The 61,120-nt window shown below is 40.6% G+C and overlaps 1 protein-coding gene across 2 annotated transcripts; it reads left to right on the forward strand.

Annotated features, from left to right (window-relative positions):
- The first annotated feature begins 21,824 nt into the window (after window positions 1–21,824).
- On the forward strand, window positions 21,825–43,530 carry LOC124281763. 2 transcript variants are annotated; one of them, XM_046717737.1, is made up of 5 exons: window positions 21,847–22,506; window positions 29,659–29,727; window positions 37,787–37,861; window positions 41,209–41,354; window positions 41,751–43,530. In XM_046717737.1, the coding sequence occupies exons 1-5, from the start codon at window positions 22,311–22,313 to the stop codon at window positions 41,793–41,795; spliced, it is 531 nt and encodes a 176-aa protein (XP_046573693.1). In that variant the 5' UTR covers window positions 21,847–22,310; the 3' UTR covers window positions 41,796–43,530. The 2 variants fall into 2 exon arrangements, with proteins under 2 accessions (XP_046573694.1, XP_046573693.1); XM_046717738.1 differs by lacking the exon at window positions 29,659–29,727 and having other exon boundaries at window positions 21,825–22,506.
- Window positions 43,531–61,120: the final 17,590 nt, after the last annotated feature.

Here is a 61,120-nt window from a genome sequence, read left to right on the forward strand (position 1 = left end):
AAACTAGCCACTATTAACAATGACGCTAATAACCCTTGCAAATGTTCCTATTCGTCAACTTGCTCAGATGGGCTCAAACATTGATCAATTCTGCACTGTGGACAACACATATTGGAAAGATGCTCGTCTATCATGGAATAGATACAGAAGCCTAACTGATGAGAATGACCTGTCTAAAATACTCTCTGAGCCCTCTGGTTTAATCACCAGTTTGCTGATTCATCCTTTTTTCTTAAAAGTTGGTTTGAGTATGGAATCACTGAAGTTAAAGACCTCTGTAAATTTGCCGGTCTACTTTCTTTTAATGAGTTCAAGAACATATATCCAGTTAGAGGAACATTTCTAGACTACAATAAACTTTTGAAAAATATCCCTGTCTCATGGAGACATACAGTCAATAATTCTATAATTGAGAATCAAAACCTGGTAGAAGGTTCTATGACAAATTGATTAAAACATGTGAGCTACCTGATGTGTGTAACAAGTGGGAAAGTATGACTCAGAGTACATTGCCTTGGAGTATTATTGTTACAAACTATAGAAAGTGTACTCGGGATGTTAAGTTATTGGATTTCCAATTTAGATTCATCCACAAGATTATATATACTAAAAAAGAATTGTTGAAAATGAAATTGATTGACAAAATATTTGTACATTTTGCAAATCAGAACCAGAGGATATTATCCATGTTTTTGTCTCGTGTGAACATGTACAGATGTTCTGGATTGAACTAAGGATTTTTTATCAAAAACACTTTTAGCATTGACATTGTACTATCAGATTTCACAATCCTGTTGGGACTTAACACTGGCTATGATTTTATTAACAACATTATTATCGCTGGGAAACGATTCGTATATGTCTCAAGTATAAACAACAGACGGCTGCAACTGTCAGGATTTCTAACAATAATACAGAATATTATATTTGTCGAAAAATACAAAGCTAAGAAAAACAACAGGATTGACAAATTTCACAACAGATGGCCTAATAGCTTTATTTCGAACTTTGATAATCTGCAAGTTTCCGGGCCATTAAATAATCAGCTCCAACATGCCTATGACCTATGAGTTTGCTGCTGGAGGTTTGCTAATGTATACCCAGCTCCAACGTGCCTTACCCATGGAGTTCGCAAATGGAGTCGTGTACTCCCTGATTTTGTATACCTATAATATAACATTTTGAAAATTTGAACTCTTTGTTGCTGATGTTTAACCAGCTCTTACATGTCTGTAACCCATAGAGTCTGTTGCTGGAGTAGTGCACTCTCTGACTTTGTGTACCAGTGTTTTCACACTTCGAAATTTTAAATCTTTGTTGCTGATGTATAACTTGCTAGAACATGCTTGTAACCCATGGAGTCTGTTGTTGGATTGGTGCATCTCCTGACTTTGTGTACCTATGTTTCCACACTTTGAAATTAGTAAATCTTTGTTGCTGATGTATAACTAGCTCGAGCATGCCTGTAACCCATGAAGTTTGCTGCTGGAGTCGTGCACTCCCTGACTTTGTATACTAGTAACTTTATTTTCTTACTTTGAAAATTTGTAACTCTCGTTGCCAATATGTAACCAGCCCTTACATGGAGTTGTGCACTCCCTGTCTTTGTATACCTATCTGAAATGAATAAAAACCACACACAAAAAAACACACAAAAAAACTGGAAAAAAAACAAAAACAAAAAAACACAAAAAAACCCATAATTCATAAACCTTGCGCATGTTTCAAACATATGCTGTTGTGGTGTTTCTTAAAAATATTTTGTTTGTGTTTCCTCGGCCACAAATTGGACTTCAATACCTTTACCATTCCTTTCTGGAACATATCTCGGAAATTCTATATTTTGAAACCCCGGAAATGCATTTAACTGATGTTGAGCTGGTGCCTTTTGATTGTTAGACACAATTAAAACAGATTGTTTCTCCTTCTTTCATTAGTGAACTTTTCAAGGTTACTTAAGAGATGGTTATCGAAGATGAATTCGAAAACTCTGAACATTGAATGTTGCGACGAGATTTGGGCCGCTTTACTATCTTTGCAGCAGAACTGACCTAGTGTGACAACTCGATAACTCCAGATTATCCGGGTAGAAATAGTCTTCAGCAACCCATGCTTGTCGTAAAGGGCGACTAACAAGATCGTGTGGCCATACTCGCTTACTTGGTTGACACATGTCATATCCCAATTGTGTAAATCGATGCATAAATCACTGGATTGTCTGGTCCAGACTCGATTACTTTCATACCTCCGCCATATAGCTGGAATATTGATGAGTGCTGCATTAAACAACAAACCAACCAGCCAACCAGCGATAACGCCAGACCACACATTGATCGAGCTGTATGTTCGGCATCATCGTAATATCAGAACTATGTTAATTGTGTTACCCTGGCCCGAAAGATGTCCTGACTTGTCATACATTGAAACTTGTCTGGGATGAAATGGTGTTCGTTGATAATGTTCTCTTCCTCTCGTAATTCTCTACTCCTCGGCTTCGACTTTCATTTTCCATTCGTTGTCCATAAAGCCTCCTAACAGTGGAGCTTCTCTGAATCACAAGTGGCTAAAAAGCCGGGGGAAGCTGATACATCACCTACAGCTGCTGCATCGGGCCAGCACTCCAGGAAGTCACTTTTATGCACCCCCTCTCATACTAGCCGGCAACATTGTTGCCAGTGTAAAGCGGGCCAATCGGGAAAGGGTGAATGCATGAATCTGGCACTGAATCTGAAGCCAAAATCAAATAAAGGGAAGAATGACGAAGGTTTGAGGAGGTTGATGACGCACAACACAGGTGAGGTAGTGTTTACACAAACGAAAAGGACCAATGAGTTGGCATCGTTACAAGGACTATCACCGTTCACGTTTTCATGGAAACTGTACATAATGAGGCATTCAGATTCAAGGGCGACGGATTGTGACATCTGACAAACATCACAGGATGTAGCGGGACCTGACGACACAATGGGGCAGAATCAACAGTTAATGCAAGCTACGCACAAAATGTGACCACACCATGACGGGTATTCATTTACCTGGTAGTGTTAGTACTAGTCTAGGTATTCCCTAACCACATTTATATGGATTTTAAGAAGTGTTCATGCGTCATAATGTACAATAGTGTGGAAAATGTGAACGTTACTCCCATGGAGGTTCAACCTGCTCTTGACCTATGAAGCACATTACGGCCACAGATCAAGTACCTGGGCGCTGTAGATCAAACAATGTTAATAACCATTATGCTGCGTTATTGTTATGGTTTTCCAGAATGGACTAACTCAAGGGTGGAAAAGGACGTTGCTATTATGTCCAATCATACTTTGAGAAGTGACCCAGTGAGACAAGACGAAAAAGTAATTTCAATTCTTTGCGACTATTGCACTTCATTGTTTGTGCCCGGAAAGAAAGGGATGCTTTCATATAATCCCAATGGTGATGACACAGTCTTTTACAACACAGTCCTTTCAAGAAACGAATATGAAAGAATATTTATCTACTTTGTTTAGAATTGGTGTTGCTATTGATTGCTTTAACCCACACATTCGCAACATTAACTACACGTGCTAAATCGTTGACTTGATTCCATAACTAATCAGCATTTGGGCATTCTACTATGAACTGCCTAGGCACAGCCGAGCAGTTCCCTGCTGACATAAAGCTGTCTCGCCTTGAGGCGTTCTATGCTTGGTCGTAGGACGCTTCCTTTTGATAGAAGGTCATGTCTTTAGCGGAGCACCAGTCAAACAGGAATGTGAAACATTCCAATGTTATACTGATACAGTTCGGCTCAAAGAACATCATTTCAATGAAGGCCAGTAAGCTCTACCTCCAGATCCACGTATCCGTGTTCGGACCCCTGCCACTGAACTCCATCATCTGGTAAGATATACTGCCAAGCAGGCAATGCCACGAAACTGACTGTTACCACTGAAGGCCAAGTACTGGTCAGGTTCTTGGGTTGCTTTTGGAGAATAGTTCCAGTGTTGTTTTGTTTCCTCTGTGATGGTTGCCGCCATTCCCACCGATCTAGTGTGAGTATTGTGTTGATCCTGTTTCAGCAGTATATAATGCTGAATGTAGTGAGTTTAGTGGCAGCAAGCGACCGAGGCGCTCATAAAATCTTGAGGTTTGATTTGTAGAAGGGCACGTCACTTATTTGGATAACCTACAATGTTCGAATATTTTTAATTTTGTTTTAGGTAGCTGGCTTTGCGAGAAGATGACGATTTGAGTCATTTTAAGACATTGCTTGCTTATTTTATGTATTTGATTTGTGGGGCGGGGGTATTTTACCATTCTGAAAACATTGACTATTTGCGACACTGACAACACCTTTCGGGATTCATGAACGGAACATGTGCCTTTGTGACTATATCCTGGACATTTGTGAGTGGACTGATAGCTACTGTAGAGCCTGAGACTTATATATTGCTGATGCTACATTTGCTACTCGTTGTATACTTAATTCGGCGTGTTGATCTTTACCGTTCTAACATTTTAAGCAATCTCTTTCATGTCAATATACATATGTAGTGTCAATATCATTAAAGAAGCGTCATATACAGTCAAATCCCGATGAGTCGAATGCCGGTGTCTCGAATATTATGCACAACTCGAAGTACCTGTCGGTCCCGACCATTCCCTGTTATAGTTGTCATTATTTGAATACCGGTTACACGAATTCGACTCATAAATACACACGATGACTGGAGAATAGAAAATTTGGTCCCATGAGATTCAAACAACAGCAATCTTGTATACATAAGCCGAAGTCAGTCAATGAGAAGTTTATTGGTGTAGCTAACTGATCCAATTAACAAACCAGAGCGGCTTTCACCTTTCCGCCTTTGACGGGTTAGTTCAAAAGGCAGATTAGTAATTTTACGGAAATCACTGTCTGTGCTAATCAGACTGGAACTGACAAGGTGCCCCTATTAGTGATAGGGAAATCATTAGATAAACAAATGCTTAGGCGGAGGAATTAGGACTGGATCATTCTTTTTCTACCCTCATAGACATACCAATGTCTCGAATACATCGATAAGTCGAATTTATTACTTGGTCCCCAGAGATTCGACTCATCGGGATTTGTACTTCACAACCTGGTATGAAGTTTATCCATTTATATTATCAGTATTAATCCGTGTGCTGCCAGTGGAATGTTTCGACAGTTTCGGTTGATGATCGATATTTTCTGGCAATGACGCTATCAAGATTTGTACAAAGTGCATGTTTTCAGATTTCGTTTGACGAGATTGAACGGAGAGCAGAAATAACCATTGATATTTTGTATCGCCGACCAGTCCCATAAGTATAATTTGTTCGGAACGGGTAGCCATTTAGTAGGGAAATTCACACAAGGAAACGTTGATAACAAAAACGTATCTTCAAATTTACATTTAACTGAGTAAAACATTCAATGAAACGTAAGATTCTGCGCAAACTTCTATGGCTGTACGTCAATCCCACGCATGACGTCTTGAAATTTTGTATCGTCTTCTTGCATATCATAGACAAATACCTTATCATGGAAAATCTATATTGGCGTTCCTCAAGGTTGTCAATGATTCTGTGACAGTTTCTTTGTTTCATTACCAACGTGATCCATTTACTTGAAAAACAACGCGTGTGAGGAATATTAACTTGTATCTGTAAATAGTTCTGCTCGTGACACATTTATATTGGCTTAAGATATAGTTGTGGTGGTGTACGGGAACATGCATGACTTACGATAGATATACTTGCGATAGATGAAGTACAACACCGACAAAAGCCTACAATAGATTTTCCTAACTGCTACACCCATAGGTCCAAGCATTTAACAGATTTTTGCGGCTCAACGACATAGGATAACGATAGATGTAGTGCCACAGACAATGTGCCACCGTCATATACATTAACGGTACATGTAGAGCTACTGCTTGTGCCTTTTTGAATGTGTTTTCAGTATTGAAACTGTTTGACGTTGAATGGGAGTCATTATTGCACCTGTATCTCTTTGAATGGGTTCTAGGGTATTACAACAGTCACATTTGTAAGTATTGCGATTATGTCCGGTTGAATGTGGTGGCAATATTGAGATTGTGCTCGGTTGAATGAGATCTCTGTATTCCAGTTGCTTATTGATGAATCGGTCCCAGTTTATATGGCTGAGTATTGCAATCCTCAGATATGTGAGACTGAATGGGTGACAGTATTGCAGCCATGTCTTCATTACTGTGGTGGCAGTGTCCCCGTAAAATCTAGTTAAATGGAGTCTTAGTATTGTGTTGTCTGTAGTTGTGTCTGTTTAATTGACATCTCAGTATCGCAGGTGACTGGATGAATGATTGAATATTGCAGTAATATCTAGTCGAATGGTGTAGTTTCGCAGTTGTGTTTACTTTTATGAGGTGTCAGTCTTGCGGTTGTATCTGGTTTATGAGGTGTCAGTCTTGCGGTTGTGTCTGGTTTATGAGGTCTCAGTATTGCGGTTGTGTCTGGTTTATGAGGTGTCAGTCTTGCGGTTGCGTTTGTGTCTGGTTTATGAGGTGTCAGTCTTGCGGTTGTGTATGGTTTATGAGGTGTCAGTATTGCGGTTGTGTGTGGTTGTGTCTGGTTTGGTTTTATGAGGTGTCAGTCTTGCGGTTGTGTCTGGTTTATCTATGCAGTTGTAGTCTGGTTACATGAGGTGTCAGTCTTGCGGTTTGTCTGGTTTATGAGGTGTCAGTCTTGTTGTTTATGAGGTGTCAGTCTTGCGGTTGTGTCTGGTTTTATGAGGTCAGTCTTGCGGTTGTGTCTTTTATGACGTGTCAGTCTGGTTTATGAGGTTTCAGTTTTGTGGTTGTGTCTGGGTGGTTTCAGTCTTGTGGTTGTGTCTGGTTTATGAGGTGTCAGTCTTGCGGTTGTGTCTGGTTTATGAGGTGTCAGTCTTGCGGTTGTGTCTGGTTGATGAGGTGTCAGTCTTGAGGTTGTGTCTGGTTTATGAGGTGTCAGTCTTGCTGGTTGTGTCGGTTGACGTGTCTTGGTGTGTCTGGTTTATGAGGTTTCAGTTTTGTGGTTGTGTCTGGTTTATGAGGTGTCAGTCTTGCGGTTGTGTCTGGTTTATGAGGTGTCAGTCTTGCGGTTGTGTCTGGTTTATGAGGTGTCAGTCTTGCGGTTGTGTCTGGTTTATGAGGTGTCAGTTTTGTGGTTGTGTCTGGTTTATGAGGTGTCAGGCTTGCGGTTGTGTCTGGTTTATGAGGTGTCAGTTTTGCGGTTGTGTCTGGTTTATGAGGTGTCAGTCTTGCGGTTGTGTCTGGTTTATGAGGTTTCAGTATTGAGGTTGTGTCTGGTTTATGAGGTGTCAGTCTTGCGGTTGTGTCTGGTTTATGAGGTGTCAGTCTTGCGGTTGTGTCTGGTTTATGAGGTGTCAGTCTTGTGGTTGTGTCTGGTTTATGTGGTTTCAGTCTTGTGGTTGTGTCAGGTTTATGAGGTGTCAGTCGGTTGTGTGTGAGGTGTCAGTCTTGCGGTTGTGTCTGGTTTATGAGGTGTCAGTCTTGCGGTTGTGTCTGGTTTATGAGGTGTCAGTCTTGCGGTTGTGTCTGGTTTATGAGGTGTCAGTCTTGCGGTTGTGTCTGGTCTATGAGGTCTCAGTCTTGCGGTAGTGTCTGGTTACATGAGGTCTCAGTATTGCGGTTGTGTCTGGTTATGTGAGATCTCAGTATTGCGGTTGTGTATGATTTTCTGGGGGTGTCAGTCTTGCGGTTGTGTCTGGTTTATGAGGTGTCAGTCTTGCGGTTGTGTCTGGTTATATGAGGTCTCAGTTTTGCGGTTGTGTCTGCTTGAATGTATCTGAATGTTTTTCTTTTATTGTTCCTGTTGATTGGTCTCAGAATATTATTCAGTTGAATGGGGCCAATCACAAATATTTCCGTTTGAATTAGCTTCCTGAGTATTCCTGTGTTATTGAGCAGTATTCTAACTTTGCAGCTCCATGTATATTTATGTGGGATCTCAGTAGTGTCTTTCAGCCTACAATAATGCGTAGTTTAGTAAAGATCAAACACGCAATACAAGACACAGATCTTTCTTAACATGATCATATCAAATGCAAATCAAAGGAGATTTGGTACGACTTCAACATGTCTCAAGACATAAACGTTGCATAAGCGTGATATGGTACTTCCATTTCAGCTGCTATAATCATCTTAAGAGCGCAAGTATACAACTATGGTAATCATGTACTAAAACTAATGGCATTGGATTCAAGTCTAAATGTCTAAGGTAGCAAAATCACGTTAGACGGAGACAACGCATTTGATATTGTTATTCGTGAAAACACAAACTATCTGTAACACAACATATGTAATGATCGTATATATGGTAATGTCATGACAGTGTTTAAATATGAAACATCATGTTGGTATTATTTTCAGCTCAATCTGTCTAATTCTCATATTGCTTTAGTTATTTCCTTCCATGTAGAAATGTTTCGTTCTACCCCTGTTATAAACAGCTGATACCCCATAAGCAGATGTCGGTTAAGGCAGGGTGTAAAGAGCCGTTTCCCCCCTTAAGTAATCCTGTGTTGGTCTACCCAGGGTGTGACCAGTTGTTTCCCCTGAAGTAGACCTGTGTCACAAAGTCCGTGATCTAGATTACAACGAGCCATATCATCATGTTCTTTAAGGTATGCTGTTTGTGCCAAGGAAGGGCATCCACTGAAAAGGTGATGGACAGTCTCTGTAAATTCATTACACAGTCGGCATTTCATGTTGATTTTTTCTTTAAGAATCACATTTAGGCGATTGCGAGTGGGAAGTGACTGGTCCTGAGCAGCAAAAAGGAAGCCCTCAGTTTCACAGTTAAGACCAGCCGACTTCATCCAGGCGAAGGAGTTGGTGGGATTGCTATTCTGTTCCTCACACTGGATATATACACGATACAGTGGTTCCTCAGAATGCTTCTCCGCATATGACTCTTGGCAGACTTGGTTAAGGACTTGACCTGGTTTACTCCCATCGCTGCACCGTCAAGCAGTACATTGCTATCAACAAAATCAACCTCAAATTTCAGATTTTGTCCACTAACCTTGGCACGCTTAAACTAGCTGTGGAATTCCTTGCTTTCATCATGAGCCTTGACGCATGCATATCATTATTTTTATTATCAGGGTACCTCGTGGATTGGCGAAGGAAAGATAATTTGGAAAATGATCGCCCAGTACACACATAACAACGCACGTCTTGAATAGATTCACTGGTTTTAGTAGATGAATGCTGCTGTTGAGTGAGTGAAATGTGTTTTAATGCCACTTTTAACAGTATTCCAGTTATCTCACAGTGAGTCAACTGAATGTGACAAAATGTCCGAAGTGATGCTATTCTCAGACATTAACCATTTTGGCGGGTACAAACTAAGGGCGAACTGGGAATCGAACCTAAAAACATAGTTGCCTAGTATGCCAATGGACAACTTGGTTATCTGACCCCCTTTCAGCTTGGAACGATGGATTCATGAAAATAGACACTACGATTATATGATGTAAAAATAACTCCAGTCTATGTTTGTAGTCCGAAAGCTTACTAATAGTTACTTCAAATAACAACTCATTCTTGAAATAGATGAAGGGTAATGTGGCTTTTAACAGATTTGCTTCATATCATGTACTACGGTACTGGGCGGCTGTATTCTTATTTTCAGATGTTACCACAATGAGTGTGGATGAGTACTCACTGGTAATGCAGAAGACGCGAGATCTTTTTCAAGATAAGTTGGATTTGTGGTGGAGAAAAAATACTAGCCACATAAAGAAACTGTGCACACAGAAAATTCCTTCAGAATTGGAATACAACACAGAAAAGACGAATTGATGTAGACACTTTATAAGCTGAAGTATCGGACCACAAGAAAATGTGGAAAGAGCAAGAACAATATCCGTAACGATGACGTCAGAAGTTCAAAATCGAGTACAAAGTCAATAACGGGTATGACCACCTTGTGCGTGAAGCACAGCAGTGCATCGACGACGCATAGAGGCTACTGAATGAGCATTGAGGGCCTGGGGAATGGTCTTGGACGTGGTCACTGCCGTCTTGAACCTGTGTCTCACATGAGTCACCCGAATCCATCTGTCCTGTCTTGGCGTCGTTACGTTGGAGACGCCCATACCGTGGGTGGTCGGCGACGTCATTAGTGTTTCCATAACGCCTCACCAATGCAGATATCGTGTTACGATGGCATTGGAAATGTGCTGCCACCTGTTGTTGGCTCATTCCTGCTCGAACCATTCCATTGGCTTCATGACCTTGAGCAGATGTTAATCTTGGCATGATGTGCATGTGACTTCTCATGTGAATTTGTGAACGTTTGAATGACCAAAGATCAAGCTTTCGACAGTGACAGCAATTTCTGAGTTTCACATGTTGTGTGCAGCTGCACGGGCTGCACGTACAGTAACACATTGCAAGTCCATAGGCCATTATCAATGACGTCACGTCGCCTGACACGTGCATGAGCGTTTGATTGTCTCCAATACTTGCTATGTTCACACCTGTATTTATGTATAAAGACGCTGTGTGCCTATATCTACATTTTCTGTGTGCACAGTTTCTTTATGTGGCCAGTATATATCAAACATGAAGTTCATAAAAATATTGGCCTATATCTAAATGCACTTGACGTGAGTGGTCTAACTAGATGAGATATGTAACCTTTTCCATTAGTACATGTAGACGATGACAGTACTGATTGACTGAGGCTATCATGTGGTCTTGTGGAATCGCTATCAAGAATTGGTCCAACTGAAAATTAATGAAATAAGAAACTCTCTACTGTAACATAACATTATTGATGAAATGCCTCCGGGGTGATGTAACATCATATGAACAGGCTGATTCAGACTGGATCTATTTGGCTTAAATTTATCTATTTGATTTATAGAGAAGGAAATGATTTGTTGGAGGCATCCTATATACAGTTTGAAAACAATTTGTTAATATGATCATTTGTAATAATTGTATATCTTCACTCAGTTGGAAAAGGGCATTTATTCTTCACTGTAGAACAGTGCGTTATTTGTATTACATGGTTTCTGTTAAAGTGTTTTTGTAGAGGGCAGTGGTGTGCTGGTTCCTATATTTAGCATGGGAGACAAGATTGGTATAGAAGTTTCTGGGTCTAACCCAGAATATTCAAGTGTAATCTTATCCAAACAGTCAGCGAAAGTTCTTCAAAAGCTTACATTATACATGAAAGGGTCGTGATCGTGCCTACATTTTTGTCACATTGCAGTCCGAATTACAAGAAGACTTGAAGTTAGCTGTTCAACTGGATTCTCAGCTCACGCCAAGTGTGAAAGCTTGCAGCGAGGTATACCATCATTGTCTCTTTGTTATTTGTTGGTTTGACACTGATTTCGTTTCCGGACGGATTTCCACTTCACTTGTGCACCTTATATAATGACATATACGTGGTTGTGGTCTTGTTGATTCCTTGCTAATGACATGCAAAGAGACAGTGGAAGGTTCTGATTAGTTTCTTCAATTTGACAAAAGCAAAGCATATGGATAACATTAATCATCTCACTAACGGTTCGTTTGGTTCATATTCCATATTACGCCTTAACGATATTTTTCTGTAAGTCATACTAATCAGCTCTATTTATGTTTTCCAGTTTAATTTCTGCATAGGATTAATATATATCTTGTACCTTTACGTAAAACAAAGGCAATGAAAAGACCCCAACTAACAGTCAGAGGTGTATGGCATGTTTTGATGCAACGAAGAACGATTATTCGGGATAAATTGCTTTAAAATCTTCCCTAAAATGCCAAATATGCAATTCCTGATACTACAGTCTTCTGAATAGTTCAAACGCACATAATCCACTTTGATAGTTTTGGATTAGATTTCTTCATGACCCATCTTATTAGAACTGGTGTGCAAAATACCATGCCTCTTCGTGGCGATATTATCAATAAAACAAAAACGTCAGTGACAGTCCACATAATGGCACCAAACCTGTATCAACAAGACATATAGCGAGTAACAAATCTGGAAACAGCGCCTTGCCTGCGACAACGCTTTGACAGTGTCCATGCATGGGCATCTAAGTCTTCACTTGTGTAGACATCACTTATAAATCTTATTTTGTCGCTACTGTGTGTGACGGGCCCGTGTATTTGTTTTGGCCAATTCTCTTTTAAAGCCGTAATAACTTCAGCCAACTCACAAAAATACCAATATATTAACATACTAACATATCAGTGGTTTTACAAACGAGACGCCGTTGTTTCTTGTAAACACCATATTTCTTCAAGAGTGTGTGAAAAGGAACGGTTTGATTGACTGTGGACTGGGGAAAAAGCATGGGTTATGTAAGCATCACAGCTTCCGGAAGTAAACAGAAGTGAAGACTTGTTAATAATGACTGACAGTGATGTACTGAGTGATAAACTGATAAAGTACGATATTGACATGCTGAGTGATAAATTGACATACAGAGTAATTGGCAATGCCATTGATGCATTGACATACTGGTGTATTGAAAAATCAACGAACTGACACATTGATAAATGTATAAGATGAGATGATATATTGATGCACTGACAGACACATTGATATATTGAAAAATTGACATTGGTATATGGCAGTGTGATTTAATGTCAAATATTATGATTGTAGTACATCGTTTCTGTTAAGATTTAGTAAAATGTGTTGTGGACAATAATTAGTTGTCAGAAATGTATAATTATCAAATGTAGCCAGTGGTGTGGAAGCTACTCTATTTCAATGAAGTGTGACTCCGAATCCTCAAGAACAGTTATAGACTAACCCATCATGCTTTGAAACTTTCTAGAAGTTATTTAAACAACATGACTAGACCCCAACATGCCTCTCTCATCTGACAATGTCTCAGCAATCAGCGGTTGTTTGAAGATAATGTATTCAGTCTTCTTTTAATTCAGCTCATGCCTATTTTGGAAGGTTTATGTGTAAACCTGGTTAAATTTATACTTTAGTTGTGTTACATTTCAACTTCCAAATTTGAAACTAGCGTTAATCCAGCAAAATCCACAAATGATTAGGCATTCAACGAACAAATACCAAAGGCGTGCTAAACAATGTTCAATTGTATTTCAAATAAACTGTCCTTTTGCAAGTGGAGAGCCCCAGCACTGATGTTAGCAGCATCGACTGTCAAGATGAAGGGTTTTCATATTTGGTGCTTAGAGAACAGGAAGATTCATGAGAATGAGTTAAAATTCCTCATAAGGTGCCTGGCATTTGTAATGCAAAATGTTTCATCATCAAAACTGTCTGGCGTAAAAACGCTGAGATCCGCTTGACACATCTCTGTGTAATCTGCCAGTAGAAATTTATGGGATCAAACGGACTGATTCCGTCACTGCAATCAACGATTCTCAGTTTTGTAACTATCATCATGCTTCGATACAAGAATGCATCGTGCGCTCTAGTCACTATGACTTGGTTCAATAATGACATTGTACAACGTGTACTGAACTTTCGTCTTTAGGGCTTCAAGCTTGATGGGATTCAACCAGTAGTGATATTGTGCACAGTGTCAATTACATCTTCATGATGACACTCTAAATTTTTAATGTCTAGTACATCCTTCATGAGTGAGTAAACACTTGAAAAAATAACTGACAATAGGGCATTTTGCTCAGATGTCAACTTTGAAACTTAATATCTGAGTTAAATGTCAGAAATGCTAAGGTAGGGCAAGCATATACAGCAATGCCATACAACTTTACAAAGAGACACTTCTCATCAGTATTACAATCTCATATAATAACAGGAAAATAATGACAACACTGCCAGTGGAAACCCTGTCATTTCTTTCATGATGCATTCTGATGACAATGACATGACGCAGCTGTCTTTTTATGAAGGTCTGGTGTTTGTGCAATCATTGTTAGTGATTTTCTTATAAATGACATGAACCTTGGTACTTGTTTCAGCCTTGGAATCTGACACATTCTCCCCAACAAATCCATCACCTTTCTGCATGCTATCGAACGACTAGCCAACGACTGTTTTGATGAAACATAGTCCAGCAAACCCATTTCAGAGCTATCAGAGGAGTCAATGCTCCTTCCAGTGCTTAAGCTCCACAGAAAGTAAGTTGTTGTATCAGTACCTTTAAAGTAATATATCGGTGTATAACTTCGTTGGTATATCCATATCTGTGTGTATCAATATGTTGGTCTATCAGATTATTGGCATATCCATATGTCTATGTATCGATATGTTGGTCTTTCAGCATGTTGGCATATCCATATGTCTATGTATCAATATGTTGGTCTATCAGAATGTTGGCATATCCATATGTCTTCGTATCAATATGTTGGTATATCAGTATGTTGGCATATCCATTGGAACATCAATATGTTGGTACATCAGCATGTTGGCATATCAGTATGTCTTTGTATCAATATGTTGGTATATCAGTATGTTGGCATATCCGTTGGTACATCAATATGTTGGTACATGAGCCTGTTGGCGTATCCATATGTCTTTGTATCAATATGTTGGTCTGTCAGCACGTTGGCATATCCATATGTTTGTGTATTAGTATGTTGGAATATCAGCATGTTGGCGTCAGTTTATCAGTATTACAGTACATCAGTATGCTGGGATGTTAGTATGACGATATAGACCGTATGTAAGTGCATCAGTATGTAGGTGAATAAAACACATCAGTATGTTGGACATTGTCGACAATACACACTGTGAGTGATGAACTAGTGAGGCATGAACTATTTTCAGTTATACAATATCTTTCACGTCCCCCATATTTCGGATGTCGACACCCTTTGTACAAGAGTGAGGGTCCTGATAAAATATAACTATTGTAACAAAAGACGTTTTAGGGATCAGTTACAAACATAATTCTGTTGCAATGTGCCTGCTGTGAACGGTGTCTAATTTGATAAATGCGTTTTATCACCTGAGAAGCAACTTGAGGAAATTGCTAACACAATAAGCTAAAAGCTATCATACTCCAAAACACACTTTCAAACAGTGTTGTAACTCCCACTTCACACACTACACTATTTCTGTGTTTCTGTACAGAAACTGTGTGAATGCATCATGTCACACATTATCATTGGTGTTTTGCTTTGAAAACAGGCTAAGCATGTTGAGCTCCTAATGTATTTAGGATTGCGTTTACGTCTACTACCATCAAGCGGTATACGTCTTTTAGATTCATCGTCATATGGGCGAAATATTCTTAAGCACGACGTTAAACCAACTTTCACCTCACCTCGTCTTTTAGATTCAGGCTAAATCTCCTTGACTGGAACATGTAATCAAAGTATATGTTACTCAGTTAGAATGAGAATACTCTGTAATTAACACCAGCGCTTACTTGGATTTCAAAAAGCAATGAAGATGAAAAGATATCTTAAAATGACATTTTTAACACATAAACACTGGATTAACGTGGAAAATGTACAATATGATCATGTGATTGATCCCTTAAAGTCCTGACAAAGCAATCACACAACGGTAAGCAAATTTTAAATAGGATGCATCAGTGACAATTTACTGACAAACAGATGTCCGTTGCAATTCAAATATTTTCACTTGCACTATGTGCTCCTATGTTTGTTGCTGCCGTGACTTGTGTGTGTTTGTGACGAATGTTACCGGTGGGGCACTATGCTTTTATCTCTTAAGGGTGGTAACTATGCACTGCCATTATTAATTATATATCTCAAACTGTAGTGAAAATGCGTAAGTTATAGTTGCGACTTTATACAATTTTTAATTATATATGTAGGATTTAAACATATACTCAGCAGCAAGAAAAACGTCAGTACGAATTCAAAATTAGATAGGCACTGTAATCAAATCATTACAGAAATTGACATAATAAGCGGATCAAAATTTTTTTGTGTGTACACTATCTTGCCACATCAATGAATAACTCGGCAGAATTTCAAGACATTACGTGAACGTTTGCAGTCCATTCAGACTCTTGACTTCAGTATCTAGTGTGACCACCACGAGCGGCAATAACTGCAGCACAGCGTCTATGTATGGAGTGCACCAATCGATTGATGAAGGCCATTGGCACCTGGAACCACACTCTGAGAAAGGCCTGGCGCAATAAATCGGCTGTGTTCGGCCTTGGTATGACATTATTCAGTCTCCTCTGAATTTCATCCCAAAGATGTTCAATTGGGTTTAAATCAGGACTAAGGGCTGACCACTGCATAATGTTGACACCGTTGTGCTGTAGGAAGTCCCGTGTAGCTCTGGTTAGTATGGGCCCGGGCGTTATCATGCTCGAAAATGTTGTTCCGGTGACGTGCGAAATGTGGTATGACGTGGGGTCTGAGAGCTTGGTCGATGTAGCGCACCGCTGTGAAGCCGCCTCCTCTCCCTGGACCAAGGTTCTGGAACACCACAGGACCCACTCTCAGGTTCAGGCCTATTCCACCCCATACCATGATGCTTGCACCTCCCCATGAGTCTCTTTCCATAACACACTGGTCTGAGTAACGTTGGCCACGTCGTCGCCATATTCTTGTTCTGCCATCTGCAATTGATACGCAGTACCGACTCTCATCTGTGAACAGAACAGTTCCCCATTGCCTGTATCGCCAGTTTTGGTGTTGAAGGGCAAACTGTAGACGTTCACGCCGATGACGAGGGGTGAGGATAGGTCCACGGTAAGGACTACGGCAATGGAGGTTCCCGCTGTTAAGACGTCGGCGTACTGTATCAGTACTGATTGGTCTTCCGTGTGTTCCTACTGTCTGACGTGCTGTGTCGGATGCCTGCATGAAGGGATTCTGTACATGCTGTCGCACAACATGGCGGTCTTGTCGTCTTGTGGTCACCCTTGGTCTGCCAGTACACGGGCGATCATTTGTGGTTTTGGTGGCCCGGAAACGTTGCTGCAGCCTGCAGATGGTCCGAACGTAGACCTGGAAGTGATTGGCAACGGCTTGTGCAGTGTGGCCAGCTTCAAGTCTTCCTAGCGCCAGGTTCCTCTTAGCTGTCGTGAGTCGCGGCATACTGCTGACGTTGTTATGTGAATGTTTCAACCAGGTTTGCGGGTGCATTTTATAGGGCTGGTCCTTGTGAACAGCACGTGCAGTATGAGTTGCATGAAAAACATGGAGAACACCGTACCATCTCCGAGATCAGGTTGCGTTTTTGAGACCATTTCCTGGGTTCCATTCTGAGTTGGGGAAGGACTGTCTTTGCTTAGGTTGTGCGAAGAAAAATTCCAAACTGACGTTCTTTTGCTGCTTAGTATATTTGCAAATGTCTCAATCCCCACCTTCTTATCAACACATCTCTAACATGCAGCTCTCTGTCCTTACCATTGTAACCTTTGGCTCTCTGTCATCACATTTCTAAAATGTGTTGCTCTACATCTTTTCTTCTTACAGGACATCCAAACCCTTCCTTCTCCAGGGCAGCTCTCAGGGAGTCCCCAACTGTTTCATATTTAAAGATTTAGAGAGACATAAAAAAAACTCTCCACAAGGTTGTATGACAAAAAAGGATGATTTCAACTTTCCAATATTCAATTTTCCTTTTATTGTGACATTGTGCATTCATGTTTTTACGTTCAATCGAGCATGTTGTTTATACCAAGATTACAAGTGAGAGAGAGAGAGAGAAGGAATGTTATCCAAGAGCATATATTTATATCGTACAACAACAACTGACAACAACATTATTGGTAATAATTGTGACAATTGCATGTAGGGCTTTTGAACATATTCCTGGCAAATGTGGTCACAAAGAGAGAAAAAGGGAACGTCGCACACAGTCTTGTGTTCGTGAGGTTCACCGATTCGGAGGGTGAAGCGTATTTGTTTTGGCAGCTTTTGTGCCCCTGGTCGATCCAAGTTGCCAACGATGTAACGCCGGTGTTAACATTATGAACTGCCCTGCCCAGACTTGAACCAAATCGAACACATTTGGGATGAGCTGGAGGACGAATGCGACAGCAGATGAATAAACCACAGACAGTTCAAGAACGTTGACCAATGGCGACGAGTTCCTGTTGCGAAAGGTTCTCCCGTCCATGAAGAAACGGTGTGTCGTGGTCACGGCCGCCCCGCCTCGTTACTGATTTTTACTGTTCCAACAGTTCTATGATCGTAAAGTCCGTGCATTATTATTTTTAACAGTGTGAACGTCATGCACTAGAAGAAAAAGAAAAGAAAAAGTGATATAATTAACAGTTGTTATCTAATATCAACATATTACAAATCAATACAAATCGCTGGCAGTGCAAAGTAGAATACCAGTAGAGGTAAAATGGCAATATTATGTGGTGATTACAGCAAAAAGAGAGTGATGTAACATTCATATCACTTCATAGTGGTCAAGCTACCAAAATAGGCGTGGGCCGAGAATCCAGGGTGAACAGTGATCTTCACACAACTGCTGGTCTTCTTGTGACATTAGATGTAGTGTGAGATGCCAAAGGCGCGCCCTTTATTTATATGTAGTGTAACTGTTGACAATGAAGGTGTGACCTCATCAAAACTGTTGACAATGAAGGTGCGCCCTCATCAAAACTATTGACAATGAAGGTGTGCCCATTAACACTGTTGACAATGAAGGTGTGCCCTCATCAACACTGTACACAGTGAAGGTGTACCCTCATCAACACTGTTGACAATGAAGGTGCATCCTGATCAACACTGTTCACAGTGAAGGTGAGTTCTCATCAACACTGTACAAAGTAAAGGTGTGCCCTCATCAGCACTGTTGACAATGAAGGTGTGCCCTCATCAAAAATGTACCCGCATCCACAATGTACAAAGAAGGTGTGCCCTCATCAACACTGTTCACAGTGAAGGTGTGCCCTCATCAACACTGTTGACAATGAAGGTGTGCCCTCATCAACACTGTACAAAGTGAAGGTGTGCCCTCATCAACACTGTTGACAATGAAGGTGTGCCCTCATCAACACTGTACAAAGTGAAGGTGTGCCCTCATCAACACTGTTCACACACTGTTGACAGTGAAGGTGTGCCCTCATCAACACACAATGAAGGTGTACATCAACACTGTTGACAAGTGAAGGTGTGCCCTCATCAACACTGTTGACAGTGAAGGTGTGCCCTCATCAACACTGTTGACAGTGAAGGTGTGCCCTCATCAACACTGTTGACAGTGAAGGTGTGCCCTCATCAACACTGTTGACAGTGAAGGTGTGCCCTCATCAACAATGTTGACAGTAAAGGTGTGCCCTCATCAACAATGTTGACAGTAAAGGTGTGCCCTCATCAACACTGTTCACAGTCAAAGGTGTGCCCTCATCAACAATGTTGACAGTCATCAACAAGGTGTGCCCTCATCAACACTGTTCACAGTGAAGGTGTGCCCTCATCAACACTGTTGACAGTGAAGGTGTGCCCTCATCAACAATGTTGACAGTGAAGGTGTGCCCTCATCAACACTGTTGACAGTGAAGGTGTGCCCTCATCAACACTGTTCACAGTAAAGGTGTGCCCTCATCAACACTGTTGATAATGAATGTGTGCCCTCATCAACACTGTTGCCAATGAATGTGTGCCCTCATCAACACTGTTGACAGTGAAGGTGTGCCCTCATCAACACTGTTGACAGTAAAGGTGTGCCCTCATCAACACTGTTGACAGTGAAGGTGTGCCCTCATCAACACTGTTGACAGTGAAGGTGTGCCCTCATCAACACTGTTGACAGTGAAGGTGTGCCCTCATCAACACTGTTCACAGTGAAGGTGTGCCCTCATCAACAATGTTGACAGTGAAGGTGTGCCCTCATCAACACTGTTGACAGTGAAGGTGTGCCCTCATCAACAATGTTGACAGTGAAGGTGTGCCCTCATCAACAATGTTGACAGTGAAGGTGTGCCCTCATCAACAATGTTGACAGTGAAGGTGTGCCCTCATCAACACTGTTGACAGTGAAGGTGTGCCCTCATCAACAATGTTGACAGTGAAGGTGTGCCCTGATCAATACCGTTCACAGTAAAGGTGTGCCCTCATCAACACTGTTGACAAGTGAAGGTGTGCCCTGTGTTCACAGTGAAGGTGTGCCCTCATCAACACTGTTGACAATGAAGGTGTGCCCTCATCAAGGTGTGCACTGTTGACAGTGAAGGTGTGCCCTCATCAACAATCTGGACAGTGAAGGTGTGCCCTCATCGACAATGTTGACAATAAAGATGTGCCCTCATCAACACTGCTGACAGTGAAGTTGTGCCCTCATCAACACTGTTGACAGTGAAGGTGTGCCCTGATCAATACTGTTCACAGTAAAGGTGTGCCCTCATCAACACTGTTCACAGTGAAGGTGTGCCCTCATCAACACTGTTCACTATAAAGCTTACCATCACCAGCATAGTTCACAATACTAGCCCGCCCTCGTCTGCTCTGTTTAAAATAAAAATCTGCCCTAATCAAAACTGTTTACAAAACAAGTCTCCATTCTGCAATAAACATGATGAATAGTTAGAACTGGAATGTACAGTAATACACGTATATATCAGAATACATATACCTCAGTATTGATCGATGTAAATAAATTATATCTAGTAAATGTCCTTTACATTCAGCAAAACAGCAAGACACACATATAGTTCTGACCTGTTTTAAACCGAGAAAAAAAACCGGTCTCAACAATACGTGTGTTTTGCTAGAGCCACGTCCGTTTCAAGATCTGCGTGAGTGTCCTTATCTCCCACATTCATCTGATGTAAATACATACTGATCAAAGCGTTTAGAAAACCAACACCCGCACTCACGAACTTTCAGCTGTTTTCTACAGTTATAAAAAAGATGTATAAAGCTTTATTTCTTGCCCTTTAGTATCGGGTTATATCGTAAAATACCTTATGAAACATGTTTTTATTTGTTTCTTAATGCTACAACATTTCAGCTGTAGGACGAAAGTGCGGAAACAATCGAGTCTGAACCATATATGTATATGTTCTTCCAACGTACAATTGCCTGTCAAAGACTCCAGAAAATCTAGTGATGGAAACCATGGGTGTCGATGTACGTAATTAGGATTGGATGATACGCATCAGCCAAGTCAGCTCCCTATTTCGGCAAGCAGGATTGTTGTAAACGGATCTTAACGGGGGACACTGAGGTACAAGTCAATGTTTTAAGACTTTGGTCCGATTCTCGATATGAATCTGATGAGAGAAGCCAGTTCCCCATTTCCCCGTTGTATATTACAGGAATATGGTGTAAATCGGCGTGAAATATCCCCTGCTCATGCTTTCACTGTGTATATTAGACGCCTGTTGCCAGTGCTCGGTGAAATGTCGCCAAGGTTTCGTGTAGCGGGAGACCATATAGAAACAGTGTTATGTGAAATAGTGTTTGGCTGTATCTTTTACAAACTATCTGCACACACGTTGTTGTCACTGAGACTGACAAAGTACTATTGTAACACTGAAGTACGACAACAGACACTGCAACAATGAAATACAATCAGGGCAACAATTGGGACAATCACAGTAACAATAGGGACAATCGATTACTTTGAAACTGCTGACACAGCCACCGAGCGTCACGGTCAGTCCGGCAGATGATACAGGAATAGATGGCCGTATAGTACAAAGAAACACGCGGATTGATGCACACACAACGTAGCTGAGAAGTAAAAAACATTGGCTAGGTGTTATCAGTAAGCTTGACTCTGAAGTGTGGTATCTGTCAAGTGTTGACGCAGTCTCTAACAGGTTTCTCTCACACGCATTGATTGACTGACAAAACACGTTGTAGTTGTAGTGGGAGTTTGCTCAGCTAGCGATGCAAGTATCACCAGAAAAGGGGGTACCTGATAAAGGGATGCAGTGCTACTGTGAATCTATATATAGAGTGGGCGTCAGTTGTGCATGTGGGTGTTGGCATGGAATCCAAGTGATAATTTTAGGACAAATCTGGGAAGCAGTGTAATGTTAGTAGGTAATATAAATGACAGGAGATATTGATATGAGTGGTCCGTGGAGGGTTGAAGGCGGATGAACTTCACTACCCGCTTACCCCGCTTCAAGTGCATGCACTTTGGGCGTCCAATGAAAAAAGGACAATGTGACGTATGACGGCCGGCCGGGAACGTGGGTGTTGTGGACACTCACTCAGAGGCCTATCCCGGAGCCTTGGGCAAAGTGGGAATAAGTTTGAAAGTTGCAAGCACGTTAGGATTTGCGGTGAAGCGTGTCGTAATAACACCTACAAACTACCAGGATCTGATCATTTGACACGATGATCCTAAAGCAGATCCGGGAGTAGTACCTTTATATACCCTGGTCACAGCTGCAGAGGAATCTCAGACTTGAGATAGCAATGTCTGCGATGCACTTTCTCCACTACTGCCTGATAGTGTTGCTCTGCTCTCTCAGCGTCGCCCTGTGCTGGCCCTTCAAACATAGGACTGGACAGAAGAAACTCAGAATGTATGAAAGAGATCCTGACTTTATAGGCAGTACGACAAACCTTTTAGTGAAACTTCAGCCACATAATCCAAGTCGGAGAAAGCAAGGTATGTGAGACATTAATTTAAATTAAATTTGTCAATTTGTGTTAATGAAGGCTTCTACAAAGTTCTTTACTAAATCATTACACAACATCATGTCCCTAGTGTGAATAATTTGAACAAACACTTGTTCATCTCAAAATGTCGAAGCCGAAGAAAGACAGTCATATACTGACACGATGCATTAACTGCATTTCACTACCAAGCGATACATTGGACAAACACAACACGCAGTTGCCATACTGTATCAGTGGTAAGTCTCCGAGTACGCCTTTTATTATACAGTGCTTAAAACAGCATATCTTTGATAAGAAATTCAGACTGAACACGGGTAAAGTATTAAATTATGATATCTGTTGAACATTCCTTTCAACTGCGTGTGTTGACGTTATTACTCCATGTAGGGGACTTGTCCTCGTCCCACGAAGTGATAATAGCACTAGTAGGGTGTTTCTAAGCCGGTGTTTAAATATGGGAGTTACTGCCATTTAGAAAACGTTTATATTAAACCGAAGTATATTACATATCTCGTTGGCATTTGGGAAGTGTATTTGTTATTTAGAGTGAAGATATAATTTGATATTGTGTTGCTAAATGGTTTGATCCATCTATACATCCATCCATCTGTCCAATCCACCTGTCTACTCGTCCATCCAACTGCCCAACCCTCCCTCCAACAATGTGTCCGTCAGTTAATCCATCCTTAAATACATCAGCATAACGCAATCTCTCCATTCGTCTATCCATCTATCATAGACCCGTGAAGGTTCGGGTTAGAATTGATCTTCAGTAACCCATGCCTGTCGTGAGAGGCGACTAACGGGATCGGGGTGGTCAGGCTCGCTGACTGGGTTGACACATGCCATCGTATCCCAAGTGCGTAGATCGATGTTGATGCTGTTGATCACTGGATTATCTGGTCCAGACTCGATTCTTTACAGACCGTTGCCATATAGCTGGAATATTGCTGAGTGCGGCGTAAAACTAAAGTCACCCACTTCTCTTCGTGCACCTTTTAGTGATCACGCCAATCTCTTATCCATCAATTCTTCAATCCAGCTTCCGTCTATGTATCCGTCCATGTATCCGTCCAACCATGTATTCACCATTCATGCTGTTTACCCTATGTCACTATCTAACAATTTCCATTTACCATAATGCCGACACTTTGCAAGCCAGACAGATAGATGTACCTATTAGTGCAAGTGTAAGATAGCGGGAGTATACCTATTCCGGTAGCCATACGCCTTTGGACATACGCTAATGTATCTAATTATCTTTAGAAGAGAGGATCTATGGTGATACACTTCTATAAATACATCACATTAACTCAGAAATCAAACCATCAACAACAGAGAATAATAAGTCTGAGGGACGTAAAAGGCAAAGCGGTAATGGGAAATATATGAATGAAAATTAATGATGAAACACAGTGACGTCAGCGGGTGGATGCGAGTAAGCATGCCCTGCCCTACCAGCAGAACCAGTGACTTCGTGAAATGTGTTCACACTCATTCTTTGTGTTTCTCAACGTGGTGTTGCTGGAAACAGAACACAAGTCGATGGCCTATAGGTTCGTTAATGCAGCAAACGGGTAGTTTCGGCTAGGTTTTCTTTGTATGACGTTTAAGTCTGCACTCAACAATTCTAGCTACATAAAGCCGATCTGTAAGTTACCGATTTAGCTGAGATTCGAGTGATTGACATCATGAGCAACAATTTACGGTCATGGAATACGGTGACTTATAGCAACCATGTCACAGCAAAGACGGGTGGATCAACTCTGTAGATCAACTCTTGGCCACATCTTCACGAGGATACTATGGTTATTGTGTCACTGTGTTGCTATAGATAATGTATTTATGATGTTTCATCAGAAAACTGGATCAGTCCAACGGCCCTTCGATACATGTTTTTGACAGAACATCGTGTACATCGCGGGGTTTCCGGTAATAAATTTTGAATATTGGAATAAGTGTGAAGGTTTCGTCTGACTAAATATATATAAAGAAGCCATTGGTCTTCTGTACCGGTACTAGTGTTTTCATTGATGCATATGCTTGTAAACTGTAGGAGAACATCCTATTAGCTGTATTACATTAAGTTGAAATATAAAAAGAATAAATTAAAAAATATATAAGCCATTGAAGTCTGTCAACATTATAACCCTGGCCGCTTTTGTCACAGACTCCTCCTCCCCTTCATACAGCCACCCACCCTCCCCCCACCACCGTGGCAGCAAGCTCTAGCCTATCCCTAAAGCCCGGATAATGGCAAATGGTATCCATTTCCATCCAAGAACATAAACAGTCCCTTGAAGATAAAAATACAAAACAATAACCCAAGAGTATATGAATGACTGTGAAGTCTGCGACTAAATTTGTATTGCTTCCTTGGTAACCATATGCTAGGTTTCAAAATCGGTATGTCAGGCGTCATATAAAATGAAACATTTTATCTTGGTGTATGTACCATGATTAATTTACCGAATCTCTCTACTCCTACACAGAAGTAGCTGTAAAAATATAAGGTATAAATCACATACGAACGTCGAGCCAATATTTATTATAAATATATATCGTCAATCATAATCAACATCACAGCATGTTAGCTTATATGACGTGGGAGGCTGGCTCAACTGATGAAGGTAGTTGACCGTTTCTACGCGATGAGTGTGGTGCTGACAATCCAATAATCAAAGCACACTCGGTTTACGTTTAGGTCCATAAGGGAACGCGCACAATGGAGTCAATTCTTATAGAACTACTTCAAAAACTGTTTTTTTAGAATGAGCACAAAACACCTGTGGACATCAATGCGAAATCGGAGACATCGTTCAGTTTCATAGTTCAGCTTCTAGTATTATAGAATCAGGGAACAAAAAGGGAGTGACCTATATGGAAACATAAACACAAACATATTCGTTTAGTTAGCAAACCAAGTGCCTTGGAATCACGGGTTCAATCTGAAGGACAAGGCATGTTGTGTACAAACCCCTATCAAGTAGTGATGTTAAAAAATGAAAAGGGGAGGTGAAGCCAACTGGTGATACCCGTCACAAACACATGCAAAGGCAAGTAAATTGTTCAAACGAAAAACATGGGACATATGGTACAAGTGAGAATAGGTCTTTACGTCCGACATGATGGAGGGTTTTGTGGAGAGTTAAAACCTTATGCAAGATTGAACTGAAACAGATGAAGCAGTTCTACTGGTGTGTTGTATTCTTCTTATGGGCACAATGTGTGAAGCCCATTTCTGGTGTCCCCCGCCGTGATATTGCTGGAATATTGCTAAAAGCGGCGTAAAACTAAACTAAACACTCACTCACTGTATTCTAAGAAAATCAAGATTTATGGATGTCAACTTCTTTAATTGTGAATAACACAACGTTTCGGAGTGTATGGTTCACCTGATGAAGGAGCAAACTCCGAAGCGTTGTGTTTTTCACAATAAAGAAGTTGACATCCATAAATCTTGATTTTATTATACATTCCACTTCTAAATGCCCTTCAAAGATTCACTGTATTCCAGTTAAGTGGGGTAAAGGTGGAATTGAATAATTTATATATTAACTACCCTGAAATGGATTATTTCTGCTTATGTCAAATATTATTTGATGGATTCCCTCTGAACTTCTATCCATGAATTTCGGTTGACAGTCATGTGTTAGTGTTGACGTAAACGTGATCTGTCAACTAGCCATTTATAAGTATTTAAAGGGACTTCAGATCAATACGTTTCTTGTGACATGAGTGGGATGGCTGAAAGATAAAATAACGCCATTTTACGCTTACACATTTCCCAACGTTGGTGACATTTAGATGCAGAGAGATTAAGCTGCAATTTCGAATAAATGTAAATGCCTTGAGATATTGCCTTTCATCCAAGTGGGAGGTTTTTATTACATTCAGTGCTAATTTTCCCGCAGTAACACCACGTGGCTCTGTTATGGGAATCGTTTTTAAATACTGTAGTCACTCTACCATTAAAATCTCATCTACTTAAAGATAAGAATTATCATACGAGGTATCATCACTATTTGATAGTCATTCATAAACATATGCTGGTGATACAGTGCCAGTACGAGTGCCTTCAGAAGGTATTTCTTAATGGGTGTGGAAAGGGTTTTGTTGTTTTTATTTACCTACATCTGTACATCAGTTGTCTTCACGCAGGTTTGCCTCATTGCAGCAAACACGTATCGGTATCAACCTCTCTTATGTATTCTTGAGTAGGCCGTAAACATTAACAAGAAATGACAAATATCATATTCCCCTTAGTGGTGGGTTGTTAATGATTTTGGGAGATTAAAATGTCAACCTGAAATCGGTACAGGATATGATTCTGATTGGTCTATTTCTAAACCAGCACAGACACTTCCGGGAACACAGGCGGCGAAACATTGAAATGAAAATTTCAGCAAGCACCTTATTGTGAACAAACGCTTCTGTGTAATGTTTATGTGTTGCCGGATGGCGGTTATGTCTCCCAGGAGAAGCGCCTGGGAGCTCCGTTACATTAGAGTCTGGGATACCTCACTCACCCAGGGTCCGGGTAATACAATCAATTTACAACGCTATCAGGTCCTGTTCATGTGAAAGCTTTTGTGTCTGGGTAGGATTTGAAAATTTGTTTTTGGTGTGGATTACAGAGAACCATGTAGTCGTTATTCACTGTCCCTACTCAACCAGGAAGTAACATGTCAACCCATATGCATCCTCCGTACCTGTAGGCTACCAACCTTTGCTTATGATTGATTTGTCAGCAGGAATTGTTGTTGATGCGGATGTGTCTTATACTGGTCCCATGCATCATATCCATGAATACCTCACAACAGATAAGCCAAAAGGATTTTATAACATGTGTAATGTTTCGGTTAAATCCACTTTGAAGCTTCCTGATGGATTTTGCCTATCAATTCAGCCAATATACGCCCCTGCCTGAAATGCGGCACCAAACCCATCCAAACGCTTTAAAAATGCCGCGAGCCTTCCTTGAAATTTCTTTGCTTAGGACAACATAACCTCACCACCAGATTCAGTTTAGTGGACTTACAACAAACGTAGTTGTAACAGAAAGAATACTTTCAAAGAGGTCAACAGCGATGGTTGAGTCGTCTGAACAACATAAGCCATAAACAGACGTCTGTGCACAAGACATTTCAGCCGTACCATATAAGCCATATGAAGCCGCCTGTTCAACATAAGCGGGCTGTATTGTGTTGTCGACTCAAGCATAAACACACGGACTCTCGGAGCCGTATTGGTAATTAATCGATTTAGGGCTATCAATAAAGTAATATGGATAGACGTTATTTCCAGTAAGCGAACTATTTGGGGAAAGAATTCCAATTGCTCCAAATCAAACAATCTGAAGTGGAATGAAAGATTCAATTATGTATGAAAGCAAGTGGGCTATAATGCATGGTGACAACAATGCTACCCTTTTGTTACAAGCTTTCCTACTACCGTCACAACTTAAAGGCCGCGCATAAGAAAGTTATAATGAGACCGAGTTTTGTCTGCTGGCAATATATATCGCCGATCATTCACTCCGAGACAGAGTGGCCATAAAGGGATATATTGTTTTCGAATTTATCTTTTGTTAAAGGCCTTTGACATTTATTTGAATGCATGAGCACGTTTGTTTATAACCTCCTCCCACGTGCAAACATTTCCCCGAACAAACAATACTTTTGGCGGAAAGTTGGTTACTGGCGTTATTCCCACCACATACCATTCCTTCAATATAACGTGCCCGTGAATATTGTCAATGGTTATTTGACATTTTCCGTCCAGGACGCCGTGAGACCACACTGGGACTCAATGACGATCATATCTAGGTGATGTAAATATAGAAGGCTATAATGCGTATGGATCTAACATGACTGGCTTTAGAAATGAATTCGTATCAAATTACTATTCAGTTTCGGCCTATAAGACCTACAAGTCCCCAACGGCTGCCACGGCACCTGGGACAGCTCCAGAGTCGCACCAGACATCAGATATAGCACTGGCCAATGCACAGGAGGGTCTTGTTGCATTTCGATGAAGCGGTTGTCATATGAAACAATAAAAATAATCCCCCTTTAGTGCCCAATATTGGCTTTCCCCCTCATGTCAACTCTAAATATTGTGTGAACTGTTAATGTTATTTGCGTGATCATACCATGGATTTAAATGTACAAGTCTTTACCATGGATGCGTGAGTGCCAAAGGTTAGGGTTCTGTCCTTGAGCCGAGCCTGTACATACAATTTCAAATTTAAGACTACAGTTGAATAAACACCCCTTTCCTTGAAACATTCGCCGATAAGGTGACGACATTATATACAGGTAGATGGTGTAGTTGTTATGACTGACATGGGAAAACGAACAGTGGGAGAAAGTGACCAGAACAATTAAATTCAGAATGTTTAGCTGCAAACCCACACAAAAGCAGGCGAAGAACGTTAGAGGAAATGTGCCAAACCAGCATCCTTAACTGCCCACTTCTAGTGAAGCAGTTTAGAAAATGATAGAAAATACGTCATATTAGCGTCTTTAGCTTCCCACCTGCAGTGGGGTAGTTGAGGAAAAGTAGAAGAACTATGTCAAATGAGCGTCTTTAGTAGCTCAACTACCTTAAGGAAAGATTTTTTACAAATATGTGACATCAGCATCCTTAGCTGCAAACCTGCGCGAAAAGGTCAAACGAACCATTTACCGCACCACAAAACAACACCTAATTAACGCTACCATTGCCACACTTTACGAGGTATTTAGGAAAGTGGTACCCATGTAGCTGTTAAAAACGATCAATAAAATATTTGAAAAACAAATGCACAATTACGATGCCAGATGCGCGTGGGGTTCCGTTTGTCCCACTCACCCAGGTTCATTTACTTGATTGCATCGTATTCTAATTGGTCAGAGAGCTGGTTCTGATGCTGTTCATTGTCAGACCTGGACTCGACTATGTAAACACCGTCATCATATAGCTGGAATCTACATAGTAATATGTGCATATTATCACAGGCCAACCTCCCCGCTGTGCCATTGTATTCCATCTATGTAAAGCATAATCGTAAGGACGAAATTACACACAGTTATGTTAACTTTATCGATATAAACAAGTTGAAATCGCCCACTCTAATATCATTTTTCATATTTTCCAGGACCATTCAAACGCAATTACCATGATGTCTTCTCACAACCTCAAACACCTATACCAAGCCACTCTTCTTGTAAGTACCTCTGTTAAACCTATACACCAGTCAGAAGACTCTCTTGACAGCACGTTTGTTAATCCTATACACCAGTCAGAAGACTCTCTTGACAGCACGTTTGTTAATCCTATACACCAGTCAGAAGACTCTCTATTGACAGTACGTTTGTTAATCCTATACACCAGTCAGAAGACTCTCTTGACAGTACGTTTGTTAATCCTATACACCAGTCAGAAGACTCTCTTGACAGTAGGTTTGTTAATCCTATACACCAGTCAGAAGACTCTCTTGACAGCACGTTTGTTAATCCTATACACCAGTCAGAAGACTCTCTTGACAGCACGGTTTGTTAATCCTATACACCAGTCAGAAGACTCTCTTGACAGTACGTTTGTTAATCCTATACACCAGTCAGAAGACTCTCTTGACAGTACGTTTGTTAATCCTATACACCAGTCAGAAGACTCCCTTGACAGCACGTTTGTTAATCCTATACACCAGTCAGAAGACTCTCTTGACAGTACGTTTGTTAATCCTATACACCAGTCAGAAGACTCTCTTGACAGTACGTTTGTTAATCCTATACACCAGTCAGAAGACTCTCTTGTTAGTACTTCTGTTGGTTGTTTATAACTGTACCAAAACATTCATGTAAGTATTCCTTTTAGGAATCTAGATCCGTAGGAAGACTGTCTTGAAAGTCCTTCTGTTAATCTCATACACGTGAAAGGAGATCGATTCACGGATTGTGTAAGCAGTTGTGAGGGTATAGTGAGATGTGCATCGTCATCATTTTAATCATGGAAAGTTTTACAATAAGAATTTGAAACTATTTGAGCTCGAGAAAGGTCGTATGAATAGATAAAGTTTCATAAAGCCATTATTTCGGATTCATTTCCTTTTATCAAAGCAACGTCAGGTGAAATGTGGGGGTTGACATCTGGTGTTAATGTTTCTTTTCCAACTGCACACACTTACTTTGATGAATACTGAGAAATATATTAACTTATATGTAGTTATAAATTTTATTTTATATCGCATTGACTCATTTCATAACATAGATGAAATTGAGAGGATTAGATTTAAGGCCATTTTGAACAGAAAATTTAAAGGTATCAGGACTGAATGTTGAAGGGGAACCCAAGGTCACGCAGTTCGAAACGTTAACCATTTAATGCGTTCGTAAACAATGTTGATCAAATTCTTGAATTTAGCCCCATTCCGAAAACCGCTGCTAATGAAAATGAACAACGTGTTTGTTTGACGTGTTTGCCGGGTTCGACTCCTGACATAGATATAACCCATTTGTATCTGTTGTGATATTGTTGGATTACTGCTAGAAGCAGCGTGAGACCCGACTCACTCTCTAAGTGATTATAGGAAACAGATTCCAAGTTCACTGGAGAATTAATCAAATTCATTGAGACATAGAAAATGAACGTGGGTGATGGTGGGGGTGAGCTGGAAGGAGGATATGTCCCACCCATCTGATCAAGCCTTCATGAAGTTTACAGAAAAGATGAAGTAATACTGACGATGGATATTACAAACACGCTGTGACGGCTCTGACTCTTTCTCACTAAGGCTCAAGCTTTTCAAAACATATAAAAGTAAGAACGCCCGGTGTCATGATAGGATTCCCTTCCTACTTGTCAGTCTTTGCCGCCGTTATCCCATAATATCGGCTGTCAGCACCATACCTGTGTCCAAATGCTACTTTCGGCGTTCTCCCTACATAACGCTGACATCTAATGATGTAACTGAAACCCTCATCGAGCCACATTTAAACATCTTTTACTTACTCTAAGCATTGTAGGTATGTGTGTGATAAAATCCAACGAGCACTACTCTAAACAGACACACACTGGGGTAGCCTTTTGGTTAAAGTGTTCGCTCGTCTCGCCGAAGACCCGGGTTCGATTTCCCACATGAGTACAATGTGTGAAGCCCACTTCTGGTGTCCCCCGCAGTGGTATTGCTGGAATATTGCTAAAAGGGCGTAAAACCAAACTCACTCACTCACTCACTCACTTAATAGACACATCGTCACCATAAGGCACATGTGATGCTAACGTCTATCTCTTCAAAGTAACCCATTTAGGAGGGGTATGAAGGCGAGAAACCAATACTAATATGATCAATATGGGATTCGAACAAAGTACGGTAATATTCTGCACGCGTTAGGTACTCCTCATTGAACTTTGCGAAATGTTAACAGTCATCCGTTTGTGGCTTAGATCAATGATTCCCTTTATTAGTAAATATAAACGCTATGAAATATATACGGTAAAAGTATGGATCATGTGTCTTCGCCTACATGAACAACGTTGTTATGCCAACAGGATGACAATGAAAAGGCGTAAACAACTGAAAGTTTTAAATGACATGAAACATGGCTTAGGTTAAATTATCTCAAATAATGGAAAACATATTGATATTTGAATCTATCAACGTGAATACCCGGGGTCAGGTATTGCCATAGTAGCTCACACAAGTCAGAAAGCTTACATGCATACGTCATCAGTGTTACAGCACATCCCATATATGGCCAGTATGTTAACTGAGAAAAATCATTTGGCTGGAGCACATGTCTATTCTACTTTTGTACTGGATTCTAAGCTCCATATAAAGAGAGACATTTTGTTTGGTCATGTAAACGTACCACCAAAGACTCTTGGTTACAACGTTCAAAGTAGAGTAAAGCTTTCAAAAAGCTTTGCAGTAGACATGTAGAACACACTTCCAAATTTGACGAATCAGTGACGTTCTATTTTGAATGGTATCAAATATGCCGGTGTTTTCTGTTTAGATGAACAGTAACCTTACCTTTGCACACATTTGTGATGGGTGCCACCTAGTCTGTCTCACAGTCCCTAAACCACATTAATTTCCACACTGCCTGTCCCTCTCTGCTATGTTAAAGCCCTGAATGATGCAAGTCTAAACTTTCTCAGGTTCTGAATCTCTGGTCTCCCTGGAACTCCTTTTCAATTTAAATGGGTTTGTTTGCTACCATCAAAATTATATATATTCAGAGACTAAGCGTTAGTCTAGGTGCCACCTGTTGTTGACGATATGCTCACCTTTTCGCGAACACTTGGTATTATCGAAATTTCGTAATGATTCATAAACACATACCCATGATACAGTCGGAATCGAACAATGGTGTCTGCGGTTAACAGAGATTCTTGGTGATTATTAAAAAGGTTTTGTCGCTTTCATTTGAATGCTATTTAACCAAATAATCTACAACGTTTGTTTTATCAGAACTAGATTCCCATTATCCGAAATAAGTATCAACCATTACACATACGTACGCATATTTTCATCATGAAATCTAGCAACACATTTTAGTAACAGAAAGTAACAACGTGTACGAACGCACCAATAAAACTCCAACACACTGATGATGATCAAAACGTGGAGAAAATAAATTGTTGTTGAAGTAACACAGTTAAGTATTGTACAAACACACACTGTGTAGACAAACAGTCTTGTACTTTTACATCAGTTACAGACCGGATGCAGCCACTTCAGTCGTTATGCGGAATGCGTGTCCTCACATTCAGATGCATTTTTTGGCTGCTATGTCATTGAAATCCGACTCGCACGTCTTTGGCATGAACATTTGAATAAACATTCCTCCATTGTCCTATTGATTTTATTATTTTCTCTTTGACAGAATGTTAGCATTGAGAAATGCATGCTATTGACAGACATTATTCGCCACCCCCGCATCGTGAAGGCTTTGGTGAATGGAAATTGCCTTTTCTTTTCAGGACAATTATCTCATTGTAGATTACCTCTCCAATGAATGGGAATGGTTTGTTCAACTAAATGGATATACACTGCCTCAGATTGCCGCGTATTGACATTACAAACACGACGTTGGACCCTCTCCATGCACTGTCCTTAGGTATCATATTGTATCATATTGGCGCCCTGTGAATGTGGCCATCCAGAGAATGAAATTAATTTCTGAAAATATTCGAAAGGCTTCTATGTCTAGTCCAGTGTGTTGCGTCAATAGACACACTCTTTGTCTTTAAACGGTTTTTGTAATGGGATGTAACTTAGGATTCAACGAAGCTTTTAACAGTCTTTCCCTTGAATAGCGTGTCAACACGAAGGTGGCTAAGGTCATAGACGTTCTTAAACACCAAGGATTATGATGTGGACAAATTGGGATTCGAATCAATGGCCATCAGACCCTAGCAGCAAATTGGAGCAGCTCTTCATTACGGTTTACGGTACTTCAACCAGTAGGTTCCTTTATGACCTTTATCTGTTCCGTATGAAGAACGGTATACTTACTATACTACCCATCACAAGTTTAGACTCACTAAAGTACTGTCGGAAATGCTAGAAAAATGCTTTTTGACTTATATTTAAAATTCAGAGGTATTACAGTTACTTAAATAACAAATATCACTTCAAGAAACATCTACCTAATGTAGACCGAGGGAATAATTTTTGAGACATGCTCTAAAATGTGTTTTTACTGATGAAAATACCAAAAACTTAGAACAATAAGGGGTAGTGGGACGTTATTTGATACAAACATTAATTGCCTGGGTTACGTCATCAATATCCACGGTATCGCCAGGTGAAATTGACACCTGAGCACACGCTCGGGCGAGGGGTCATCTCAATAGATGTTTTCTGCAAAATGTTGAATATGTGTACGTATAGTATACGTATTGGTTATGTAAGGGAGCATTTGTGTATGTGTGTTTGTTTTGAAATAAACATACGAATTACTGTACATTGGAAAGAATCCTATCACTTGTGTTATCTTATCGATTGATTGTAGAAATGTGCAACGTTTTAATAAATGTTTTGCATGTCAACAGTATATTTCATTGAAAGAATATGGATGTAATTCGTTCAGTTTAATCTAGTTGTGAACATTGGCCAAAGATTTAACGAAGTCACTGGTGTAGCTTCTTTAGAATATATATATTCTTCTTCTCATAAAGTTTGTAGACCGCCCGTCTAAGCACTCCCTTGTCAAAGTTGTCAAAGATGGTTTTACGTCCCGGTTGTGCTTTTGAGACGGTCCCTGTCTTGTCTGATTTGTTTACAATTTTGTAAACTTGTTGGTAAGACATACCAACAGCTCTACAAGTTCTGTAATAAACCCTTTCTAAACTAATGAAAGGTTTACCTCTGTCTTTTTCAAGCAGAAAAAACTTATAAACCTTTGCAACAATCGTTGGCCATAGTGGACGCTGTGATAAAGATGTGCATGCATGACGGGAAACTTATTTATCAAGACTTAACATTTATATTAATATTACTTCAATAAAGAAACGATAATTAAGTAACGTAACACAAACATTCAACATTTATTTTTGTTTAGGAAAAACGTTAATTCATATTTTTACACCACCTGTATTATTAGCATAAATGTAAAGACTATTTCAGATTTCTGTTGTTGAACTCAGAAAAAATCTTAAGTTGCTGTTTTGGTACAAAATTCTCTCCTGTAAACTGCCCTTTAAATGCAAGGGAATGTTAAATCGATTGAAATAAAAATTAGGTACACTATTGGCGAGTTGATATATTGACAACATAGTACATTTATCACCTTTATAAAGATATTAAGGCTAAAAAGCATTTTTCTAGCATTTCCGACAGTACTTTAGTGTAAATGTAGCCACTTACTTCAGTCAACTGGTCTAAAGTAGATTTTGCAAAATATTCCATACTGTTTAAAGGTACTGTTTACACACGAACTGATGTATTGTAAAACAAATTGGTAACGTTGGAAAGATTATTGTCATGAGTTCAATAAATAATGAAACTCGGTGAAAATTGGCGAATTCTTAACAAAACTTTACACCAAAATGCAGCTGTTCACATGCACGATATGTGCACATGCTTTTCAGCAATTTGATGCATGATCCACATGCAATTCATCTGCATAAGGTTTGCAGTTGGTTCCCCCAAGTTAGGGGAGAAATTCATCTTCGAGTTAACCACATAAATGTACATAACATATAGTGAATGCTTTAAGTGAGTCTATACTTTTGATTGGTAGTATATGAAGAAGGACGTCATGCGTTTGATCATTTTTTGATTATCAAGTGATGACATGAGTGAACGAGCTTGGGGTAATGCTCTTTCGAACAAACTCTTGGGTGTGTCACCAAACTGTTGAGCTTCAAACACAGCATTGGATTTAATACCACAGCAAGATGGTTTGGTGAAGTGAAAAGGGGTTAAACACATTTTTCCACACACATAGCGACCTGCATTCGTCAAGTGCTTTGTACCATTCCAGATTTTGTACCCTTTTGTAGGTCACTAAGCCGGAATATTCTCAACAAGGACATCCCCCTTAAAGACATTATTCTGGATCGGCCCTTGTTTTATCCCCCCTAATGACAAACGCCAGTCAGGATAACAACATGTATCATCTTATCATCTAGAACCGCGACCTTCCGCCCTCCTGGCCAATGCTCTATCCGCTTCACCACGGTCCAAAGAGGGCGATATATCGTTTAACGTACACATCATCGCACGCCTCTGATAATTACTTTGGCGAGCGTGATAAACAAAACAACAAAAACCCAAACAATTACATTCCACAATCATAAGTAGTCATAAGAATAGTCAAGATAGCAAGTGTTCGCGAAAAGGGTGGCACCCTTCACAAATATCCCAAGGCAAGGCAATTTTCGTGTATAAAAACCCGCGAACTTATTGTCAATAAAGTGAATTCGGTTAAAAAATTCAATTCCATAATCCAAACGTAGAAAAAATATCGGAGTGGGCGTTCCCTGTAGTAGCTGTTATGTGACCCTCCACGTGCCGAGAAGTACACGCCATAAATATCATGTTATCATAGTAACACGATATAGCGGATAGGGTATCAGGAAGTAGATGGTGTCATTAAAAAAGATTTCCTACAGAAAAAGTATTTTACATGGATTCACATAAAAGCAATTCCTGCAAAACAACCGTGATCAATAAAATTGTTTGTCTGATTTTGTTGCAAGTCATTTTCCGTTGTGTGTGTTCCTATTTGATACACACAAGAATCTGACTTGGTAACATAGGTTCATGTGTATATTGTACCTACGTCATCATTATTTTTATCAAAAAAGTGGATAGTGAAGTCATATAGTTGGTACTTGCATCGATCAGATACAAATAGTGATAGCTCTATACGGAGACGCGAAACCTACTCGCTAAAACATATTACAGATTTCTAGCTTATCAACAAACACGGCTACAAAGTATTAGGCTTTTCAAAGACACGTTTTCTTCCGAAATGTCTTCTATTAGCCAGAGTGTTTTTAAAATCTGTTTCCCCCCCCCTCTCGCCTACTGCTATTACTTTAATGTATGCCAGCTGAGAACTGACCACCCTCCTTTCCCACTAAAACTTTACATGATAATATATATATAGATATATGTTCATCGTGTGACAAGATACCAATAACCCTTTTGCTCTTAACGTGCCATTCATTCAGGCGCTGTAAACATACGCGATTACTTAGGTTTCATGAAAAATAAAACCCTGATTCAATTAACTTAAGAATCTGTGTGTATCATTATGTCAAATATATATATTGTATATATAACTACAACTATACAGTTGTCCGTTAAATGTTTCCATACATGGAAGTGTTTATGATGGAACCGCTTAAGGCGCTTTCTACATGGTGTAGATTTCAAACCTTGACACATGTGATGCCACGTATTTTGAAACCATTCCTTCGACAATAGATTCTAGAAAGTCTATGCTTAATGAATATCAATGTTTATAAACATATGGAGCATACCATGAACATACGTTACACCCATTATACCCGCGCCTATGTTCTGATATTTAAAATACCACACACATACAAATGCGCGCACACGCACACACACACACACACACACACACACACACACACACACACACACACACACACACACACACACACACACACACACACACACACACACACACACACACACACACACACACACACACACACACACACACACACACACACACACACACAGACAGAGACAGAGACGAGTTGTACCAATGTATTTCATTGTTTATTTACTGTTTCAGGTCACCACACCTCGTCTTACACATCCATGTTCGACAACACAGGACCTATAGAAGTATTTCGACCTAGAAAGTCTCGTGAGTATCTTGGACTTGGTCACACACCCACTAATCTCTCTCTGTCACACGTTGTCTCACGACCATGTAGTGCTTCGTCATCCTGTAACACCCACTGGCCTCTCTCTGTTACACGTTGTCCCACGACAATGTAGTGCTCCGTCATTAAGTAACACGCACTGGTCTCTCTCTGTCACACGTTGTCTAACGACCATGTAGTGCTCCGTCATCATGTAACACCCATGTCTCACTACCACGTAGTGCTCCGTCATCCTATAACACCCACTGGTCTCTCTCTGTTACACGTTGTCTCACTACCACGTAGTGCTCCGTCATCCTATGTCACTACCACGTAGTGCTCCGTCATCCTATAACACCCACTGGTCTCTCTCTGTCACACGTTGTCTCACTACCATGTAGTGCTCCGTCATCCTATAACACCCACTGGTCTCTCTCTGTTACACGTTGTCTCACTACCACGTAGTGCTCCGTCATCCTATGTCCACTGGTGTCTCTCTCACGTCATCCTATATACACCCACTGGTCTCTCTCTGTCACGTTGTCTCACCCACGTTGTCCGTCATCCTATCACAAGTTGTCATCACTGGTCTCTCTCTGTCACGTTGACCACGTAGTGCTACCATCCACTGGTGTCTCTCTGTCACACGTCACACGTTGTCCAGTGCTCCGTCTGTCACACGTTGTCTATTATCTGTCATACGTTGTCTCACTACCACGTAGTAATCCGTCATCCTAACACCCACTGGTCTCTGTCACACGTTGTCTCCACTACCATGTACACCCACTGGTCTCTCTCTGTCACACGTAGTGCTGTCATCCTATAACACCCACTGGTCTCTCTCTGTCACACGTTGTCTCACTACCATGTAGTGCTCCGTGGTCTCTCTCTCCGTCATCCTATAACACCCACTGGTCTCTCTCTGTCACACTGTCACTACCACTGGTCTCTCTGTAGTGCTCCGTCATCCTATAACACCCACTGGTCTCTCTCTGTCTGTCTCACTCACTACGTAGTGTTCCGTCATCCACTAATGGTGTACTGGTCCCTGGTCTCTGTCACGCGTTGTCTCACTACCACGTGAGTACGTCATCCTAACACCCACTGGTCCTCTCTCTGTCACTGTCACGACCATGTAGTGCTCCGTCCACTGTCACACACCGTTGGTACCATGTAGTGCTTCCGTCATCCTACAACACCCATGTAACACGCCCACAGTGGTGCTCCGTCATCTAGTGCTCTGTGTAACACCCACTGGTGTCTCTCTCTGTCACACGTTGTCTCACTACCATGTAGTGCTCCGTCATCCTATAACACCCACTGGTCTCTCTCTGTCACACGTAGTGTCTCATCCTACCACTGGTCTCTCTCTCGTCACCACCATGTTGTCTCACTACCACGTAGTACACGTTGCTCCGTCATCCTATAACACCCACTGGTCTCTCTCTGTCACACGTTGTCTCACTACCATGTAGTGCTCCGTCATCCTATAACACCCACTGGTCTCTCTCTGTCACACGTTGTCTCACTACCACGTAGTGCTCCGTCATCCTATAACACCCACTGGTCTCTCTCTGTCACACGTTGTCTCACACCATGTAGTGCTCCGTCATCCTATAACACCCACTGGTCTCTCTCTGTCACACGTTGTCTCACTACCATGTAGTGCTCCGTCATCCTATAACACCCACTGGTCTCTCTCTGTCACACGTTGTCTCACTACCATGTAGTGCTCCGTCATCCTATAACACCCACTGGTCTCTCTCTGTCACACGTTGTCAGTGCTCCGTCATCCTGTCATTTAACACCCACGTTGTCTCACTGTAGTGCTCCGTCATCCTATAACACCCACTGGTCTCTCTCTGTCACACGTTGTCTCACTACCATGTAGTGCTCCGTCATCCTATAACACCCACTGGTCTCTCTCTGTCACACGTTGTCTCACTACCATGTAGTGTTGTCATCCTATAACACCCACTGGTCTCTCTCTGTCCATGTTGTACGTGCTCCGTCATCCTATAACACCCACTGGTCTCTCTGTCACACGTTGTCTCACTACCACATGTAGTGCTCCGTCATCCTATAACACCCACTGGCTCTCTCTGTCACACGTTGTCTCACTACCATGTAGTGCTCCTGTCACTGGCCTCTCTGTCAGGCACGTTGTCTCACTACCACGTAGTAAACCCACTGGTCTCTCTCTGTCTCGTTGTCACACGTTGTCTCACTACCACGTAGTGCTCCGTCATCCTCTCTCTCTGTCAGCACGTTGTCTCATAACACCACTGTAGTGCTCTTCATCCTATAACACCCACTGGCCTCTCTTGTCACACGTTGTCTCACTACCATGTAGTGCTCCGTCATCCTATAACACCCACTGGCTCTCTCTCTCTCACTACCACGTTGTCCCGTCATCCTAACACCCACTCATGTAGTGTGCTCCGTCATCTGTTACACGAACGCACAATGTAGTGCTCCTCTCTGTAACACGCACTGGTCTCTCTCTGTCACATGTTGTCTAACGACCATGTAGTGCTCCGTCATCGTAACACCCACACACGTTGTCTCACTACCACGTAGTGCTCCGTCATCCTATAACACCCACTGGTCTCTCTCTGTCACACGTTGTACCATGTAGTGCTCCGTCATCCTATAACACCCAACACGTTGTCTCACTACATGTAGTGGTCATCCTATAACACCCACTCTCTGTCACACGTTGTCACGTCATCCTATAACACCCACCACGTAGTGCTCCGTCATCCTATAACACCCACTGGCTCGACCACGAACTCCCATCGAGTGTCTCTCTGTCACGCGTTGTCTCACTACCACGTAGTGCTCCGTCACTAACACCCAGTCTCTCTCTCGTTGTCACACACGACCACTGGTGTAGTGCTCCGTCATCCTATAACACCTCTGGCCTCTATAACACCCTCACACGTTGTCTCACTACCATGCAGTGCTCCGTCATCCTATAACACCCACTGGTCTGTCGTTGTCTCACTACCATGTAGTGCTCCGTCATCATATAACACCCACTGGTCTCTCTCTGTCACACGTTGTCTCACTACCATGTAGTGCTCCGTCATCCTATAACATCCACTGGTGTCTCTCTGTCACACGTTGTCTCACTACCACGTAGTGCTCCGTCATCCTATAACACCCACTGGTCTCTCTCTGTCACACGTTGTCTCACGACCACGTAGTGCTTCGTGATCATGTAACACGCACTGGCCTCTCTCTGCCACGCGCTATATAGCATTCGTTCACCTGACTGGTGCACAACGCGAACCTCTAGTAAGCAACATATCTGGATATTATTTGGAAACGTCTATTTTTGTTACAGCATGCGAGCAAGAGGATGGTACGAAGTTAATACAATGCAAATCCAACAAGTCCCAGTGTATTCATGAATACATGATCTGTGACGACCACAAGAACTGCGACGGTGGAGAGGATGAAGACCCGGGATCGTGCTTGCTGAGGGTCTGGGTATGTTATTTGTTTCAAGTTTTGCTGTTAAACATCTAATATCACTTCCTGGAAATCTTGATAGGCCAGATTTATGTAACGCTTCACTGTGAAACATTTCCCTTGCTTGGTATCAAGGTATATTGGACATGTTAATGAATTACCGCCAATCTACCTCTTCCTTAGCTCTGAATATGGACAGGATAGACGTTTATAGTTTTTTACTGCTTCCTTCATTTTTCGTGTGAAACTGGGTTACCCCGCTAGTGTTAAGAATAATCTATCGATTGAGTTGAATACAAATAGTGTTTATATGTAGGACAGAACTATCACGTTAACCGCTGTAACGAAAATTAGTGAAAGTAAAGTATGGATGAACACATGTCCCCTATGTTGATGTCTTTCTGTTTCCTTCAGATTCTCAAATGGATGAAGAGGATTGAAAAGTCTATAAAACAATAATAGCGATTCCTATTGCTACACAATGCTCTCCTCACTAACCCATACCCTCCAAGGCTTCGACATGGGTTGATTAAATATGCATATTTTATTTGCTGACGTTTTTAACTATATGCAACCTTCTGCTCAGTGAACTCCAAAACCAGTGAGCCAAGTCTTCTGTGTGAGACTCAGTCAAGACATATCACTATAGCTTTCCCGTGAGGATCGCCTGAAAATGTTGGAAGATACAGCAGCTCGAAGCCCACGTGTCGTCATGCATTGCTTTGGACGCATCAATGACGGGGACGTCAACAACTTGAGCAGTGACGGAACGACAGCAACATCAAGTAGCAGCTGCAGCAGTGAGCAACAGTCGAAGCGATGGCGCAAATACGATAATCAAGACTTCGGCCTTTTGAACGCTTCTCCAATGTGCATTCTGTTTTCGAAAAAGCGTTCATTCCAATGTCGTATTGTGTCATGCATCATTTCAGTGACTTGACTTGACACTTTACATATCAATGAGCAAGATATCTGATGATGTAAACACGCATTCCTGTGCTATTTACAAAGGGTTAGGAACATTACGGCAAGTGTTGTGTTCGCCCTTGCATAGGGATGCACAACATTAGGTGGTATAGTTGTTACTACGGTACACAACACACGCCGTTACCTGTAACGATGAAGCTATGAAATAGTGTTCCAAGTAGCCAGCCGACCAATGGAATCTCAAGGGGTTCACATCCGTCACACGGTGTATCCAGGTGTATCTACCAAAGTATTCTTTTTACCTTTATATTTATATTGCATCGTCATGCATAATGCATCGTAATCTATTGTGGTACCGAAAGTAAACTATCGAGTCGTGAAATTGCTGTAACGATTTAGTTACCATGTAACCTATGTACAGTGAAAGATCATTTAGTATGGATGATGTACAATGTACCTCTGGAAAATATTGTTTGATCGGCATTCTAGAAGTTGGTGAGTCAACAAAATCTGGAAAATATGTTTAATAAAAGCGAAAAACATTGTCATAGCCACAAGAAATATCTGCTGGAAGCAGACTCGAATATATTATACAGACTGTTATCGTATTGTGTATTCATTTTCTGACGAAAACATTTATTTTGGTTTTCAAAGTGACATCCTCATCAGAGTCAATCGATTTATGTAATGACATATTTTATTTGACAACAGTTATGTGAATTCCATTTAAACTATGAAATAGTGTTCCCAGACGAATCAGGAGGTACCTGCAGTGTCATGTGTGTCTATCAAGTGTTATTGGTATTAAAGAAAAACACCGTCTAGACATTTAAAAAACACATCATGACAACATGCTAAAACAAACTTAACTTTAATCCATGTGTAATTACAGTATTTAACAAAGAAGAAAAGAAAATACGTAAATATGTATTTTACATTTCCTAGTACATGTGTTGCATTGGATGTACAACACATCTACAATGTGGCGAAGGTACAACGTGTACAGCTACCCGCTTGTCGCCGTCAAGGCCTCATATACTAATTCGTGTTGTAAAAGTTATTGTGTGGTGTTCGCCGGATTATTCATCATAATAATGCAATCTTTGCTTGTTTTTTCGGATCTTATTTGAACAAACTGTGCAATATATTGTTATTAGCCTATAGTGTTTGAAATGTTTTCAACATGTTTCAAGAAGTTATTAATACGAGATTATTTAAGATTATTTTGTTTAGACTTTGTTCTGAATAAAGTTATTTTGATTACTAAGCAATGTTTTATGGTCTCGATTTTCAATGAGTGAGTAAGTGAATTGGGTTTGCTGCAGCTTTGTTTACAGTTAGATTATGGCGTGTCAGCGTCATATGGGAGGAAATCCGGAAGTAATGTAGGTCTTTCCACATCGGCGGAACCCACGGCCACTGCCACGGTGCCGATAAACCTGGAAACATTATCGGGGCACAGCAAAGTGTGGAGCTTTAGACCTCTCGGCCAACCGTGCCCCTTCCAATGATTTCTTAAGAGTTATTGACATGTTCCCGAGTAATCTCTTAACACACACACACACACGGCATGTCAGTTGTCATCGCCTCGTACAGCCTCCTACAGTAAACTACTCCGTTGCACCTCGTTTCTTGGTTTCCAGTTGCTTCATTCGGCTAACATCACTGGTGGAAACATTGCGTTTATGTTTTTCGACGGATATAATGTCTCAGTTCGACTCACAATTAAACAGCAACACGGCAACGTTCGCAATGTTTACATTCCCACAATGCATTTAAGTTGCAGAATGAATGAATTCACGTGTTTGTTATGAATGAAAAAATAGTTACGTCAGAATGTGACCTAATTGAGAGGTCATCGGTTATCCAATCAAATCGTTAGAATCTCAGGTCAAGTCGTTACGACACAGGTCAACGCGATACGACACTCGTGTGACGTACGAGATTAGTATGCAACTACCCATACGTTGACCACGTGGGTAATAAAACAGAGTATCATCTCAGTCCTGATGCTCAGTCCAGCTTTTCCATACTTTTACAGCTGCCTCGAGGTCCATCTCAGTTTGTGTAATATTATCATTCGACATACTATCAACATCACTGTCACAGTTGTCATCAGATCGTGAGTAATATGTCCAATATTAACATATTCAATAAGTTCACTTTCTATACTGACATCATTAATGTTATATACGACCTTGAAATAATCTGTCCACTGCAAGTTATAGTTAAAATGTGGCCGCGAGGATTTGTGTATGTATGCATGTGCGTGCGTGTGTGTGTGTGCGTGAGTGCTTGTGTGGATGAGAGAGAGTGTGCGTGCATGCGTGCGCGCGTGTGTGTGTGTGCTAGTACTAGTAAGGACTATGGCTTGTTGTGTAATGCTAGCCAATTAGATACCTTGCCGCAATTTAAAATGGATCCCCGACTCAGTGTACCGACTACGACCCTGCCAGTCACTACCATTATCCCCCTAAAGTTCAGCGTCAGACAGGGTGTCATCACCTTTCAACATCTTCAATTTAATGAGAAATAGGGCTGAACCTGACGAGCAAAAAGATTCAGGGTGACAACAAACTCTCTACAGGGCGGTCAACTCCAAAAGTCAACTTCCCCATCTTCTCGAGCAATATTCCAACATATTCAGTCATTTGTGTTTACAGTCCATAACTTTTGAGGTACAATCCAGCATCTTCTTTTACCAAGACATACGACTCATGCTCAGGGGTTTTTCAATCCAGGTTACAACATTCAGGCCTCAGTAAAGCTTTCAAACGTTTTATGGTAGACATTTACAAGATATTTCCATATTTGATACTTCAGTTACAAAAATGATATCTGATGCAGTTTCCTATGTTGACTCATACATTCCAGATCTTATTCAGGTGAACAATTGACTACCCTTTGCATATATGTTTATGGCAATTGACACTGGTGAGTCAGGATAACTTGACCCTAACACCTGGCATCATCCCTATTGTTTAGTGATTCATAAACACATGTACTGTAGTATCTCATTATGTCAATCACTGCATTGTCTGGTCCATAAAATAAAGCATGTAATAGTGGTGCCCGAGGCGTTAAACAAATAATTATAATTAAAAAACAAACAAAAACAAAAACAAAACAAACAAAAACGTACAACGATCGAACAAACGAATGCTCTAAAAATAGTCGGCATTGTACAATCGACTCTGCTCTCAGCAACGCATTCTCATGGATGTGAAAGCCTTTTGTCACTTTGTCTTGCTTTTACCATATGCAAATGCCTTTAGCAACGAATTCTTATGGATGCGAAAGCCTTTTGTCGCTTTGTCCCTCTTTTACCATATGCTGCTAGCAACGAATTCATGGCAACCATATGCAAATTCGAATTCTTATGGATGTGAAAGCCTTTTGTCACTTTGTCTTGCTTTTACCATATGCAAATGCCTTTAGCAACGAATTCTTATGGATGCGAAAGCCTTTTGTCGCTTTGTCCCTCTTTTACCATATGCAAATGCCTTTAGCAACGAATTCTTATGGATGTGAAAGCCTTTTGTCGCTTTGTTTTGCTTTTACCATATGCAAATGCCTTTAGCAACGAATTCTTATGGATGTGAAAGCCTTTTGTCGCTTTGTCTTGCTTTTACCATATGCAAATGCCTTTAGCAACGAATTCTTATGGATGTGAAAGCCTTTTGTCGCTTTGTCCCTCTTTTACCATATGCAAATGCCTTTAGCAACGAATTCTTATGGATGTGAAAGCCTTTTGTCGCTTTGTCCTGCTTTTACCATATGCAAATGCCTTTAGCAACGAATTCTTATGGATGTGAAAGCCTTTTGTCGCATTGTCTTGCTTTTACCATATGCAAATGCCTTTAGCAACGAATTCTTATGGATGTGAAAGCCTTTTGTCGCTTTGTTCTGCTTTTACCATATGTAAATGCTTTTAGCAACGATTCTTATGGATGTGGAAGGCTTTAGTCACGTGTTCCTGCTTTTACCATATGTAACATAAAACGCACATTCCAGAGAATAAACGGTGACTTCTCATTAAAATCCAACAAAGCAAATACCATTATATAGCTGCGAATATAATATGACCGGATCATTGAAATCAGTGATGACATTAAGCTTTGCAACTAGAGATTCCGATAACATGAAGACACACATGGACATTAAGTTGACTGCATGTCTCCAGGCTTGGTACAGGTGGCAGTGTATCATATCAATAAATCTTTCAACGTTTCCAAGCACATTTTCCCGTGGTTTAAAGTTGACGCACGTGGAATGAAAGCAACAAAATATCAAGAATTTTGTAAGAATGTAACACGTAAGAATTACTTTTATTGCAGAAATATTTTTGCTATATATATATATATATATATATATATATATATATATATATATATATAAATATGATGTCATGATGTCTTTATTACGTCAGTATTACGAAATCAATATCATTAGTCAATATAAATGAAAGATTTAATTTGATTTAGTCATAAAGAGCATAATCTGGGAATTTCATATCCGATAGTACTTCAGGAGAAAATCGTTTTCTTAGGCGTTGATAAATTAATGCATTTGTACAACGTTCGAAGAACGATTAGTTGAGATAATTTTGGTAATGAATGATTATTTTATATGAAACATTGACACCAGAAGCTTAATACACGTACAATATTTCTCTATCCTCACTGAATGGTAGTCCGAAACTCCAAAAACACTGTAAACCAGTACCCACGACAACATATATGGCGTCGCAAAGGTTAAAGAGAATCAAGCGAAGTTAAACGTTACTCGCTAAGATTAGTTGGATTGATGACCCACTGCAAACCTGACACTGAGCAGTTTCTGAGTCTCGTCTCAAGTCGACATTACTTATATACCTGAGGCTATGCTCGAGAGTTATCATCATTAAACTTGATATCCAACTGAAAACCAATCGTAACAGTTATGCCTTTCAGATCAACTCTGTAAGAAAGAGTGTCACTAGGTGCGTTTGGTCGGAAAGCCTTCCGGTGGCGTTTGATGTCGACATTTACAAGCTATTGTATAACGATAATACATCCTACGCATAGCATTCGCATATACATTGTATCGGATTCAAATGTTTAAGTATTTCATCTTGTTTCACTTCAGGAATTCAAAAGGGGAGCTAATTTGTTTAACCTATTGAAACTCAGTTTATGGAAGCAATATATTCATAGAAAGTGATCGCCTACATGTGACCTTCACCAATTTCTTTTTCATGCCTAATTCAATCGTTATACCAGTGTGTCAGGTTCTCAGCTCATACGTTACATATGCGAGCCAGTTCCGATTCTTAATAATCACACTACGTGAAATAAAACTATTTTGACTGTACTATCTTGACTATATTAAGCGTACAACTTGTTCTAGACAGCAGTATAGGTGACAATACATCATGGATAATGTCCTGAGTGAGACCCAACTGACCTAAACCATCCACTCAGTAGGTTATTTTTAAAACTACAAATTGGCGGCAGAAGCGTGACGTGAAACTTCTCTAAAATCAACTTTCGATTTCAAATGGGTCATAACAAATTCATGTTGCGGTGTCATTGTTGAGTGCATATGTACTCAGTGATGCAGGTCTTAGAGGTGTCACACCTTGGTGACACCCATGAGCACGGGTATTGTGCTAGAGTGAGTATCGTCTTACGTCACTTTTAGAAATATTCCAGCAATATGGGCTTCACCAGAAATGGGCTTCACACATTGTGCCCATGTAGGGAATCGAGCCCGGGTCTTCAGAGTGACGAGCGGACGCTTTAACCATTAGGAAACCGCACCGCCCCGTCTCATCTCATGTCAGACTATGTACTGATAGTTGTGGATTCTCTTCTGCCAGTTCTCTCTCACACATTTGACTGCCGTGACATCATTATAGCTACACTAGCACTTGGCGACCATGGATCAAAGTGCTAGCTAGACGTGAATGGGTTGCAAAGTATAATGAAACGGAAATGAAAGAATTTGGTTCAGTTTCTTGTTAACTCAGTCCTCAATAATTCCCCCAAAGCGCACAGGCCTGCATCACTAGAAATATTTGGTAGTTATGTTATCATATATTATCACGCCTTACGTCATTGTTATATATAACTCCAAAGTGAAGGGTATACGAGTTTGAGTTATGTGTTTATGTAATTTGACATGTTAAGTACTCTAGAAACATACACAATACGATAATATTTAATAGCGGCTATCGAGTTCCCTGCTAACGCACTCCTACTTTAGACAGTGCATGGCCTATTAGCTTCTTTAGCTAGTGACATATTTCATCATAAATTACATACGGCATCTAATAAAAAGTTATAAATAGAAATGATACCTCTCCCCAGAAGATGGTTGGTCCTATCCCATTATGACTACGCTCCAGTATGACTACATGACTACTTGAGTACTTGACATGACCAACTTGACTACGGTAGAAATACACATCCTTATTAGGCCCTGTTGGTGATGCAAGATGTGAGCAGTTCAAGGACTACATCGTCAACAACTGGGTCGACTTTGGCGCTCGATGTCCTATAGCAGTATGGAACCAACAACCACCTCGAGGGCTGGCACCATCACCTCAACCAGACTGTGCAGCACTGCCACCCAAACATCTTTGGCTTCATCTGTATAGCCAAGTCCATGGAATCATCAAACAGAAGCAAGACATCGCTCAGCTGGTCCATGGTGCCAACCCTGTACCACGAAAGAGGAAGTATGCCAAACTAGACACCCGCCTGTAGAACCTGAAGACCCAGCCGCAGGACAACCAGAAGACAGCACTCGAGTTCCTATGTGCTGCAGGAAGGCTGCTGAAGTTGGACGGAATATTTCTATGTGACTGGTGACTTAAAACACCGACGTTGAATGAGTTACTCATCAAAATAATGCGAATCATGCTATGTTTAGTGAACATGTGATATTGCAATAATACACATCAGTTTAAAAGTAATGTACAGTTAATTTATATCAGATACTTAAATATACATATATTTATATACATGTATAATTAAGTTGCATATTTTAAGCATGGATGGTGCAAATAGAGAGAACATATGTTTGTCATATTCAGTCATGTTTCATGCCGTCCAGTGCTATGGTACTATTACTACACGGTGTATGTTATTCTACTGTTTTATTTTACATCTTGTTTTTGAAAGAAGATGATAAATAAGCAGAAAAAAAATATACGTTCATTTTCCTTTTATGGTCAACACGTTATGCCAACTACCATAATCATAATGGCAAGACCTCCTTGCTCCAAGGACGGTGTGGTAACCTGGTGGTTAAAGCGTTCGCTCGTCACGCCGAAGACCCGGGTTCGATTCACCACATGGGTAAAATTCGAAAATAGTCAGTGGCGCCACAGCGGGTAAGCGGCTCAGTTTAATCATGAACAAACCCTTGGATCTCAATAAGGAATCACAACTGGTTGTGCTGGAAATTCGGAATAAAGATGGCAGCGATTATCCACTAAAGACACTCCGTCAACTTCCTTATACAGATGTAAGTGAACGAGCATAGTTCTGAATCCTTCTATACACTGTAAGTCGGATGACTCTTGAAATCTTATGAGAGTATTAGAAAGCAAGGAAATGGGATTACATACAAGCTGACATGATTACAGTACAACAGGCAAACATCCTGTGGTAACGGGCAACTCGGTTTCTCCTGCCCTCAAACGCTGTTGGACACGATGATGTATTTGGTCGGGTAATGAGCATCGAATATAACGAATTGATCACTTCGAATCGCGATCAAATGATCAAGAAGTGTAATTGCGCAACAGTGAATATATCAGTAAATGCAAACAAAGAGGGTTGGAGGATATCGGGATCCACCAAAGAGTGGAGCTGCACATAAAGTACTTTAGTAGCACCGATAGCAACAAGTCCACAGTGAGATTGTGCTGAAAATACGTTGGTTGGTTTGTTGTTTAACGCCGCCCTCAGCAATATTACAGCTATATGGCGGCGGTCTGTAAATAGTCGACTCTGGACCAGACAATCCAGTGATCAACATCATGAGCATTATTTACACAATTAGCAAACGATGACATGTGTCAGCGAGCCTGACCGCCCGATCCCGATGGTCGCCTCTAACGAGCATGGGTTGCTCAAGACCAATTCTAACCCGGATCTTCACAGGCAGCGAAAATACGTAAGTCTGCGACCAAGTAAGGCTACCAATGCCTTCTATTTACAGCCGCTTGTGAAGTCTTGACCAGATCAGTAAATCTCCTGCAGTCGTACTGGTCAGAGCGGTCTTGAGAAGACTGTGAATCAGCTGTACACTGCTGCCGGATTTAAGGGAGACTAGACATACAGGTTTTATATTGAGTGAAGATAAATCCGGTTTTCAGAGGTCAAGAGGATCAGGATTAGGCTTCCGTCCTCAGGAGGTGTCGTGGTAATGTGAAACGTATATGGTCTTGGGAGTACATCCAGAACTTGCTTCCATAGTCGAAAGGCATTCTTTTCCAAGGAATATTGATCATTAGGAAACTCATTTTGGACATAAGAAATGTACCAGTCCTCACAGTAGAGGACCCGTGAAGATCCGGGTTAGAATTGATCTTCAGTAACCCATGCATGAGGCGACTTACAGGATCGACTTGGCGGACACATTTCATCGTATCCCAGTTGCGTAGATCGATGCTCATGCCTTTGATCATGGATTGGCTGGTCCAGACTCGATTATTTACAGACCGCCGCCATATAGCTAGATTATTGCTGTGTGGCGTAAAACAACATACCAATCACAGTGCAGCGCCCCCTTTCCTTGTTCTGTCTTCATGATGCTGAACGCCAAAAGAGGAAACATCTTTTATTGTCTGTTTGGAAGTTGCCTATTTGGAATTTCCCCGGGACCTTTTATGGCTGTGGTGGGTAATACAAAAAGCATACGCATGGTTATTAATCGAAAATAAATTTGATTATAGTCAGTTTTGCGGTCATAAATGCAATGAATATTGATGAAGCACTGAAACGGAATAAATCTGAATTTAGTGTCACAGTTTACAAGCAATATATCTGTGGAGACTATTTCTTCAAGTTAATCACCCTGACTAGTATATACATATTCGAGAAATTACAGATATGTATTACAGACATTTCATTCCGTTGTAGTGTTTTTGTGGGAAGATGTTTCATCTTACTGTATAATACTAGTCTTGAATATTTGATCAATACATATTTTTTATCTAATCACATTTTAACATTTATCATTCGCTTCTGGTTACATTCGTCGTAGATGAACAACCAATTGTCGTAGTGAACTTGGCACTGGAGTAATGCTGATAGGTTATGCAAGAGGACCAGAAATCTGTCAGCCACATAGTCCAAGGTTTGCGTAAACGTCCAAGTACTGCCAGAGCGACCTCTTCGTCCACAACCCGTGAAGGTCCGGGTTAGAATTCAGGAACCCATGCTTGTCGTAAGAGGCGCCTAACGGGATCAGGCGGTCAGGCTCGCTGACTTGGTTGACACATGTCATCGTATCCCAATTGCGTAGATCGATGCTCACGATGTTGATTTTACAGGTCTGATGATCTGGGCCCCATTGAACAAAGAGATGTTAACGGGACGATGATCTTAACTCCGATACCATAACATAATACAGCTAAAATCGCTTTGTGCAAGCGCGCTCTGGTTCTCACGAACAAGCTAGAGACCAGCGACACATATGTGTATGTGTGTGTGTGTGTGTGCTAGTGTCAGTGTTTGTGTATGTATGTGTATGTGTGAACATAATTTTATTTTGCTTGACAATTCAGAAAATCTCCAACGATCTCCGCTGTCAACAGACCTGACCATCAGGGCAAACTCCTCCAAACAGCACAGAATGACCTCTTATACTATGACACTAAAACGGGGACTGAAACATACTTTTTGGGATATCATCGTACAGATATTGACACAGTTCCTGATCTCGTCACGTACCCGCTGTTATCTACGAACATCAATGGTTTAAATGTTTCAGGATACCTCCACACATCGAGTGGGATGGAGCTGAATTGTTGAATCCCTGAATTAATGGTCTGTGGAGACGCGTATGGCACCGAGAATGGGACAACATCAGCGAGTCTCTGACAAAACAGAACTTCTATGAAGAAACCCGGTATTCCGTCTCAAGGGTCTGATCCAGCTCTGGATGCCTAAATCACAAGTCAGGTACAGGAGAGCCCAACGCAGTGCAGTTCGTTCCAGCTACGATAACCATATAGGATCTAACATCTCATGTGAAAATAATGACTAATCGTTGATTACAGAAAGCACAAGCTATACTGCTTGCATTAGAGAGTAAGTAAGTAAAAGAAAATTGGAACGCATGTGGTCGTGTTGGCATGATGATGCACTTAGCAATATTCAGACAAAGATAAAACGATAAAACGAGGCATAAAACGATGATGGACGGCTAACATGAAACACACAAGAATTGTACATTCTGATAGCGATGCATTTGATACAGGTTGTGTTTGTCAGTGTTTCTGTGACTGATCTCAGAATTATACCGTTTTGATATACGTTTGTAAATATTGTGGTCAAATCCAAACTTCAAGAGTTTTGCTCGGCCCTTTCTGCCTGTTTATAATCGAATCTGGATGGTGCAAACTTAACTCTGAGTAATCATGAAACAACCATAGACGAATGTTTGTTTGTTTGTTTGTTTAACGCCGCACTTAGCAATATTCCAGGTGATTGGCAGTTGTCTGTAAATAATATATGAAGGAAAACTGATTTCTATGGATAGTCAACTTCTTTATTGCAATGAGTGCGACGTTACGGTGTAGGTACTAACACCGTTATCAAGCAAGTGATGGTGTTAGTACCTACACCGAAACGTTGCACTCATTGCAATAAAGAAGTTGACTATCCATAGAACGATCAGTTTTCCTTCATCGTCACAACTTCTAAAATGCCTCTCAAAGAAAAAATAATATATGATATATATGATCAGCCTCTTCAAAACAAGCAGTAGTGCCCTCTACCCGCAGAGCAAGTTATGGCGATAGAGCTTTCGCCAATGTAGGTCCTCTGTTATGGAAACAACTACCTGAAAACTTGAAAAACTTGTCAGACATCATTCCATTCAAAAAAGAACTAAAAACAGTTCTTTTCCACAGAGCATTCGACCAAGCGCCTTAGAGCAAACCTTGGATTCAGGCGCTATACAAAGTTTAACATTATTATTATCATTATATTTTAAGTGAGCATGGGGTTTGATCTGACCTGCATTTAGACCCTGAATAAGTTTCAATCCTAAATGAAGAAATACCGTTGGTCTAACAACACACACACACACACACACACACACACACACACACACACACACACACACACACACACACACACACACACACACACACACACACACACACAGAGAGAGAGAGAGAGAGAGAGAGAGAGAGAGAGAGAGACACACACACACACACACATTTGACTTGATGCCTAATTAATGCTCTTTATCTAATCATATTTAGCTTCTAAACCTAAACATGTTCAAATTATTAGGATATTGTACCGTCTATAATAAACAAATCTCAATTCTAACGTACAGTTCTTAACATATTTAAACCCTTCATATGTTAAAATTCCAAACATGTTTACAGTAATTGTATATGTAAAGTTGTGTTTCCTGGTGTGTAGGCTGTGAGACGACAACTCATTTCAACCCCTAAGGCGTGCAGATAGAAAATACGAAATACGTATTCTGTTCAGGATTTAAACATACCAAACTCTTAAAAACCTGTTTAAATATACACATACATGTTAAATATACACATACGTGTACAGGTTAAATGTACACATACCGTGCATGTATTTGCATACTATACATCTTTTGTTCACTCCAGTATTTACAGGCCACCGCCATACAGCTGGAATATTGCAGAGCGGCGTTAAACAATATACAAACAAAACACATTTTGTGGCAACGCTTGAGACATAAAATCAATGCAGGGAGCTTAATAAAAGAGGAGTTTTGTCAAAGTACCCTTTTAGCATTTTTATAGGGTCCAGATACCAGATAAGTTTAACGGGTAAGTATAACTTATACCACTATCTAGATGATAAAATGACAATGGCAAATGAAATTTGCAAACTCAACATCACTGTATTCAATTAAACCAACACATGGTCCACAATACACTATGGCAATGAATACATGCACTTAAACAAAGCAAATTACTACATGTAGCGATGAACACAAACATGGGTAAATTAGTAGATTTTCTGTAGCAGTGAACAAACAAACCGTTAATCCGGCACTTACACAGGGAAACTTACAAATACTCTCTGAAATTATTGCAACTGTATGTTGCCACGGGCACACAACTACACGAGTTTTGTACTTACAGGGGGCAAGTTAGTAAAACCAGATGTAGCAATTAGCACATACACCTACACAGCATACACTACATTCATATCTCAAATGTCAATCCCAGGGCCCAGATTTTCGAATCCATTCTATCCCTGAGATTATGGTGAAGGTAACCTGAGAGAAGTTTAATCTATCGCCATCAATGGCCTATAGCCCAAGATACTTTCCATAAAGATGACGATCTGTTGATGAGCTTGAAAATAAACAACAACACACACTCCCTCTTCCCATCACACTCCTCCAGCATTGCAATTATACAGCCAAAGCTTGCCTACATGTGAGAATATCATCATTATATAGCGAATGTCTGATTTTGGATCTTGATCGGTATAATCAAAGGAGGTATTGGAAAATTGAAAAGCAACCTACGTACGCTCTTTAGCTTGCGAATATATCTCGACATTTTCTAATGTGCACGGGAAGTAAAAGTCAATGGATCGATAATTTCAATTTATCATTGTCTTTTTATGTGTGTCATGAATGTGTGCATGCTGTATGTGTGAGTTATATGTTTGGTTGTGTGTGTTTCCGTGCGTGTGTGCGTGTGTGAACGTGTCCGTTATGGGTCTGGTTACTGTTGGTTCATGGGTGCATTTTATATGCGGTTCTGTACATATCTGTGTGAACATTCTGAGTATAAGAGTTCATTAACTCGACCTTTTAGTAACACGTCCTCAAAACATTGCACTCTTACAGCACAGACTGTATTTGAAAAATAGCTTCTCTGCCGAAACAAATATATATCCCTTTGGTCAGTCACTGAGATTATATACCCCTCCACATCACACCCGCCTCTTTCGGTTTACCATAGCCATTGAAGACAGCGATGCAGCTGTGGCAAAATAACCATGAATACATCGCCATACCGTTTCCTTCTGAAAGATGTATCTGACATTTTCCTCCTGATAAGGTGAGGAGATTGTCGATAAGCGGCAGTGTCGGAGGACAAGGAGGTAAATGCTGCGAGTTCATGAGACGAGTATACTTACAATAGCAACCAGAAGTCACGTTGTTGCATAATGCAATGTAAAACGCACATATACGTTGCAGTAGCCTATTGGTGTTTTATGAGCATCCTACTTTTCATAAAGGAGAAATAGTTTTGGACGACAACTTCTGTCATATGAGGAAAAATCATATATTGGCAACATGAGATTCCCGTTTCTTATTTTCAATGGAAAGGACAACCTGAAATTTTAAGTTTATCTCAGTGACTCGTTGGTCGTTTCCATTAGTTTCCAATTTCATGTATTCTCCTTACACAATAACAAAAGGTTGTTCACCTTAGCGGCTTTGCGAGGGCTGTCTGACACTTATATGTAATGGTCCTGTCATTTATATCGTTTGGACGTGTCAAGTTTCAAGTGTGAATTTATAAAAAATTAGATGCTCTCAGATGCAATTTCCTGATTTCTAAAGGTAAAATGACTCCATTTATGTAATCTCCAATTTTGTATAAAATATTATTTTTTCCTGCTACCTTTAACAATTTTCTTCACGTTGTTTTAAAAAGTTTCTTTGTTCAAAATTGTAGCATCTGTACATAATGCTCATTGTGTTTAGACATATCTGTATATATATATGCAAAACAACTGTTTTGTTCAGTTTAAGTATTACTATACAATTGTTGTATTATTAATTTTAGTTGGCAGTACAGAAATTGCATGTGAAATTTACATATACATACATTTATATCATATACATGATATCTTCAGGTTGGTTCAATATTTGGGAGTCATGTGGATTGAATGCAATCCTTTTTCTAATTAAGTCTTTTGTTCGTTTTGCCTAATATGCCTTCTGTTTACAGGGTTCCGGACAACCTATGCCATTGCCCTGGATTCATTATTTTATTTATTCATGTTTGTTGTAATCATATTTAATTAGGTGTGTCATTCTGGTACCGATCATCTGTCAGATGGGCTGTCCGCGATCTTGAGGTGTGGATTTCAGGGCTGCGGTGAGGATATATGACACTTAAAAGAGAGTTATATCAATACTTTGATGTACAAAAAATAATCCGTAAAAAAGTTCTAGTGGGGCAGCTGCCCCCCTGCCCAACGGGCTACCTACGGCCCTGAGTTTTGGCAAGGTACCGCCTCGCCCCGTATATGGCAACTAAAGACACAAGACTAATAGTATCCTCTCTTTTTAACTGTTTTACGCAGCAGTCAGCAGTAATGCAGCTATATGAAGTCGGTCTGTAAATAGTCAAGTCTCGTGTAAACAACTACCAGTGATTCACTATACAGGGATTGATAGTTTTTATCACGCTGACAGGCATCAACCAAGTCAACGAATCTGACCACTCAATCCCGTTTGTCACCCCCTTACGGCAGGTATTGGTTGCTGAAGACTAATTCTAACCCGAATCTGTACAGGTTAACATCTTCACCGAATCCCCCTCACGGCAGGTATTGGTTGCTGAAGACTAATTCTAACCCTAATCTGTACAGGTTGATCACATCTTCACCGAATCATGACTGTATCATGTTAACACCTGATGCACAGTATTAAAGAATCAGAACTGATCTTTCGATATCATATCATCTGATTCTTGATAACTCGAAAAACAAAGCGCCTTTGAGCAGCGAAAAAGATATTGATAGAGAATACCATGTAACAGAAACGGAATCGGCCTGGCTATTACTGTGAACTTATATCCACTTATATCATGGCGGTCTGCCAATATTACAGCTGTATGATCCCCAGGGAGTTGAGATTGACAATACGATGTGCCGTTGAGATTGACATCCAGTGAACGAGGGAAAAAACAAAGCGCCTTTGAGCAGCTGAGCTGAGCTGGATATCGGCGCTATACAAATGTTAGTATGTATGTATGTATATCAAGGCGGTATGTCAAGAGTCATATATATACGGCTTGTTATTAACCCAACTACATAACAAGGGCCTGGTAATAATCCAGTCTCGACTGGGCAAACAACTGGTTCGTGGCTAAATCACCGCCTGACAGTGCCATTTTTGCATCGTTACCATGGTGCGTTCTGTAACAACGTTGCTACCTCAATGATGCTGACACTTGTTTAGTTGCCACTGTAACAATGCTGTCACTTGCAACAATGTTGCTTCGTGTACAGTTGCCCTTGAGTGTACTGTAACAATGTTGCTACATGTATAGTTCCCCTTGAGTGTACCCTAACAATGTTGTTACGTGTATAGTTGCCCTTGTGTGTACTGTAACAATGTTGCTACGTGAATAGTTACCCTTGTGTGAACTGTAACAATGTTACAGTGTGACATTGCCATTTTTGCATCGTTACCATGTTGCGTTCTGTAACAACGTTGCTACCTCAATGATGCTGACACTTATTTAGTTGCCACTCTAACAATGCTGTCACTTGCATCATTACCATGCTACAAAATGCATGTAGAGTTGCAATTGTGTGTACTGTAACAATGTGGCTACGTGTACAGCTGCCCTTGAGTGTACTGTAACAATGTTGCTACGTGTATAATTGCCCTTCAGTGTACCCTAACAACGTTGCTACATGTATAGTAGCCCTAGGTGTACTGCAACAATGTTGCTGCGTGTATAGTTGCCCTTGAGTGTACTGTAATAATGTTGCTACATGTACAGCTGCCCTTGAGTGTACTGTAACAATGTTGGTACGTGTATTGTTGCACTTGAGTGTACTCTTACAATGTTAGTACGTGTATAGTTGCCCTTGAGTGTACTCTTACAATGTTGTTACGTGTATAGTTGCCCTTGAGTGTACTATAACAATGCTGCTACGTTTATATTTGCCCATACTGTTAGTGCTACGTTTATATTTGCCCATGATTGTACTGTAACAATGTTGCTATCATGTGTACAGTTGCCAGTGGGTGTACTGTAGCAATGTTGCCACGTGTATAGCTGCCCTTTAGTGTACTGTAACAATGTTGTTACGTGTACAGTTGCCCTTGAGTGTACTGTAACAATGTTGCAACGTGTACAGCTGCCCTTGTTTCTACTGTAACAATTATGCAATATGTACAACTGCCCTTGTGAGTACTGTAACAATTATGCAACGTGTACAGTTACCCTTGAGTGTACTCTTACAATGTTGGTACGTGTATAGTTGCCCCTGTGTGCACTGTAACAATGTTGCAGCGTGTGCAGCTGCCTTGTGTGTACTGTAACAATGTTACTACTTGGACAGGTGCCCTTGAGTGTACTGTAACAATGTTGTTACGTGTATAGTTGCCCCTGTTTGTACTGTAACAATGTTACTACGTGTATAGTTGCCCTTGAGTGTACTGTCACAATGTTATGTGCATTGGTACCCTTGTTTGTACTGTCACAATGTTATGTGCATTGATACCATTGTGGTTACTTTAACAATGTTATGTGCATTGGTACCCTATTGCGTACTGTCACAATGTTATGTGCATTGGTACCCTTTTGCGTACTGTCACAATGTTATGTGCATTGATACCACTGTGTGTACTGTAACAATGCTATGTGCATTGGTACCCTATTGCGTACTGTAACAATGTTATGTGCATTGGTACCCTTTTGCGTACTGTCACAATGTTATGTGCATTGATACCACTGTGTGTACTGTAACAATGCTATGTGCATTGATGCCCTTGGGCGTACTGTAACAATCTTATGTGCAATGGTACCATTGTGCGTACTGTCACAATGTTATGTGCATTGATACCATTGTGTGTACTGTAACAATATTATGTGCATTGATACCCTTGTGTGTACTGTCACAATGTTATGTGCATTGATGCCTTTGTGTGTACTGTAACAATGTTATGTGCATTGATGCCTTTGTGTGTACTGTAACAATGTTATGTGCATTGGTACCCTTTGCGTACTGTGTAATGCATTGATACCCATTGTGCTGTAACAATGTTATGTGCATTGATGCCCCTGTAACAATGTTATGCGTACTGTAACAATGTTATGTGCATTGGTATCCTTGTGATTACTGTAATAATGTTATGATGTGCATGTTGGTGCATTGATGCCTTTGTGTGTGTACTGTCATGTGCAATGTTATGTGCATTGTAACAATGTTATGCATTGATACCATTGTGTGTACTGTAACTCTGTTATGTGCATTGATACCCTTATGTGTACTGTCACAATGTCATGTGCATTGATACCCTTGTGTGTACTGTAACAATGTTATGTGCATTGATACCTTTGTGTGTACTGTAACAATGTTATGTGCATTGGTGCCCTTGGTGCGTACTGTAACAATGTTATGTGCATTGGTACCTTGTGCGTACTGTAACAATGTTATGTGCATTGATGCCTTTGTGTGTACTGTAACAATGTTATGTGCATTGATACCTTTGTGTGTACTGTAACAATGTTATGTGCATTGGTACCCTTGTGTGTACTGTAACAATGTTATGTGCATTGATGCCTTTGTGTGTACTGTAACAATGTTATGTGCATTGATACCCCTGTATGTGTACTGTAACAATGTTATGTGCATTGGTACCCTTGTGCGTACTGTAACAATGTTATGTGCATTGGTACCCTTGGGCGTACTGTCACAATGTTGTTACGTGTATGGTTGCCTCTGTTTGTACTGTAACAAGTGTTATCGATACGTGTATAGTTGCTTGTGTACTCTTGTGCGTACTGTAACAATGTCATGTGCATTGATACCTTTGTGTGTACTGTAACAATGATATGTGCATTGGTACCCTTGGGTGTACTGTAACAATGTTATGTGCATTGGTACCCTTGTGCGTACTGTTACAATGTTTGTGCATTGATGCCTTTGTGTGTACTGTAACAATGTTATGTGCATCGATACCTTTGTGTGTATTGTAACAATGTTATGTGTATTGGTACCCTTGTGCGTACTGTCACAATGTTATGTGCATTGGTACCCTTGGGCGTACTGTCACAATGTTGTTACGTGTATAATTGCCCCTGTTTGTACTGTAACAGTGTTACTACGTGTATAGTTGCTACTGCATGTACTGTAACAATGTTATGTGCATTGGTACCCTTGTTTGTACTGTCACAATGTTATGTGCATTGGTACCCTTGGGCGTACTGTAACAATGTTGTTACGTGTATAGTTGCCCCTGTTTGTACTGTAACAATGATACTACGTGTATAGTTGCCCTTGCGTGTACTGTAACAATGTTATGTGCATTGGTACCCTATTGCGTACTGTCACAATGTTATGTGCATTGGTACCCTTTTGCGTACTGTCACAATGTTATGTGCATTGGTACCCTATTGCGTACTGTAACAATGTTATGTGCATTGGTACCCTATTGCGTACTGTAACAAAGTTATGTGCATTGATACCACTGTGTGTACTCTAACAATGCTATGTGCATTGATGCCCTTGGGCGTACTGTAACAATCTTATGTGCAATGGTGCCATTGTGCGTACTGTCACAATGTTATGTGCATTGGTACCCTTGTGCGTACTGTTACAATGTTTGTGCATTGATGCCTTTGTGTGTACTGTAACAATGTTATG

Source organism: Haliotis rubra, unplaced genomic scaffold, assembly GCF_003918875.1.
Source record: "Haliotis rubra isolate DU_JTF1 unplaced genomic scaffold, ASM391887v1 Scf289, whole genome shotgun sequence".
NCBI classification, from domain to species: Eukaryota; Metazoa; Mollusca; class Gastropoda; order Lepetellida; family Haliotidae; genus Haliotis; species Haliotis rubra.

Coding starts and splice junctions, on each gene's coding strand:
- LOC124281763 (XM_046717737.1), top strand. CDS start 22,311: ATGTCTGCGATGCACTTTCTCCACTACTGCCTGATAGTGTTGCTCTGC. Junction 37,862..41,208: donor ATTTCGACCTAGAAAGTCTC/GTGAGTATCTTG, acceptor TTTTTGTTACAG/CATGCGAGCAAGAGGATGGT. Junction 41,355..41,750: donor CGTGCTTGCTGAGGGTCTGG/GTATGTTATTTG, acceptor TGTTTCCTTCAG/ATTCTCAAATGGATGAAGAG.